The sequence below is a fragment of the Rissa tridactyla genome, unplaced genomic scaffold, assembly GCF_028500815.1.
Source record: "Rissa tridactyla isolate bRisTri1 unplaced genomic scaffold, bRisTri1.patW.cur.20221130 scaffold_29, whole genome shotgun sequence".
Classification (NCBI taxonomy): domain Eukaryota; kingdom Metazoa; phylum Chordata; class Aves; order Charadriiformes; family Laridae; genus Rissa; species Rissa tridactyla.
The window spans coordinates 3,006,179-3,076,676 of NW_026529507.1; the positions used below are offsets into that span (position 1 = coordinate 3,006,179).

The 70,498-nt window shown below is 52.3% G+C and overlaps 3 protein-coding genes across 3 annotated transcripts in view; 2 read left to right on the forward strand and 1 right to left on the reverse strand.

The window, feature by feature from the left end:
* Positions 1 to 14,793: 14,793 nt before the first annotated feature.
* Positions 14,794 to 27,193, forward strand: LOC128903271 (olfactory receptor 14J1-like; the record flags this gene model as incomplete). The annotated part of the gene is made up of 2 exons (XM_054187286.1): positions 14,794 to 15,255; positions 27,182 to 27,193. Coding segments are annotated over 2 exons (474 nt in total), but the record flags the coding sequence as incomplete, so codon positions are not given.
* Positions 27,194 to 54,545: 27,352 nt separating this feature from the next.
* On the forward strand, positions 54,546 to 59,900 carry LOC128903272 (olfactory receptor 14J1-like; the record flags this gene model as incomplete). The annotated part of the gene is made up of 2 exons (XM_054187288.1): positions 54,546 to 55,007; positions 59,895 to 59,900. Coding segments are annotated over 2 exons (468 nt in total), but the record flags the coding sequence as incomplete, so codon positions are not given.
* Positions 59,901 to 63,721: 3,821 nt separating this feature from the next.
* LOC128903273 (olfactory receptor 14J1-like) overlaps positions 63,722 to 70,498 on the reverse strand; it is a gene marked incomplete at its 5' end in the record, with an annotated part of 8,419 nt that continues 1,642 nt past the window's right edge. The window contains one exon of the mRNA XM_054187289.1: positions 63,722 to 63,730. Coding sequence (XP_054043264.1) covers positions 63,722 to 63,730 — 9 coding nt within the window. The remainder of the gene's footprint in view (positions 63,731 to 70,498) is intronic.

The following is a 70,498-nucleotide window of genomic DNA, read 5'->3' on the forward strand; positions in this document are numbered from 1 at the left end:
CACAATAGCGTTTTTCGCAAAGTCACTTCAGGGAGGATTACACCCTGCCGCTTCAACAGCAGCGTCCATGTGGAGAGTAGAGTCTGCTCTTCCTTAGTTAACTTCTCTCCCATGTCCCCAGTGGCTCACCTACTACAGGTGTCTTCTTAAATATGATCCGGATCCGTCAACAGCTCTGCCCGCTGTCTTCAGCTTCACTGGGCTCCGTCCCCACGACTATTCCCAGTCGTCTTCTTCCTCAGCATCACGTCGGGGTCACCAATTGTCGTTTCAGTCGGGACGGACAAACGACAAGACTCTCCTTGAAGGGTTAAGTTAAGCTCTTTTTATTACAAACTTGGCTGTCTTATATAGCTAATCTTTTGTTCACGCTCCGTTCACGCGTTCTTTTTACGCTTTCAATTGGTTAGGTTACATAGCACATGCGCTCATAGCTACAATGCGATTGGTTATTGAAATCCTGTTCACATTGCTCAAAATCCGTCTTTCTCACAGCCTAGTTCCTCCTTGTTCTCCGAAGCAATCTTCTTCTTTCTCCTTTTTGTTACATTGTCCTTATACAACGCAACTCGCCGCCTTCTTATGGGTACACTGCAATCTCTATCTCTTCTGTCAAGGGGTCTACGGACGCGCCGTATCCCCCAACATCCCGCTGCCGCCGGGACGGCTCATCCCTCAGCTCAGCCTGGCCGCAGACTTGTTACAGCCTGGCCCGTGACCAGGGGAGGTGTCCCTGTCCCTGAGCCCAGAGTCCTGCCCCACAGGCGGCACCCTGGGGCAAAGGGCAGAAAACCAGTAGGTTCCCCTCCTTTGCAGGGTCCAAAGTGTCATTTGTAGCATCTTACCCAGCCTTTTGAGTGCCCAGAGCCTCATGTATAGGGTCAAAACCCTCATTTTGAGGGTCACAACCCGTCTTTAATGACCATAGCTTTTTTTAGAGCCACCAGTTTCATTTTCAGGGTGTAAACCCTCATTTTCTCAGGCATGCAGCCTTGCTGTACGGTCCATAGTTACAGTTACAGTGTCCAAAGCCTCATTTTTATTTTCCAAAGTCTTAGTTTGGGCTTCCAAAGCCTCATTGTAGGCTCTAAAGCACCATTTTCATGGTCCAAAGGCTCCGTTTCAGTTTGCAAAAGCTCCTTTTCAGAGTCCAAAACTGCATCTTGAGTGTCCAAAACGTCAATTTCAGGCTCCAAAGCATGGTCTTTACAATCCAACCAGTCATTTTTAGGGTAAAAGACACATTGTAAATGTCTAAACCCTCATTTTTATGGGCCAAAGCCCTCCTTTAAAGATCAAAGCCTCATTTTTTAGGTCAAAAGCCTCATTTTTAGAGTCCAACACCTGCATTCTAGGGCTGAAAGGCTCCTTGTCCAAAGCCTCACTGTTAGGGTCCAAGACCTCATTTATACGTTCCAAGCCCCACTTTTAGGTCCAATGACTCATATGAAGGGCCCAGAGCACCATTTTTAAGGCTCAAAGTCTGATCTTGGAGGGCCAAAGCCTCATTTTCAGAATCCAAACTTCATTTCCAGGACCAAATCCTCATTTTTAGCTGGCAATACCTCTTTTCAGGGAGGAAATCTCCCTTTTTAGGATTCAGTCCACAATTTGGAAGGCCGAAAACCTCATTTTGAGCCTCCCAAGCCCCATTTTTAGGGTGTAAAGCCTCAGGTTTTGGTAGAAAAACGTCATTTGAGGGCACAAAACCTGATTTCAGGGTTCAAAGCTTCCATTTCATTTCCAACGCCCCATGTTTAAGGCTGAAATCCTCATTTTAGGACTCAAAACCATCTTTTCCGACACAGAACATTTCTTCAGGGCCCACAGTTCCAACCTGAGGGTCCAAAACCAGAAGGCAGAGCTTGTCGCCTGGCAACGTCTTCCTGCCCGCCTGTGCCCCGCCTATGGGCCCTGAGCAGCCAATCGGCTTTGAGGAGGCGGGGGCAAGGCACACGATTGATGTGTAAACAACCAATCAAGCTTGGAGGCCTGCAGGGAAGGTGGCAGGAGTCAAAAACAACCCTTGGCACCATGTGGGGGTGGGGCATGTGGGCTCCACCAATCACAGCTGGAGTTCGAGCAGCACACAGATGATTGATAAGCGTCTGACCCATCAGTTGATGGGAGGAGCAAGGCAGAAGTAGAGCCAATGAAAGAAAAAAACCTGGGCAGAGTGACAGACCAGACAGCCAATCAGAGAGTGCATCACCTCAGGTGACCTGCGCCTGGGCAGCCTGACCACCTGGGAGCCAATCAGGAGCCGCCTCCAGGCAGGGCAGGCCCCAACCCAGGGCAGAGTGACAGCCGAGGGGACCAATCGGAGGCAGCATCACCTCAGGGGAAGGGCGGGTGCTGCTGCTGTGCAGCCTGAGCACCCAGGAGGAGGAGGGGGATGCTGGCTGTGGGGCCGCCTGCCATCACCTCACCCACTCCCCTCCCGCCAGCCCAACTGACCCTGTGGCAGCCTGAAGGCTTGTGAGGAGGTGGAGGACACGTCCCCGAGATGGTGCGTTGAGCAGGGGGAGATGGCGGTGCTGGGGCCTCCCCCTCAAAGCCGGGGGTGCCCAGGGTTGATGCTCTCCGCCCCCCTCTCCCCACAGCTTCTGCTCATCATCTCCTTCCTGACGCTGCCCGACCTGCTGAGCCTGGACCCGACGTGCCGCTGCCTCCCCTCCGCACCCCTCTCCCCCGCCAGTGCCTGGCCCTGCAAGAGGGCCGCCATCCTCAACTGGGAGTCGGCCGTTGCCACGGGGGCGTGGGGGTGGTGGCCCTTTGTCCCACAGCCAGTAACAACGTCTCGGCGTCCCCCCCTCCAGACACCAAGGGGCCGTACCTGCAGAGCCTGGGCCGCGGCTGGCAGCGAGCACTGATGGCCTCCATCCTGTCTCCCCCCTCTCATGGCTACCACAAGCTGGCGCTTGCCCAGCAGCACCTCTTCGTCCTGGGTTACAGCAGGACCCACCTCTTGCTCCGTGACTCTGGCCGTCACGCCTGCTCCTGCCAGGCCCTCTCCCACGGCGTCAGGGATGTATGCCGACCCCTCACTCCCCCTTCCCCCCCTGCCACCGCCATGCTGGGTGACCGTCCCCTCCTCCCCACAGTGACAGTGGATCCCCGTGGGGAGCCCCCCCACGCCTGCATGCTGACGGAGCAGAAGCAGAGCGACACCCTGGAGGTGTTCGACCCAGCCGACGTCCAGCACATCTTCTGCATTAGCTTCCCCTCCTCCATCCGCGTCAGACAGGCGGTCGTCACCAGCACGGAGGTGACGTGGACCCTTCTGCTGCTCACAGGTTTGGGGGGGACACTGAGGAGATGGGGAGAGCACCTTGGGGTGTGGGGACACTGCGGGGAGGGGGACACACGTGCCAGATTCAGCCCCCTGACTTCCCCGTGTGGGAGCGCAGAGGAGGGGCAGGTGTACAACCTGCAGCTGACCCTATCCCTGACCCCAGTGTCATCCCTGTAGGTGCCATGTCCCCATCGCTGTCCCCACAGGTGTCCTGGCCACACCACTGTCCCCAGCCCTGTCTCTGTCCCTCCAGGTCTCTTGTCCCCCTCCCTGTCCCCACAGGTGCCCTATGCCCAGGGCTGTGGGGACAGCGTCCGCCTGCTGGGCTGGTTCCATGGCAGCATCAGTTTTGTCCACCTCCGTGTCACAGTGAGACCAGGGGACACTAGCGAGCCCACTGGGGGCTGGAGAGGGGCCCCCAGGCTCAGTTGTGTTTTGTAAAGTCTCCTTTCAAGAGCACAAAAACGCATTTTTTGTTTCCAAAGCTTCTATTTCAGGCTCCAAAAAGGCATTTTTAAGATTAAGCCAGTCAGTTTTAGGGTCCAAGATGCATCTTGGATGTCAAAACCTTAATTTTTATGGTCCAAACCCCTCTTTTAGGGACCAAATTATCATGCATTTGAACCCAAAGCTTCATTTTTAGGTACAAACCCTCATTTACAAGTTCCAAAGCCCATTTTAAGATTCAAAGACCCATTGTCAAGCTCTAAACAAGCATTTTTAGGATCCAGCCAGTCATTTTAGAGACCAAGCCACATCTTGACTGTCCAAAGCGAGAGCGAGTGGCCCACACGCGTGTCCAGACGGACCTCCAGGTGGGCCCCGGGGTGGCTGGGCAGCAGCCGGGCAGCGGCGTGGCAACATGACGATGTGCAGTGCGGTGTCGGGGCAACGTGACGATGCAACAATGTGCGTCTGCTCTCTAGAGCCGCTTGCTGGGAGACTGGCTGTGGTGGCCGCAGCTGGGTGCCTCTGAAGCGAGAGGTGCCATCGCTCTGTCTACCCGTCTTTTAATTACCTCCAGGGATGGTGCCTCAGCCACTTCCCTGTGCAGCCTGTTCCAATGCCTGAAAAACCTTTCAGGGGAAAGACTTTCCTAATATCCAGTCTAAACCTCTGCTGGGGCAACTGGCGGCCATTTCCTCTTCTCCTGTTGCTTGTTTCTTGGGAGAAGAGACCGACCCCCACCTCTGTACGCCCTCCTTTCAGGGAGTTGTAGAGAGCGAGAAGGTCTCCCCTCAGCCTCCTTGTCTCCAGGCTAAACAGCCCCAGCTCCCTCAGCTGCTCCTCATCAGACCTGTTCTCCAGACTCCTCACCAGCTTCATTGCTCTTCTCTGGACTTGCTCCAGCCCCTCAGTGTCTTTTTTGTGGTGGGGGGTGCAAAACTGGACACGGCAATCAAGGTGGGCCAAGTGCAAGGTCCTACACTTGGGTCAGGACAACCCTCGTTACCAATACAGGCTGGGTGATGACTTGATAGAGAGCAGCCCTGTGGGAAAGGACTTGGGGGTCCTGGTGGATGAAGAGCTGGACATGAGCTAACAATGTGCGCTTGCAGCCCAGAAGGCCAATCGTGTCCTGGGCTGCATCAAAAGAAGCATGGCCAGCAGACCCAGAGAGGGGATTCTCCCCCTCTACTCTGCTCTCGTGAGACCCCACCTGGAGTACTGTGTCCAGCTCTGGAGCCCTCAGCACAAGAAGGACATGGACCTGCTGGAGCGGGTGCAGAGGAGGGCCACGAAGATGATTAAAGGGCTGGAGTACCTCTCCTACGAAGAGAGGCTGAGAGAGGTTGGGGTTGTTCAGCCTGGAGAAGAGAAGGCTCCGGGGAGACCTTATAGCGGCCTTCCAGTACCTGAAGGGGCCCTGTCAGAAAGCTGTTGCAAGGCTGTTTGCAAGGGCATGTAGCCTTAGGACGAGGGACAATGGTTTTAAACTAGAGCAGGGCAGGTTTAGATTAGAGTTTAGGAAGAAGTTCTTTCCACTGAGGGTGGTGAGACAGTGGCACAGGTTGCCCAGAGACGGGGTGGAGGCCCCATCCCTGGAGACATTCAAGGCCAGGTTTGATGAGCCTCTGAGCAACCTGATCTAGTTGTCGGTGTCCCTGCTTACTGCAGGGGGGTTGGACTAGATGACCTTTAAAGGTCCCTTCCAACCCCACACGTTCCATCATTCTGTTATTCCATGATTTGTCCAAAAGCTTGTTGCTGCTCAGGGCCCCCTTTAGGCAGATTTGTGTATTCAAAAGACCATTTGATTTTCTTTGTCTCTTTGCTTCTCTCTGCGAATCGAGGGAGCTCGTGACGTGAGTGTAAGCCTCACTGCGTGCAAAGAACAATTATGGACAAAGAAAGAAAGTCCAGGACAGGGAATCTTTTGGGAAGTCTTGGGATCTGTGATTTAACAAAAATTATGTTTTCCGTTGGTCTAAGGTTAGCCGCTGTAGGAAGCAGATTTCGGTGGGGGTAATGTGGACTTTACACATTGCTGAGGAATGTCTCCTTTTTTTACTGAACTATGCATTCCTTTGTTTCCATTTGTTGGCAAGTGACAAACACCCTTCTGTGTCCGTGTGCTGCTCGTTCTCCAAGTAACCCAGGTGGGAACCGGTGCCAATGGGCTGAACCGCGCAGCTTCAGTGGAGGAAGCTCAGATTGGAACAGGGCTGCTGTAAGTCCCAGGGGGCTGATGAGAGAAATGCTGGGTTGGGGGCAGGATGAAGACTGGCCATAGGTTGTGGAACACAAAGGGTCTTGATTTTCATATCTGTTCAGACTGCATTAGCAGACGCTCAGGATCAGTATCATGTAGAGACTGCTGATTTCCATTCATGTATAAGCAGAAAAATAAAGTAGGAAAAAGAAAAAAGAAACCCTTTCTTCTTGTTGTTTAGTAATCATATTATTTCACTTTGATTACATTCCTGCAACTTCTCTAATTAAGCACATGAGAATTGAAGACTTTAAGGAAAAACATGCCCAGAGAGACTTGACTTGTTAGGGCGTTTTGCATGTTAATGAGCCCTCTGGTGCCAAGTGCCTGAACTGCAGATCCTGAAAGACTGAACAAGCCTCAAGACAAGTAAAAGTCAGCAGCAAACCTCCAAGAGCTTCCCAGAGTCCTTGGAGGCTGGTGAAGCAGGAAGTCAGAGGTGCTGCTTCGAGGTGGAAAATCAAACGTGGAACGTGGTTGTGAAAGCCCTTGATGTGTGTCACCAAGCAGGACAGCCAAGCCCTGACCCCATCTGCTGGGAAAGGGGATCCGTCAACTCACGGGATGCTCACACCTCAAGCCCTGCTCCCCCGGACACTGCTTCAAGGCTTCTAACAGAGATGCAGACTGCTGCATTGGACATATGTATGTTTATATTTTTTTTAATAGGTACTGATACTCCTTGGGAGATCAAACAAACTCCTGAAGGAGTATTGAAGGATTCTTGATATGGTCAGGGCTGTATAAGGGCACGTGTAAAGCATCCCTGCACCTGATGCGAATTAATTCGGTGGCCATGGAAGCTCTGATGCACACACAAGATGCCGGTGTGACCAGGAAGGGGAAGACTGGATCTAAACAGCACGTTTCCAAAGCTGAGAGCATGAGCGTCATGGTTTCACTGCAGGAGAGCTCCAGCCTTGGGGCAAAATCACAAAAGTGGTCTAGTACATCAGGGCCAGCAAATGTGTCTGGGACAAGAAGGAAATGATTACTGCAGATGACAGAAATCCCCCCAGCCAAGGTGCAGCTGTCTTCTAGCGACAACCCTTCCAGTTCAGGAGTCTTGCAGAGAGCAGGGGGTGGCACAGAGCCAAGTACTGTTCATAGCATGTGGCCACCAGCAGGAGCCACTCTGTACATGCCAAAGGTGCAGGAAATAGCCCTAAGAGCGCTGTGAGCAGAGATGGTGCTGTGCCCAGTGGGAGGACATTCAGGGTGGCGGAGCTGTAGCAGGTTTCCATGTTTTCCAGCAGCAGCCCCATGCTGAGGCTGTTCCCAACTGCAATTATGGGGCAGGTCATGGGAGGGAGGAGGAAGAGATTTTTCTGAAGGTTGGGGACGTTGCCCATTCCCATTAGGGGAAACTCCACTGATGATGACAAATTGTCCTAATCCCCTTTTCCCCTTTTTCCACGGAAAATTTTAGGTCTTCCTGTCCCCTCTCTCCTTGTGGTTGCGCCTTCGAGTGACAACATTTGTTTCTCTGTTAGGTGCCTAAGGACATTGGGAAGGAAGTTCAGAGAGGTGAAACATGGAGGTGTCTGTGCTTCTGAGTGCATCATAGTCCCTAGACGTGCTCTATTCTGTGTGAAGGGTGAGAAAAGCCATCTTCTGGAGGGCAGTGACACTCCTGCTTGCAGAACGCTTTCGGACTGCGCGGGTGAAATGCTCTGTGGACGTGCTGCTTTCAGACTGTGTGAAACAAGGGATGGGCCATAAGGACAGGGGAGGGTGAGGCAGCACACAGAGGCACTTGCGATGACCCGGAAAAGGCAGGTGAGAGAAATCTCATTGGGCCGGTGGGGTTGTTCCTGAAGTCACACGCAGAATTGTCAGGGCTCTGACAGGGGTGTTCAAAGCCGCGAGCCCTTCCCTTCCACGTGCAGAGGCGTAGGGACTCTCTGGCCTCCTGCTGCCACTCCCAGATGCTGGGAGGCACCTCAGCCCTGTGGTGTGGTGCCCATCTGAGATGCCTCATGGCATGAGGTATGGACATAGGGACCCTGGTTCACGGAAGCACATCCCAGTGCGGCATCCAGGTGGTTTCCCAGAGGACGTTCCTCTCAAAGTCAAGTTACCCGAAGACAGAGTGTGTCCCACAGGCCTTCGTGGACGCTTTGGGAATAGCTGGTGGCACTTGTGCTCAACTCGGGTTCCTCTCCCCACATGCACATGATGTGCATGCTTCAGTCTCCTCCATGCAATGCAATCAAGGACTTCTGACCTAATCAGGTGGCACTTTCTCAGCTCACTGTGGCTCCATCAAAGATGTCCATGAAGCTCCAGGGGAACCTGCTGTGAAACAAGCTGAAGTCATGACTGATGTTTCCTCCCTCAGCTGTTGGGGGGGACATTCCTTTCTGGCAGTATCATTTCCCCTATCAGAGGCAGAGTTAGGTCCCAGAACGACCTCTTCTTTTCCACCTATGAGACAGGACACCCAGACAATGAAAGGGAGGAATCTCCTGTACCCCTGCAAACCACAGTGCACATTTGAAGTGCCAGAGGTGGCCCGAGACATGTGCAGGTATCTCTAAACTTTGATGGAGCAGTTCAGAGGGACAGGGCAGTGTCTGGGGCCATCATTTTGGAGGCTCTTGGGGCATTGCTATGGGCAGCTGAAGTGACAGCAGATGGCCACCTTTAGGACAATGAAGCCTGTTCCTGCTCACTATGTACAGGGCAGCCTATAGAGCTATTCCTCTGAGCAAATGGAGTCATTGCCATCTGAAGAGCTACGTCTCTCTCTCTTCTCCACCAGCCGTCGTTACCAGATCTCCATTGGCAGTTAGGGCTGGGTTCTCACTGGCACCCCTACAATGCCCAACCTAATTCAGGGCAGCTGCCCAATTTCAAGGTTAACTCCATCCTGTGGAGCTGCCTGAGGTGCCAGGGCTCTCCAGCACAACTGCGTGCAGCCGGCAGGGACAGCACAGGACTTGCGCGAACATCATCCCCATTCAGAGCAGCCGTGTAAGAGACCCCAAGAGACCTTCTGAGGCGTTCAGTGCTTTCCTTCAAGCAACTGCAGTGAGGCAAGTGCTGTCCCATCTCAATCCAGTAGATGCAGGGAGTGCTTCTCCCACATCCCTCAGTCATCCCTTTGATGATGCAGTCAAGGAACAGAGCAATGATTTTCACAGTGTTCCTGGATCTCAGGATACCCATAGCCAAGGACACTTGCAAAAGCCCCTTGTCCTGCCTGGAGATCAGCTTCACCTGCACCACAGGCCCTCTGGGGCTGCAGAGACCCCGCAGACAGCAAAGCCCTCTCGTGCCGGGGCTGCAAAGTCCAGCCCTGCTTCTCTCTCGTCCTGAGGAAAGCAGGGATTGATCTCCTCCTTTCCCCTTTACATTGCCATCTGCCATCCCCCCCAGCATGCTCTGACGCAAACCTTTTGCCTGCACGGTACTTGGGCACTTGGTAACAGCTGGCTTTGTTGCACGCCTGAGCTTGGCCCTGGTGCCACAACTGAGGTCCAGCACACCTCTGCTCTGACACAAAGAACCTATAATGAAGGAGAGGAAGGGGACCAACTCTTATTTAACCAACCTGAGGAAGTCTTGGGCTCACCAACGACTTAACGTCTTACCGGGGACATCAATGACCCTGTGTATTGCGTTGACATGGCTAGGTTTTGGTAGGGGTGAGGGGGCTGCAGAGGTGGCTTAGGAGAAAAGGGATCAAGAGGTGACTCCATGTGAGAGACAGCCACTTTCAGCTGGCTCCAAAGGGGACATGCCACTGCCCAAACTGAGCCAGTAAGCAATTCTCGTGGCACCTCTGTGATAGCATATTGAAGCAAGGCTAAACAGCAGTGTGCAGTCACTGTAAGAGAGAGGAGTGAGACACATGGAGAGAAACAGCCCTGCAGACAGCAAGGCGAGTGGAGAAGGAGGGGGAGCGGGAGTGAAGCTGGGTGGGCACCTGGCAGCCAAAAGTCAGCCCAGCACCCCCTGACATTCCCAGGAGAGCACGGTGCAAATGCTCCTTTAGGTGTCTGGAGGCTCTTTGCCTCAGCTTTTTAGCACAGCTGCCAGATGGGCCAACCAAGGCGATGCTCACCTGGATCAGAAAACCTGTGTCATCCTTGTCAGCCTTGGCTCTAGTAGCAAAGAAAGAGTGGAGTCTCAGCTCCTGAGGGAGTGAGGACGAAGAGCAGAGTGCAGATTCCAGGTCTCAGGGTGGCAGACATTGGCCTGTTCTGGGAACTTTCCGTTCAGGCTGGAAGTGACCTTGCAAGATTTCTATAGACCAACATTCTACGCAAAGCAGGGTCACAGCAGAAAGTGCCTGCAGCATTTGGGTGCTGCCAGTTGTTAGGGAGTTCCCACAAACTCCAGATCCTTTCAATGATGATGGCGAGTGGCTTTACTGTGGCATCGTCCTGCCCTCTCAGCTCCCTCAGATGCCACCCCTCCAGTCCCATAGACTGGTAAGGATTGTGTTTGCTCAAGTAACTCCTGACTCTCTCCAAATTCACCACGGTTTTTTTTCCCTCCAGAGTCCTGCCTCAAGGCACAAAGGCCTGGGAGAGCTTGCTGGAGGAGACCAAGGCAAGAAGGACACAGAGAATCTCAGATTCATCTACACCTGCTGTTACTAAATTCCAGCAGTGGCCACTCATTCTCTTTGTTTCTTCTTTAACTGTTCCTGAAGCAGCAGCCTCTCCTCTTGGTGCCCTCGAACCCTTGCCTTGCAAGGGTCTACACTTGGGAAGCTCTAGCTTACCTAAAGCCATCCCCATTTCTCCTCTAGAGACCCAGCATCTCTAGTCTGCTGCGGTCTTTTCTCACTCCCCTTGGGAGCTGAGACCCCACTATTTCATGGTCGCTACAGCCCAGGCTGACATTTTCACACCCCTGATCAGAATTCCCTCTGAATTGACTGGACTCAGCAACACCTTTGTTGGCCTACCTTGCGCCTGTGCAAAGATGTTGTCCCAAGAGACCCAGAAACCTGCTGGACAGTATGCATGCTGCTGTGTTCCCCTTCCAGTGGTGTCAGGGTCATTAATGTCTCCAATAAGACCTGGGGTCATTATTCTGGAGACTTCCTTGTGTTGCTTAAATAGGCAAATGAGTGGAGATCCCAGTGTGATGTGCTTCCTGTTCCTGAACTGCTCTGCATCGACTGGATGGAGGTGGGTCAGACCCTGCCTCATTGCCCTTGTGGGATTCAGTTGCCGGCCAACAGAAACTGAATCTATGAGACATGGCATCTGGAGTGTGTGTCTCGCACCCACTCTGAAGGCGATGCCTTTCCCGTAGGTCCTGTGCAGTCCCTGCCGGCCACCTGCAGTTGTGCTGGAGAGCCCTGGCACCTCCTGTAGCACAACAGGCCTGTCCATGGCCATTGAGTAGCTGCCCTGAATTAGGTTAGGTGATGTGGGGATGTCCATGAGACATCTGCCAGTACAGTCAGTGGGGATCTAGTATACACAGCTGATGGAGAAGATGGATGATGTCAATGGCAATGAGTACATCTGGTCCCCTGTCTACCTCAGAAGGCTGCCCTGGGTTGAAAGAGTAGGGAAAAGTTCAGTTGTCCGAAATGTGGGCACGTGCTGGTGGCCAAAGGAATTCCTCATGAATCTCAAAGATGACGGCACCAGATACTGCCCTGTCTCCATGAACTGCTCCGTTAGATCTTGCAGTTACCGGCACGTATCTTGGACCACGTCTGAGACCTGAAATGTCAGTAGGTGTTTGAGTCTGAAGAGCTCACTGCTGGCCTCCATCTCCAGGAATGACGCTGGGAGCTGAGACCAGCAGCTCCCATGCAGCAGGTGCCTATTTTGTGCCCACCTGAAGAGAGGCAAGAGGAATCCCCCCTCCTGTGGGATTGTGGCAGCCCTAAGTGAGAGCTGAGTCCACTTCACACCCAGGACTACAAACCAAGGAGGAGATGCCTCAGTTGACGAAGCCGACTGCCTTCGCTCAGCGGGGGCAAAGGAGATCTGGCACTGTCCAGGTTTCCTGTCTCATACCAGAAGGAACAAGACCTTTCTCGTGCGCAGCTCTCTCTGATAGGAGAAATTACCCAGCTGGAAAGAAGCGTCTCTCCAGAGGTGCAAGAGAGACCACACAGTATTACTTCAGTCTCTTTCCCAGCAGGTTCCCCTGGAGGCACAGGGACACCTCCAGGGAGCCCCGAGGAGGCAGAGAAAGTGACGTCTCGGGCTGGTCCTCTGCGTCTGGGCTGGGCTGGGCTCCTGGGATGGAGGGAGCTCGTGGCAAGCGGGCAGCGCTGCAGAGAGACAGCTCTGCCCAGGAGCAGCTCCTCTGCAAAGGGCAGCAGGGCTGAGGGCACTGCCTGCAGGTAACGAGGGGAGACGTGTGAGGCCAGCGGATCTTAAAGGCAGCCTGGGGTGGGAGAGTGCTGAGAGCTCACTGGGAGAAATCCTCACAGCCTTTGCACAGTCTCTGGCTGCAGGGCATTGATTCTGCAGCTGCTGGAGGCATCTCCAGAAGCTGGAACAACCCCCAGCCTACGGGATCTGCAAGTACAACTCTCACAGTTTCTCTAGTTTCGAGGAGAAGGACAACGTGTGGAGCAGGGCTTCCCTGCTGCACCGTCAGAGGGACAGGGCATGCTGTGTCTCTGCTGCAGTATAATGCAGAGAGGCTCCCTGGAGCAGTCTCCTAAAGCTGGCATAGCCCATGGCTAATGTGATCTGTCAGGAAGGCTCTCAAGGCTCCGTCGGTGTTGAGAAGGATGTGCTCGAGAGCAGGGCACCCCTACCACATCACCAAAGGCACAGGGCATGTCGGCTGCCTTCTCCCAGGGACGGCTGCCGGGCTGTGAAGGTGGGTGTGCGTGCAGGGGTGCTCAGGGCTGTCCTTCAGAGCAGGGTCCCCGTGTCCCAGGGAACTGTGTGCTGGGCCAGGGACTCTGCTGCCTGCCAGGGTCAGCTCTCAGCCTGCCCGGGGAGCTCCCCCTGGCGCTGCGGGGAGAAGCTGTGGGTGGAAGGAGTGACCCCAGTCGTGTCATGGCAGGGTCCTTCTGCAGTCGTGAGGGTGCTGCATGGGTCGTGTTTCCTCCCAGCTCCAGATCACCCCCAGGACATTTGCAGAGGATCCTTTTGGAGAAGGACTTCAAGGCAGCATTTACCTGAAAGAAATGGAGCCCATGTTTTGAATTTTCCACCTTTAGTGGGATGCATGGGGAGTGGGAGAAAGGAATTTCCTTTTCCATTTAGGATGGCACCTCCCCACCACCACACATACATTCCCTGGAAATACTCCCTGGTCTCCTCTCCCACATCCTGGAGGAGAAATGTTCAAGTGTCTCCCTGTCCTGACTCTTTTTGAAGAAGAATTTTCACCTGTTCCCCTCTCACCCCTGCTGTCCTTGTTCCTTCCCTTCTTCCACTGTGGTGGGGGCTGAGGATTCAGGTGCAGCTCAGACACTGACGCTGCACGTCCTGTCATGCAGGTGTATCCAGGGAGGAAAAGCATCCAAATGCCTTTAATATTTTGGGCTCTGGGGACTGCAGTGTGTGGGGCCAAGAGTAAGCCACCCCATCTTTAGGCTAGTTGGCTCTTTCCCAGGAGTGTCCTGCTTGGCTGCACGCTGCCCTCCAGAAGGGCTCAGCTCTCCCGTGGCATCCCTGTGTCGTCTAGCAGCCCCACGGAGTAGACATGTCAGTGCCAAGGCCACGTAAATCCAGCTGGAGGGCTGAATGTAGGCAGCTGCAGTGAGCCCCCTGTGTCCCTGGCTGGGAGGGGAGAGCTGAGATCCTCCTCGGGTCCAGTGAGCTCAGGTGAGGGGCTGGGAGAACTGCGCTTGTAAATGGGACTCCTCTGCTCTCAGCAGTGTCCAGGTTCTTCTCAGGGGAATGTCTGCTTGGGATCATCCTCCAGCTCAAAGAGGCAGCAGCACAGGGCAGCTGAGAGCAATTCCGATGGACAAACTCGCTGTCCTCGCTCTGCACTGAGGGACAGTCCCCTTGGCTCGTAGGACCCACAAGGTTTCACTTGCAGCACAGCAGAAATGCCAGGGATTTCTGCCTTAAAAACACTCCTCAGGTGTGGTGGGGAAACTACAACAGAACAACACCAACAACAAGGTGCCCTGAGCTCTGCCCTGCAGTCGGGTGACAATGCTGAAAAGCCCTTTGATGCCAGGAGTGGATTTAATCTGAGATCACCCCGTGTTCCTTTTTACCCATGGCTGTAGGGCAGGACTGAATCCTGCAGAGATCTCAGCTCTCTGGTGGACTATCAGCCAGCACCAACCAGAGTGTACAAAAAGGACCTGCAAAAGGTCTTCCTGAAAGGCGAGAGCCAGTTTGGTGGGTTTCTAAGACCAATTGAATACTTTAGTTTGAGAGAAATCTTCCCTAACTTCTCACTGCTTTTCTTTCCATTCACAGGTCTCCAAGCCCAGGGGAAGAAAATGTCGAATGGCAGCTCCATCACCCAGTTCCTCCTCCTGGCATTCGCAGACACGCGGGAGCTGCAGCTCTTCCAGTTCTGGACCTTCCTGGGCATCTACCTGGCTGCCCTCCTGGCCAATGGCCTCATCATCACCACCATCGCCTGTGACCACCGCCTCCACACCCCCATGTACTTCTTCCTCCTCAACCTCTCTGTTCTTGACCTGGGCTCCATCTCCACCACTCTTCCCAAATCCATGGCCAATTCCCTCTGGGACACCAGGGACATCTCCTATGCAGGATGTGCTGCTCAGCTCTTCTTTTATATCTTCTTTCTCACAGCAGAGTTCTGTCTTCTCACCATTATGGCCTATGACCGCTACGTTGCCATCTGCAAACCCCTGCACTACGGGACCCTCCTGGGCAGCAGAGCTTGTGTCCACATGGCAGCAGCTGCCTGGGGCAGTGGGTTTCTCTATGCTCTCCTGCACACGGCCAATACATTTTCCCTACCCCTCTGCCAGGGCAATGCCCTGGACCAGTTCTTCTGTGAAATCCCCCAGATCCTCAAGCTCTCCTGCTCACACTCCTACCTCAGGGAAGCTGGGCTTCTTGTGGTCAGTGCCTGTTTAGGCTTCGGGTGCTTTGTGTTCATCGTGCTGTCCTACGTGCAGATCTTCAGGGCCGTGCTGAGGATCCCCTCTGAGCAGGGACGGCACAAAGCCTTTTCCACGTGCCTCCCTCACCTGGCCGTGGTCTCCCTGCTTGTCAGCACTGCCATGTTTGCCTACCTGAAGCCCCCCTCCATCTCCTCCCCAGTTCTCGACCTGGTGGTGGCTGTGCTGTACTCAGTGTTGCCTCCAGCACTGAACCCCCTCATCTACAGCATGAGGAACCAGGAGCTCAAGGAGGCCATTAGGTATCTGATTTCATGGATTTTTTTCAAGAGGGAGAAATGTTCCACCTCTCTCCACAAATGACTCCCGCACTATTTGATTCCATCTGCTTTTTTGTGTGTTTTGTTATTGGCTTTGTGTTTTTAATGATTACATTTCTCATCATTGCTGTTGATATTGTCATTTATGGTTTTTATGCTCCTACACAAAGGTTTCACTTGTGTCACTTCACCTGAGACATTTACGTCTTAGTTTCACCTGGTTCCCTTCTAAAAATGTATTTCACAGTGGCTCAGAGCTGGCCTCTTTCACAGAGTCTCTGTTAACAAAGCAAGATCTCCCTGGTGCAGTGCTTTAATGCTGGGGTCTTTCTCCAAACATGCCTGAGGAAATTCACCCCTGAAGGTCTTCTTCCTCCTCCATGTGTCCAGGAATAAAAAGCTGACTGTCCGTTTGTAACATTTTAGAGATATTGGACTGGATTTAGGAGTCACCAGTCGGTGTCTGGTGAGAGGTAAGATCGTGGGTTTAACTGAGGGACGTACCCCAGCCCTTCACACAGATGACATAAAGGCCACCCATCCTGTGGGAGGGGAATCTGGAGCTGTCTGGAGAGGCTGGTGTTTCTCCAGGGACAGCATGTTCCTGGGGTTGTGCTGGGATGGCAGAGGTCAGAAGGATGGGGTCTGGGGCCTCAAGCAGAGGCCATGTGCAGACCTCCTCTGGGCACTCTCCCGTTCCTCCCCACCTGTCTACAGCAGGAATTCCCACAGAGGGACAGACACGTCCAGGTGTGGCCACACCACGGCTCACTGAAAGGGCATGAAAAGTCAAGCTGTCTGGGTAGCCCTCTCCTCCTAATCCATCCCTGTGTGCAGCTGGCCTCGTTCATGGTCAGCATGCGCCACTGCCTCATGTGGTGTCCCTCATAATGCGTGGGCCCGTCTCCTCAGGGTCACTGCTCATCCTGTCACGTCCCACCTGGCACTGTAATACGGTGTTTTTCTTCCCCCTGATGCAGGACTGGCCACTTCTCTTTGTAAAACTTCAGCAGTTTCTTCTGGCTGAGTCCCAGAATTTCCCAAGGTCCCCCTGGACTGAAGATCCATTTTGTTCGTTCTTCATGTTTGCGTGCAGGCACCTCACCATGGTTGTGGTGATGCATCAGCACAAGATAACAGCACGAGGAGTTGCAGGGCACTACAGGGAATTAAAGGCATTCCTAATTTTGTACTGTCCAGCAGAGGAATTGTCACAACAGCTATGTTAGAAACATCTTTGTGCCCCGTAGAGAGGGCACAAAGCAAGCAAATGTAGGGCCTGTGGGGAAAGAGAAGCTGGGCTGTTTGTAGAGGAATCTACGACAATGGTTAAAGAAAAGAACTTGGGAAGGGGAAAGAGGAAAAAGGAAAACCGAAAGTTCAACTCCAGCACAGAACCACGGAACCCTGGAGGCTGGAAGGCAGCCAGCTTCCACCTTCTCTGTGCTTCCTCTTCAGGCTTGATGTTACTCAGAGCTCTTTTCTCATGCATGCCAGCCTCCTGCCACCTTGGCATGACTTCCTGCATGTTGGCATGGACCATTCTGGATGACGAAGAGGTGATCCTTGACCACCAAAAAGCTCTCTGCAGGACCCACCTGGCCACAGACATCCTCTGATCCAAGGGTATCAAAATCTACCTCCCTAACTGTTATGCCCATCAGTCTTTATCGTATGAAAAGGAATTGACTTTCTTAAGATATATAGCTAGCTAGCTCCCATTGTGTACTGATTTATCATGCTTGCGTAAGTGAGTTAAAGGAGGTCAGCTCATCACAAGGAGCAGAAGAACAGCCCTGCCCTCAAAATAAGGACTTCTCAGAATCATTCAGCTGTCCATGAAGGATAAAAGATACCCCTGGAGAACCGAGATAATGCCAGTATCCTCGTCCCTCTTACACACCTTTGAAACTCTCCCAGTGTCCAGCATCACAGACAAGTAATTAGCAATAGACCAACTCCGGGGACGTCTGGATCAATAGACAAGCCGCGAGAAGGCTGATGGCTGATGGAGCTGCAGAGATATAGCTACTTTGTGCAGTTTTACTGTGATTAGGAATTGGTACTCCGTGTGTGTGTTAGTTAGTCATTAGTCAAATAATAAGGTACCTGAATGCTTGAATGGCATAAGAACCCTGTGTTTAACCGCATTTGAGGTACCCCAATTGAGCTCGGACGCCTCATGCGCATGACTAAATATTTACACGTGCACCTCTGTACTTTGTGTCCTAGCCTCTCTGCTCGGTCAGCACGGGCCACTTGCAAATTTTCATAACACAAGTGACTGATTGCCACTGCAGTGGGACAAGGTCTCTCCCTTCTCCATGCAGTAGATGTGAGGCAGTTTAGAACACAGGACACGTCACACCAGGGTCTCCACTCATGTGTTGCACTCAAGGTGCTGTTTTTTCTCTTGCCCAACATTTACTCGCCCTCTTCATAATACAGTCAAGGAACAGGCAAAAAAATCTCGTGGGGGACCTGTCAGCAGCACCTTGTCATTCATGGAGATCACCTTCACCTTTGTCAAAGGCCCTTGAGGGCTGCAGAGACACCACTGACAAAAACCCTCTTTCTTGCCAGGGCCGCCCTTCCCAGCCCTGTTTCTCTCTGTTCTTGCAGACAGCAGGCTTTGCTCACCATCAACATCCAATTTCAGCTTTAAGCTTCCAGGTGCCGTCCACTTGACCGTGTCTCTGCCGTGAAGCAAAGCCTTTGCACACAGAAGGTCTTCAATGCTTGGTACCAGGTTTCCTTTAAGAGACGTCCGAGCTTGGCCTGGAGCTACACCTGAGGTGCCACAGCCCAGATGTGCACCAAAACTCTCAGCCAGGGGAAGAGACAAGTTGAGAGAGAGCCTGTGCTTTTTGACTTTGACAGAGGAACTGCCAAGGCGTGGTGGGACAAGGCACACAGCTTGGGGTGCTGCAATGGATGGCTACAGGCTTTTCAGGAGAGACAGGCTGGAAGGATCAGGAGTGGGGTTTCCTGAAAGTGAAGCCGTTAACTGGATGTATGGCGCAACTCCTTGGGGCAGGTGAAGAGTTTGGTGAGCCTTTGTGGGGGAGGGTGAGAGGAGAGGCCAGTAGAAGTGTCCTGTCATGGTGGGAGATAAGGAACCCACAGTCAGGATGAGGAAGAGGGTATAGTCTTTCTGAAGGATCCCAGGGAAGCGTCTGGCTGTACGAGCCTGGGTCTCGCTGGGGACTGCCATGATACTGGCAGCTTCTGAAAGAGGAGCACAGCAGCACGTACAGTCCAGGTGGTTTCTGGAGTGTCTTAGGACAACGTCTTAGCACAGCTGCCAGATGGGCCAACAAAAATAATGCCAACCTTGATGTGATACCTGCGATGCAGGAAGAGCTGGTCAGAGACGTGAAGATTGGCTGTCGTGACCCTGAAGTAGTGGGGTCCCAGCACTCCAGGGCAGTGAGGAAGCAGAACAGAAGACTGCAGACGCTGGACCTCAGAGGTCCTTTTGCCTTTGGCCTTGCCAGGGTTCTCACCTGGGAAATAGTGGCGTCTCCCTATGGGGAAGCTCCATAGGAAAAGGAAGCATAGGAGAGGGCGATGAAGAATTAAAGGAGGAATTTAGAAATAAGGGAGGTTTTAGAAAAGCCAGAGCTCCCCTGGACTTCAAGGGCACAAGGATGTGGAGTTACAGAACAGTTAATGAAGTTGAGGAACAGTTAAGGAAGTAAATGTAAATTATTGACCACCACAGAAGTGCGTCACCAGTGTTGAGTAGAGAGGAAGGATCGCTTCCCGCGACCTGCTGGCACCGCTCTTCCTAACGCACCCAGGAGGCTGTCGGCCTGCTTTGCTGCAAGGGCACACTGCTGGCTCTCGGTCAGCTGCTTGTCTCTCAGAACACAAAGGTCCTTCTATGCCAAAGTGTTGAGAAGCTCTCAGTCACTCAGCCCCCAGCTTACACTGGTGCAGGGGACTATCTCTCCCTGGGTCCAGGGCTTGCTTTTCCCTTTGCTGAACTTCAGGAGGCTCTTCTCTGTCCAGTTTTGGGCATGCCAATAATTTTCATCATCTGCCTGAATCACAAGATATCAACACCATGGACATTTTCAACTAGTGGAAATGTTGTTTTTTCACGTAAAAAACAGTGCTAGCTTTGGGTGCCGTGACCGTGAAATAGTGGGGTCTCACCTCCCAAGGAGAAGGAGAATAGAAGAATGCAGATGACAGACCTCAGAGGAGCAGACTTTGGCCTAGTCTTCTGACTTGTTTGGGGGGAGCCCATGTGAGCAGCACAGAAGGGCAGCAGAGGGTCTGCAGTACAGTGGTCTGCAAGGACAGCGTCTTTCAAGTGCGAGAGTGTGGTCATACCCATAGTCAGGACAACAAGCAGAGCTACCAGAAGAAGAGCTGGGGGAAACAAGACACTCATGGGGAAGCCCCAGAGAAAAAAGGAAGCATGAAGAGGTGGATGCCAGGATGAAAACAAAGGAGGAATTGAGGAATATGGTTGGTTTTAGAAAAGCCAAAGCTCCCATAGACTTGACACTTGCAAGGGATTTGAAGGGCACAACAATGAGCAGTTACTCCTTCAGGAACACCTAAAGAATAAACAAAGATAATGTGTGGTCATGGCTGAATTTGCAGAGAGTAGGTGTAGATAGGTACGAGGTACTCTTGGCCTGCGTCTTCACCAGCAAGGTCTCCCGGTTCCGTGTGCCTAAGAGGCAGAACCCCATGCGAAATCCAGCAGTGGATGCAGATCAAGTCAGGGGCTACATGGGTTAGGTCAACCTTTGGTCGTCCATTGGACCAGACAGGATGAATCCAAGGATGTTGAGAGACCAGGCTGATGTCAGAGCAGGGCTGCTCTGATCCATTTTGGATCACTTTGCGTGGCTGGGCAGCAGCTCTGTGGAAATGGCCCTGGGGCTCCTTGAGTTTTATCAGGCCAAACAAGAGCCAGCAGCAAAGGCCGCCAACAGCATCTGAGGCTGTATGAGCAGGAGCACAGCCAGGAGAAGTGATTGTCCTGCTCTGCTCAGCACCTTTTACACCACACCCTGACCAGTGACAGTGAGACAGGGGCAAACAGGAGCCAGCTCACTGGAGGGCCACTAAGGTGGTAGCCCTTCCATTGTCCTTCAAGTGTTTGTGTGATTTCCCTAACAACAGCAGCATATACCACAACAAAAAAACATTAAAGCAACAACATCATTGATCGGCCTAAATATAAATACCTGCCCTGGAGCAGTCTACATCTGTGGTAGCCCCTCTGGGCAATGACAGTGGAATCAAAGAATCAGCATCGCAGAACAGTAGGGGTTGGAAGGTTTGAAGAGGTAAGGTCTGTTCAGAGGATGTTTAGACTTCTGTGACACTGACTGTGAAAACATTCATGAGAGGCCTTTACCCTATTTACAGCCACTAACCTGAAGCCCTACCACCACCTCTAAGTGAAGGCAGTAGGGTAGCAAACACCGAGGGAAATGGGCAAGACAAATTGTAGCCGGGCTGAGTAGAGAGGAAGGATCACCTCCACCGACCTGCTGGCAGTGCTCTTCCTAGTGCAGCCCAGAAAGCCATTGGCCACCTTGCTGCAGAGGTGCAAAGCCTGGAGAAGAGAAGGCTTTGGGGAGACCTAATATCAGCCTTTCCACATCTTCTTGGCTGTCACCATGACAAAGGCTCTTCACTGTTGTGTGTGATGGGAGGATGAGGGCCAATGGCATCAGCTGAAACAAATGAGCAAAACTTTATCCCTGTCAAGACAGGCAAACACTGGAGGAGATTTCCCAGAGAGCTTGTGTCATCTCCATCCTTGGAGCTTTTCAAGCCCAAAATGAAGGAAGCCCTGAGATACCTGGTCTGACCCCATAGCTGACCCTGCTGTGGGCAGGAGGGTGGTCTAGAGATCTCCTCAGCTTCCTTCCAGCATGAACGATTCTGCGTTTCAATCCACCATCTTTCCTTCATGAGGGGAGGGAAATCAGTCAGGTTCCTGGTGACCGTGGAAGTCAACCAGAAAGTGTGGTCAGACGATCAGGGACTTTCTTGTCGCACTCCAGGCATGGTTGCTCAGATGCAGGGCTGCTTGGCAGGTCCCCCCAAACAGCCCTGATCCTTTCCATTGTTTCACCGTTTCTTTTTCCCTCTTTCCCCACTCAAAAGTTTTTCCCCTTGACCATCCCTGTACCCTCCCATGCAAATAGCCCACCTCTGTTTACCCTTTCCTCCATGGTCCTAGTTTGGCTTCCTTTGTACTTTCATTTGGTGTTTCTGAGCTTCTCACCATGGGAATGTGTACCTTGGTGAACAATGGCATTGATCAAGTGCCTCCTTTGATTATCTGTAGTGTCCTGCGATTCCTCATGCTGTTATCTTGTCAGAGGCAGCACATGTCAGGGAGAGCCATATGCAGGCACACATGAACGACTGGCCCAATGGAGCTTCATTCCTGGGGGACCCTGATAAACTCTGGGATTCAGCAAATGGAAAACTCACACAGTTTTACAAGGAGAAGTGGCCAGGCCTTTCCTGGGGGCAGGATCACCCCAGAGATGAGGGCATGCTGGGACCTGACTGGCCGAGGACTGACCCAGAGGAGAAGGTCCTGGGCATTACGAGGGATGCAACTTTAGCCAGTGGTACATGCGGACCGTGAACTGGACTAGCTGCACACAGGGCTGCATTAGGGGGCACACGGCCACCCAGACAAGGCACTTATCATCCCCCTTGACCCAGCACTGTTGTGGCCACATCTGGTCTAGTGTGTCTGTGTGTGGGGCTCTCTGTTCTGAAGGAAGGAGGAGGAAGTGGAGAAGCTCCAAAGGACATTGGCCAGGATGGCGTTTGAGGCCTTTGTGGAGAAGCTGAGGGAGCTGGCTTTCTGTACCTTTTGAAGTGGAGGCCCAGGGCTCTCTAGGAGTAGCCTGCACCTGCTTGAAGGGTGGCTTCAGAGGCGGTGGAGCTTTTCTTGGTAGTAGGAAGAGAAGGAAACCTCAAGAAACTGCAGCTTGGAAGGTTTGGACTGCATGTGAGGAAAAAGAAATCTCAGTCAAAGGGTTGCACTGTGGTGCAAGAGGTCACCCAGAGGGAGTCTGTATTAGCCCATGGCTTTGTGTTTCAAGGAACAGCCGGTGAGAGTGGAGAGACATCAGAAAAGATATGGAAATGCCGGGGCGAGAGCGATGTGGGAAAGCACGATGGGTGCCTGCAGCCTACAAGGAAAGAGGCACAGGCATGGGACAGTGATGGTCACTCTGCAGTAGAGGTGGCCTAGGGCTCTGGCCAGGCTAAAAAGCCCAACAGCACCAAGGTCTTTGTCCCCTTGGCTATGGCACTTGCCTCTGCCACCAAGGCCCACCAGAAGAAACTTTATTTTGAGGCTCTGGGCTTGGTTTCTGCTTCACGGTTGCATGGGGAAGGAGGGAGGTGTTGCACAGTCTCCCTACCCTTGGCCTTGCTCACCCTCACACCCCACTGCCCCCAGGAAGAGCCCTGAGCCACACCTGAGGGGCAGGATCTGCCTTCCCAGGGCCTGAGGGTCAGGTTTGGCCCTTCTGCTTCATCAAACAAAGCAACAGCTTTACAGCCACCTGCACTGTGCCTTTGCCTTCCTGCAATCACAGCCTCCAGCTATCTCCTCTAACGAGTCCATGGGGAGACTTTGTCAGTAGTGGCCCTCAGTGGGGCCCATTAATGCTTCCAGGTACTTTGAGTTTTGCCTCTGACTTCTTGAGCAGTGTTTTCAATCTTCTCTCAGTATCTGAGGTTCGTGGACTCAGAGCTAAATACACCATGGGGCTCATTGAAGTACAGAAAGCCCTAAAGACCTGTTTCTCTTCCTTCAATTTCCTTCAAGTCTTCAAGACTTCTACAGCGAATTGGAGTTCTTTCATAGTGTAGTTAAGAAGGAAGATTTCAATCAGAACCTAATAAATTATTTTTTTTTTAGTTTAAAGGGTTTCTTTTAATTTACTTTTCAGTCTATTGAAAAGGTGATAGAAGTCTTCTGCAACTGATATTGATCCAGAGGGTCTCCTCAGGAGGTCTGGACGGCTAGGAAAAGCAGTCCCTTGAGGTCTGACACTGTATGGACAATGCTACTCCTCACCGCCCCCACCCCAACCCCACCATCTCTGTCATTGCCCAGTTGGGATTTACATCATTTTCCTTCCATCAGACTTCGCTGCCAATCTCTGCAGCTGGATGTTACAGCTCCATTGCACCAGCTCCCTCTGGCTCTCCTTAGAGACCTGGCTGCACCCAGGCACAGAAGGGTTTCTCCTCTTTGCAAGCAAAGAAAAGTAAAGCCTGATCATGTCGGATCGTGTTTGATAAACAATAAAACACCCTCTGCGGCCATATGCTAAGTACATGCTGCCTCTAATGAGGTTGCTTTTCTGCAAGGGGTAATCTTATGAGAAATGCTTTAGATACGTAGGTACAGAAAGGTTGATATAAACATAGTTAAAGAGTTGGCTACAGGAGATAATTAGACTACTGAAAGACGGGGAGACCTTTAACCATGTGAAGCTCAAAGCAGCAGCTGGATGGGTGACAGGAACCTGAATGAAGAAAGAGTAAGGGAAGGAGAAAATGGGAATATAATAGAAAAGGCCCCTGTCTAGACAGTCTGCACCTGGAAAGATGACTTTAGAAATGGTCATTGTATTTGGACAGGTGAAAATGTATGAAAGATATGAGAAATTATGTACGTAGGATTACAGGCAAAATAGTGGTAGTGAAGTTACAGAACAAGATTGACATTTCTTTGGGATATCCCTTTTGAAAAGTCATTGGGTTAGCAGAGGTCTCTTGTGAGAGAGGACAAGCAAGTGTTGCACCCAGCTCTGAACGAGGCCAAAAATGCAATTCAGGGAACAACTCACTGGCTGTACAAGCTCACGTTGGTGAGGAGTGTGCCACCAGTTAGTGTCCTCTTGGGTGACATTTCTTGGCACCAAAAAGAAAAAATTGTCTTCAAATGCAGTCAACATGGACTTACTGAGGGTACGTACTGGGACATACTGGGGCATTGTGGGGCAGCACAGGGATGCTGGCTCCTGGGCCCTGTTCGGTTTAGCACCTGTGTCCGTGACCCAGAGAAGGCAACTCTCAGCATGTTTAACAAGAACAAATGGTGCATTCTACACCTGGGATGAAATAATGGTGGCCACAAGTATAGGCTGGAAGAGGAGTGGCTGGAAAGCAGCCCTGCAGAAAGGGATCTGGGGGCGCTGGTTGGCAGCTGGGTTAATGTGAGTCAGGAGAGTGCCCTGGCAGCCAAGAGGGCAACCTGCATTCTGGGGTGCATAGAATCATAGCCTTGCCTAAGTTGGAAGAGACCTTTCAGATCATCGAGTCCAACCACCAACCTAACTCTGACAAAAACCATCACTAAAGCATATCTCTAAGCGCTATGTCTACCCGTCTTCTGAATACCTCCAGGGATGGTTGCACTTCCCTGGGCAGCCTCGTCCAATGCTTAATAACCCTTTCAGAGGAAAAATTTTTTCCTAATATCCAGTCTAAACCTCCCCTGGTGCAACTTGAGGCTGTTTCCTCTTTTCCTCTTGCCTCTTACTTGGGAGAAGAGACCCACCCCCACCTCTCTACAGTCTCCTTTCAGGTGGCTGGAGAGAGTGATAAGGTCTCCCCTCAGCCTCCTTTTCTCCAGACTAAACAATCCCAGTTCCCTCCGCCGCTCCTCATAAGACTTGTTTGTCACTGAGTTTCCTCTGCCCTCTCTGGCATCCCTGCCCACTACCAATCACTGCCTCACCACTAACTGAAACGTTAAGAAGCTCTCAGGGGATGACCATGTTTCTCCATTTACCACTCATGTGTCCTAAAGACACCAGTTGAGGAAGCATATCTTGGGAAGAGGAGGACCTCCTAGAGGCACCTCTCTGCTCTTTGAGGTCTAAGTGCTTGTCAAAGGCCCCAGGAGGAGTTCATGTGGTGCCCACATTTATATTGCAGATGGTTGGTCTGCAATGGACAGGGAATGAGACAGAGATGCGACCAGGAATGATATGGAAGGGGAGATTCAGTGCACTGGGTGTGGCTGGGGTGGAGATAATCCCCATGGATAAAGCCTTGAGCAATGCGCATGGCTGAGCAGAGACCTGCTGGTCAAACTAAAGGGCAAGAAGGAAATGCACAGGCAGTGGAAGCAGGGACAGGTATCCTGGGAAGAGCGTAGGGATGGGGTCAGGAAGGCCAAGGCGCAGCTGGAGATGAACTTGGCAAGGGAGGCAAGGAATAATAAGAAGGGCTTCTATAGATATGTCAGCCAGAAAAGGAAGGTCAAAGGAAGCGTACCCCTCCTGATGAGCAAGACTGGCAAACTGGTAACAATGGTCGAGGAGAAGGCCGAGGTACTCAACAACAGTTTTGCCTCAGCCTTCCCTGGCAACCTCTCTTCCCACACCTCTCGAGTGGATGGACCTCAAGGTAGGGACTTGAGGGGCCAAGTCCCCCCCACTGTGGCAAAGGATCAGGTTTGTGACCACCTGAGGAACCTGAGCATGCAGGAGTCTATGGGGGCTGACAAGATGCATCCCAGAGTCCTGAGGGAACTGGCTGATGGAGTTGCCAAGCCACTCTCCATGATATCTGAAAAGCCATGGCAGTCAGGTGAAGTCCCCAGGGACTGGAAAAAGGCAAACATTGCACCCATTTTTAAAAAGGGTAGGAAGGAGGACCTGTACTTGGGGAGCTGTGATGTTTGCAATCACAGCAATGGAGCTGTGATGCTTGCACAAGAGACTGCAACTCCTACAGCGTTACAACGGGAAACCAGTAGGTCTGTGAGGAACCTGAAAAAGTGCCTTTACCCATTCCTTTCTCTACAGAAAGCATCATCATTTCTGTGATCTCGGCATCTGTCTCACCTGCTTCTTAGGACTTCCTGACACAGAGATGCTCCTGGGCAGTGCCCTGCTGCCAGGAGGTGTCTGCAGGGCAGAGCTGAGCACCCAGCGGGTGGGATGGGCTCTGTGAACACGGACAGGGAGGAAACGGGCACAGAGCAGCAGCTCCAGGCAGCAGAGACGTGACCGGGGCATGAGAGGAAAGTGCTGGCAGCGAAGGCTGGGAGGGGAATTTGGGCACCTCCCTGTCAGCCCTTCACTGAACGTGCTTTTCTCCTCTCCCACCCAGAAGAGCCTCTGCCCTCAAGGCCACAGGGTGCAGGGCAGGAGCTGCCTGCCCTGCAGGCAGAGCTCCAGCACAGGACACTCTTCTGGTGACCTGTCCCTCCCTCCCTGGCCTTGCCCCCCATGGCAGAAACATTGGGCTGTTTCTCCTTGTTTCTCCACCCATCCCTGCTGCTGCTGTTCTTGTTTTCAGGCTCTCTGGGGGTGGGGTTTTCAGGTGCAGCTCAGCAACTGGCCCTGAAGTCCGCAGGAGCACAGGACCCTGTGGGTCTCTGGGTGATACAGCCCATAGGGTGAGGATAAAGCTGACGCTTTTTGCCGGACGCCCCCTCTTCAGGGCATACAGAAGTGCACAGCTGGTCCAAGGGAGGGGAGTTTAGAGATCTGCACTTTGAAAGTGCATTCCTCTGCTCCCAGCAGTACCCAGTTTCCTTTCAGAAGAACAGCTGAGTGTGATCATCCTGCAGCTGTGAGAGACCAGGGCACCTGGGAGCAAGGCTGATGGGCAGACCAGCTGTCCTCACTCAGCACTAATGGTCTGTCCCTTTGCATCCCAGGACTCTCAGGATAGAAATGTCAAGGATGTCTTCCTTCAGAAAACACTCCTCAGAGGTGAGGGGGACAACAGGAGTAAAATAAACAACAGAAGATCAGGCCAGCTCTGCTCTGCAGTAGGGTGAATTTGGAGAGTCAATGCCAAAATCTCTTTGATTGCAGGAGCAGATATAAGCAGAGATCGATCCTGGTTCCCATTTTCCTGTTGGTGCACAGCGAGACTGACTCCTCCGGAGCAGACAGACAAGTCTCCTGATGCCCGTTGCACGCTCAGCCTGTACAATGCAGAGCTCAAGCTGAGGAGCAGAACCAAGTACTTCCTGGCAGGATGAAGGCCACGCCGGGGGTTCTGTGAAAAATGGCATAGGATTTACTCAGAGGCATCAGTCTTCACTTCTCACTACCTTTTCCTTAAAAATCAGGCCCCCATAGCCAGAGGGAGAAAATGTCCAACAGCAGCTCCATCACCCAGTTCCTCCTCCTGGCATTCGCAGACACACGGGAGCTGCAGCTCTTGCACTTCGGGCTCTTCCTGGGCATCTACCTGGCTGCCCTCCTGGCCAACGGCCACATCATCACCGCCATCGCCTGTGACAGCCGCCTCCACACCCCCATGTACTTCTTCCTCCTCAACCTCTCCCTCCTCGACCTGGGCTGCATCTCCACCACTGTCCCCAAATCTATGGCCAATTCCCTGTGGGGCACCAGGGACATCTCCTACACAGGATGTGTGGCTCTGGACCAGTTCTTCTGTGAAATCCCCCAGATCCTCAAGCTCTCCTGCTCACACTCAGACTCCCTCAGGGAAGTTGTGGTCCTTGTGGTTAGTGTCTCTTTAGTATTTGTTTGCTTTGTGTTCATCGTGCTGTCCTATGTGCAGATCTTCAGGGCCGTGCTAAGGATCCCCTCTGAGCAGGGACGGCACAAAGCCTTTTCCACGTGCCTCCCTCACCTGGCCGTGGTCTCCCTGCTTGTCAGCGCTGGAATATTTGCCTACCTGAAGCCCCCCCCCATCTCTTCCCCAGTTCTCGACCTGGTGGTGGCTGTGCTGTACTCCGTGGTGCCTCCAGCACTGAACCCCCTCATCTACAGCATGAGGAACCAGGAGCTCAAGGATGCCCTGTGGAAACTGATTCTACCAGTGTGCTTCAGCAGCATTGAGTCTCCCCTCTCTGTTTACAAGTGACCTCATATTTATCTTGTGCTTATTGTATCAGTCATACAGCTGTCTCAACACAAATATTTGCTTTCTCCCACTTCTTCAGAGGGTGAAGCCAGTCTGTCTCACCCAGAGACCTTCTGTCAATTAGTCTGTCACCACGGTAATGCTGGCCTGCCTTTTGGTATCTCTGTAATAAAAGGGAGTTTCCTGATTGCCATGGGTGAAAATAGGCCTTTTCTTCCCAAACTGGAGTGCAGAACACACTCGGGGAACTGAAGGCTGAAAGGCCTTGATGATGTGCTTGGGTGCTGAATGGACGTGGGGGATGGATGGGGGCACCCCTCATGTCTCACCATGATGAGAAGTCATGACATGAGATGTCAAAACTGGCTCATAAGTCATGACTGACTCACCCCAGAATTCCCTCTCGATTGCCGGTACATCACCATTCAGGGACGGAGCACCAGCCACGTCCCTTGCCTTTGGGGATTCACAAAGTCCAAGCCTGATGGTGAAGTCGTCACTCACAGGAGTGATGGGTGGCCCCATTGAGGCCATCGCTGCCATTCAGGAACAGCAGGGAAAGCTCTGGATGACGAAGGATGCCAGGACATGCTCCAGAAAGAGAAGATCAGTGCTAATCCTGACACCTGAGTGCAAAGAAATAGTTGCACCTCAACAAAATAAATTACAAAAAATCCCAAACTAAACCCAGACAACAGCATCCGCCACCAGCACCGTTTCAGTGGTAGTTCCAGCCGCTGCAGAGCTGCAGCTGACGGCCCTGCTGTCCCTGTCGCAGGAATCCAACTGACAGCAGTTACCAAGGCCCTTTGGGAAGACTGCACTGGGTGTCACCTTCTCTGAAGAGGACCTGCTGCTTCCCTCTGGCTGCCATTAGCAGCAGAGCCCTCTGGTTCTCCACCCCACACTTTGTCCCCTTGGACACAGGAGGGACTGGCTTTCAGCCGCTGCCTTAACAGCTGCCTTCGCTGTGCTCCTTTTCTGTCTCTCTTCCTACCGCATCCGTCAGGATGGGCTTCTTCTCATTCCAGACGGAGCCCAAAGCCTCAGAGTACACTGCCACCCCTACTTACCCACCCTAGGATGTGTTGAAGAAATAACAATTAGCAAATAGGAACTCTACCCACAGTGCGTATCTGGCCAGCCTATAAAGCTGTAACAGCTCATCCTAAAGCTCCGAAGGCATAGACCAGATGATACTTTGATCCCATATTTACCTCCTGTATGATCTGTCCTGAAGGTCAAATCATCATTACCTTCAGAAGAGGATGGAAGGTGAGGAGAAGAGGGCAGTAAACGATGAATGGTTGGGAAAAAGCAGCCAAGCAAGTGGCAAAGGAAGGAGCCGAGTTGTCCCAAGGCCAGCTCAGCCCAAGGAGCTTTGACTGACGCGCTCTTGAGGATGCCAAGCCCTGGCCAGGTGAGCTCACAAGCAGTGGGTGGGTGCCGCATCACTGCCCCTTTGTGACAGGGGCCACCCCCAGACGCACGGGGACACACTGTGGCCCCTCAGCCACCACAGCTGGGGCACCTCCTGCAGCCACCAGCCGGCAGCTGTTGGGCTGCCCCAGGCACTGCTGGCCAAGGGCTGTTCATCTGCCCACAGAGCTCCCGCCTCTGCCTGGAGCCGCACCAGCCCCAGGCATAAAAACCTGCCCAGGGCTGTCAGCGAGCCCCTTCACAGCTTTGGCTGGCACAGTCGGGGGGCTGAGGACTTCTTTTCCACTCTTCCCAGGTACAGCACTGCGTCTGTGAGACTCCTGCAGCAAAGCACTTGGTGTCTTATAAGTTCGTTTCCAATGAATTTTATTTACCCCCCAAGATACAGCCACAGACTGACTTCGAACTAGTGCTACCAAAGAACCCCCTTGAGCAACTGCGCTGGGTGCACCTTGGGTGGCTGCCAGGCCCCCACCCAGCTGCTGTCCCACCCTGCTGCTCCAATAGCCATTTGTGGGTGGCTTTTTAGCATCTCATTTTACCCCACGACCTGCCTGGAGAGCAGTGAGTGTTGCCTCTGCCCCAACGAGGCAGCTGGTTGCTATTCCTGCCCACCTTGAGCTCGCCAGTTGGGCCCCTGCACCGCCTGCGTCCTCTAGTTTTCCCCACTCTTGCTCAGGGCACTGAGTTCCTCCTGCTCAGCTCAGGACAGGGAGTTTGCCTCCTGCCCCACTTGGGGCATTCCGTTTTGTCCCTGTCCTGCTCAGGGCATCTCGTTGTGCCCCAGCCCAGGCCCCCACCCCACTCGGAGGGGCCATTATTGTCCTGGCCACAGTGAGACCACCGTGGCTCCAGCACCATTTCCCTGGGATCAGCCGTTGGCCAAGTGCTGCCCTGAATTGTCACATCACAACCACGCTTTTGCTTCCCAGCCTCCTCTAGCACCGCTCCTCCAGCTGGCATCTGACATTGAAAAAAGAGCCTGAGCCCTGTGATCCCTCAGCTTTTATACTGAGCAAGATGCAGGTGGGATGGAGTACTCTGTTAGTCAGCTTTGGGTCACCTCTCCTGTGCACTCATTCCCAAAGGTGCCATCCCTCTACGCTTCTCCCTTCCGACCCTCCGTGCCCTGCCATGTGTAACCCACCACAGTCATCCTTCCCAACTCTCCTGCCACCAACAGTGCTAACAGGGTGGGATTCCTCAAGGGCTCCCCCAGCTTGGCATCATCTACAAAGGAGGTGAAAGTGCATTGTCTGCCATCATACGGAGAGATAATAATGTTCCATAGTAGTTGTCAAGGGCTGGTCTTTGATGGATGCCACTAGTAAGTGGGTTCCAGAAGGACTTTGTACCACAGATGATGTCCCTCTGTCATTATTCAGACAGCTTTCCACCAACCACATCGTCCACTTCTTCAGCCCGGCTGTCAACAACCTGGCTATAAGGAGACTACAGAAGACCATGTCAAAGGCCTTGCTAAAGTCCAGGTACACAACATCCCCTTCTTTTCCCTCCCACATGTCTTCTGCCATCCCTTTCTTGTCCTTCAAACGCCTGCAGATGGCTGCAGGAGGACTTGTCATATCCCCTTCCCTGGTGAGGCTGGCCAGTCTGTCATTGGCCCAATCCTCCTTCCTGCTTTTTTGAAAACTGGTTTCATGTCTGCTTTTTCCAAGGCTCTCAGATGGCTCTGGCCTTTCCAAGGTGTTGGAGAGAGGTCTCACAATGGCACTGGCCAGCCTTCTCCATCTCCATGACACCAAAAGCCTTCTCACTATGACACGCTGCCAGAGGAGTGCCCAGGACACAATACTCGCTGTCCAGATCCTTGGGGGCCGCTTCAGAAGAAAACCAGAAGTGATTTCTTCCTACAAGCCCACGACTCCAACGGGATCTCTCGGCAGCCGACAGCTTTCCTAAGCTGTTTCTGTCAGTTCCTCCCAACCCCCATCCTTCCTTCTCCTCAGGCTGTAGATGAGAGGATCGAGCAGGGGTGAGGTGCGTGTTGAAACAGGGCTTTGTTAAACTCTCTCAGGAGGGCTGTTCTGGGCATCCCACTGACAGTGGTGGGGGTGCCGCAGAAAGGAGTGGCTCCAGGGAGGGCAGAGGAGCCGGTGGAGAAGGCCTTCTGCCTGCCCATGCTGGGCAGGAGAGCTGCCCCCAAGTGCAGCTCTGCTGCACACACAGGATTCCAGCATGAACAGGAAGGGGAAGATTGGGTCTAGAAAGAGGTTATGAAAACAAAGTCCATGATGAATGTAATGGTTTCACATCAGGAGAGTTTCAGCATTGGTGCAAACAGCCCAGCCCACCTATTTCTGAAGACATTTGCTTCTCTGTCAGGTGCTTAAAAATATCGTGAAGGACGTTCAGAGAGGTGAAACATGGAGGGTGTGTGCCTCTCACTGCATTCCTACTCCCTAGACGTGCTCTGTGCTCTGTGAGAGGTGAGAAATGCCATCTTCTAGAGGGCAATGCCGCTCACGCCTGCAGAACCCTTTCGGACTGCACAGGGGAGATGCTCCACAGAGGTGCTTCTGTCACACCGTGTAATCAAAGGGACAGGCCATGAAGAGAGGGGAGGGTGAGGTAGCACACAGGTGTTCCTGGAGACACACACGGCACTGTCAGGGCTCTGGCAGGGCTGCTCAGAGACACGAGTCCTTCCCTGGCACGGGCAGAGGCCCTGCAGCAGACTCCATGGCCTCCTGTTGCCACTCCCAGAGGCCGGCAGCACCTCAGCCCCGCGCTGTGTCTCCCTGCTCGGCACCTCTCTGAGATGCCCCACGGCGTGAGGAATGGACACAGGGACCTGGGGTCAAGGAAGCCCATCCCAGTGCTGCATTCAGGGGGTTTCCCAGGGGACGTTACTCTCCAATGAAGGGACACGGCCTGTCCCACAGCACTTTCGGGCATTTCTAAGAACAGCTGCTGGTGTTTGTGCTCTCTCGGGTTCATGTCCCCACATGCACACGGTGTGCATGCCGAAATCTCCTCTGAACCATGCAAACAGGGACTTCTGACCTCGTTATTCGGTGTCTCTCCACAGGCAGACAAACATCCTCTCTGGGTTTGCGTAGGCGTCCAGTTCTGCAAATGGTGGTTTCAGGTGTCTGTTCTGTGACGATTGCCCTGGGACAGCTTCCCCGGGGTGTCCAGCAAACAAAGGCACAGACCAGACCCCGCTCTGCTGGTCCTTCAGTCCTGTCCCTGGAGGTGTGGCTGTGCAAGGACACTGTTGTGTGTGCCCTCACCCTGCACACGCACACTCTTTACCTCTTTACTGGGCATCCCTCACCAGGGCACGTTTGAAGGAACGCTCTTGACAGCAACTGTGGAAGAAGACCTAATCCTTCCTGCACTGCCCTGAGCAGATCCCCTTTCATGGTGGAAACTCTGTTATGCAGACGAGCTTTTTCTCAGAGGTGCCCATTGCTTCTCCGTGCCTGTGATCACAGAGCTGCTACACAGCAGCACCATGACCAAGCTGCCAGAGCACTCAGGCCTTAGATCAACACAGGGGCTCAGAAGGCGAGTGTGGAAGTGAAAATAGAGCAGCCCCGGAAAGAACAAGTGCTGGTGCTCTGCAAGTGCTGGGATTCTTTCCCCTCCTCCTCGGCGCTCAGGCTCTACCCCTGCAGCTCCAGAAAAGGCCTGAGAAGAAGGATTTTGGGCATGAGTCTGTGAGTCTCAGAAATTTGGATAGATAGGTAGTAAAAAAAAAAATCTCAAATAATGACATTTATTTGTGGACAAAAGTATATAATTTTAAAAAAAAAAAAAGTAAGAAAAAGCCAAAACCCTCAACCAAACCTAACACACAGTTACCTAACCCCTAACCAAACCTATAGAAGACGGGCTTGGCGTATAATGAATTACATTATGAGTGATTTGCAGGAGACAGTTTATTGCTGCAGAAAATAACCTGGTCATTAATTTCCAGAGGGCATCCTTGAGCTCCTGGTTCCTCATGCTGTAGATGAGGGGGTTCACTGCTGGAGGCACCACGGAGTACAGCACAGCCACCACCACATCCAGGGATGGGGAGGAGATGGAGGGGGGCTTCAGGTGGGCAAACACGGCAGTGCTGACAAACAGGGAGACGACGGCCAGGTGAGGGAGGCACGTGGAAAAGGCTTTGTGCCGTCCCTGCTCAGAGGGGATCCTCAGCACGGCCCTGAAGATCTGCACGTAGGACAGCACGATGAACACAAAGAGACACTAACCACAAGAAGCCCAACTTCCCTGAGGGAGTCTGAGTGTGAGCAGGAGAGCTTGAGGATCTGGAGGATTTCACAGAAGAACTGGTCCAGGGCATTGCCCTGGCAGAGGGGTAGGGAAAATGTATTGGCCGTGTGCAGGAGAGCATGGAGAAACCCACTGCCCCAGGCAGCTGCTGCCATGTGGACACAAGCTCTGCTGCCCAGGAGGGTCCCGTAGTGCAGGGGTTTGCAGATGGCCACGTAGCGGTCATAGGACATGACAGTGAGAAGATAAAACTCTGCTACAGTACAGAAAAAGAAAAAAAAGACCTGTGTAACACATCCTTTGTAGGAAATGGCCCTGGTACCCAAGAGGGAATTGGCCATGGATTTGGGAAGAGTAGCAGAGATGGAGCCCAGGTCGAGAACAGAGAGGTTGAGGAGGAAGAAGTACATGGGGGTGTGGAGGCGGTGGTCACAGGCGATGGCGGTGATGATGAGGCCGTTGGCCAGGAGGGCAGCCAGGTAGATGCCCAGGAAGAGCCCGAAGTGCAAGAGCTGCAGCTCCCGTGTGTCTGCGAATGCCAGGAGGAGGAACTGGGTGATGGAGCTGCTGTTGGACATTTGGTGCCTTTTGGTGTGGAGCACTGAACAAGGAGGAAAGCACAGTGACAAGTTAGGGGAGACTTTTCTGAGAAATATCAACACCAGTTCTCATACCTCACGCTCTGCTCTGCTTTTCCATTTCTGTCAGATCTTCATTCAGCTCTGTGGCTGGAGCTCTGGTTGGTTCTGTCCAGGTGTGCCAGGAGGAGCGGGACCTCTGCCCGCCGGATGCCCAGGAGTCAGCCCTGCTCTGCAGCAGCAGATTCGTGGGAATGGGGTGGGCAGTCCTGGTGTCCCAATTTCTCAGATAAACCTCTCCTCGTGAAAAAAGGGCTTGTCAGTCTCTGCACTCCCATTGCCATGAAACCACAGTTGCAAGAGTGTTGGAGAGAGGTTCTTATACAGCTCTCTCCCGTCTCAGCAGGAGATTCTCTTGGATTTCAGAAACCCTCACCATTTCTGCTGCGTTCAGGGACAGCAAAGGGAGTCCTGCCAGGCCAGGGGATTGTCTGAGGGTTAGTGCAGAGCGAGGGGAGCTGGCCTGTCCCTCTGTCTTGTTCCCAGCTGCCCTCTGCTTGTGCCTTTCTGAGACAGAGGGGAATCACACTCGCATGTAGACCTGAAAAGACACCAGGCGCTGCTGAGAGCAGAGAAACCCACTGCCGAGAGCTCAGCGTCTCACCTTTTCTCAAGGTCTCAGCACCCCACTTCTCGCCAAGGACACACATGGCTCGTTTCACAAACCCAGCAGCCTTTCCTTGGTCGTAGCGTCTCTGCGCTTCTCCACTAGGCATTCAGGTAACACCAGGATGCTCCAGGACAGACTGGCATCCTGGAGGGCAGCGCAGTGCTTGGAAGGACACCCCAAGGAGACACCCAAGTGTCCTAGTGATGGTATCTCAGAAGGGGAGAGTCAGCTCATTCCCCAGCCACATAGACTACTTTGCCCACAGCCCCACGGGTTAGAGGAGAGCTTGGACACTTCATTCCCATGGAGACACTTGCTCAGGGGAAGGGGTCTGCATTGGAGGGGATCATACAGAGTTTTCTGAATCCTTCCTCCCACAGCATTTCTGGTTTCTCTTTCCTCTCATTCCCTGATCATAGCTCTGCTGCCGGGAGATTTTCCTCCTGGGAGGTGTTTCCCTGTCCCATGTCTTTTCCCTGTCAGCTCTCACAGACCCCATCCCAACCCCTGTGCGCTCCCCTTGGCCCCACAGAAACCTGCCTGTTTGCCGGGCACTGGCCGGGTTCACGTTCCTGTTTGCAGGTGGAAAAGGGCAGGTCAGAACAACCCCGATGGGTCCAGCAGAGCTGATGCTGGTGCTGCCCATGGGCAGAGGAGTGGCTGAAGGCACTCCAGGAGGTTCCTGGCAGACCTACTGATCACTCAAAGCTACAGCTCAGGAGTCTCACTGACTTCTTCCCACTTGAGAGCTCCCTATACATGTATCCCTTGTTCTACCTCCCCACCCTCTCACTAGGAAAATAAAAACACAAACGCAGGAAAGCTCCTTATCTGTAACGTAATTCCTGCCTTGAGCTTTCCCTCAAACAATCCCCTGGGAAATGTCCTGGGGGTGAACTGCAGCTGAGAGCAGCCCTGCCCCACGCAGCACCCCCTTGACAGCAGGACACTCTCCTGCCAGGAGTTGCCTCTTCCCCCCACAGCTTCTCCCCACACTGCTGTTGGGAGCTCCTCAGGTAAACGGAGAGCTGATCCTGACAGGAGATAAGTCCCTGCCACGGCACAAAGCACCCTTGGGTGAAGGGACCCTGCTCTGAAGGACAGCCCTGGGCACCCCTGGCTGCACACCCACCTTCACACTGCAGCCATCCCCGGGTGAAGGCAGCTGATGTGCCCTGTCCCATTGACAGAGCCACAGGGAAGCCCTGCTCCAAAGCAAGTCCTTTTCCTCTACGCTGGAGAAACTGTGAGAGACCTCCTGATAGATCCCAGAGGCTGTGGGATGTGCCAGCTTTGGGAGATCATTCCAGGAACCGCAGCTGCATTGCCCTGCAGCCAGAGACTTACCCTGTTCAGGGCTGTGAAGATCTTTCTCCAAGCGAGCTCTCCTCTCTCCTCCCACCCCAGACTGCCTTTACACTCTCTGCCTCCCTCCTCTGCCCTCGCTGCCTGCAGGCAGTGCCCTCAGCCCTGCTGCGCTTGGCAGAGGAGCTGCTCCTGGGCAGAGCTGTCTCTCTGCAGCGCTGCCCGCTTGCCATCAGCTCCCTCCATGCCAGGAGCCCAGCCCAGCTCAGCAGCAGAGGACCAGCCCAAGGCAGCCCTTTCTCTGCCCCCTCGGGGCTCCCTCCAGGTGTCCCTGGGGCTCCAGGGGAACCTGCTGGGAAACAGGATGAAGTCACCACTGATGTTCCCTCCCTCAGCTGGGCAGAGACACTTCTTTCCAGAACTTTTAATTCTCCTCTCAAAGTTACATCGAAATATCACCTTTTTTGCTCTTATTATTAGATAACCGCAAGCTCTGCTGGAGCCGTTCATAGAGACAGGGCATCGTCTCAGGGATCCTGAATGAGCCTGGTGGGAAAGCCCTTTGGCCAAGTGAAATGGCAGCATCCTCCAGATCCAGCAGTGGTGCATATCAAAACTGAACTGAAACTCAAATAGGAATTCCAGGGCACCGAGATGAGCTTTAGGTAATTCAGGAACAGTTAAACGAAGAAAAGGGAATAATGTAGGAGCACTGTCGAATTCAGTAGGAGTAGGACTAGACCTGAGATATTCAATGTCCTCTTTGCCTCAGTTACCAGCAGCGAGGTCTCCCAGGCCTTGGTGCTTTGAGGCAGGACTCTGGAGGAGAACAACCAGCAGTGGGTGGGGATCAAGTCAAGGGTTACTGGAGCAAACTACACCCTTACCAGTCCGTGGGTCCAGAGGTTTGCATCCAGGGGTGCTGAGAGAGTGATTTTTCACTAGGAAGTGTTGGTCTGTTATGATCCCAGTAAGAAAGGCACTCCGACTTCATAATGTATGTTTTGAAACGCTGTTCATGTGGTCTAGCACTGTACGGAGAGTATCCCAGGGGCAATCCTATGTCTTTTTAGATGGTGGGAACTCCAGGATGTGTGCATTAAATGGGCCTTTGAACTAAGACCCCACACAGGTCACGTGCACGAGGTCCCGAACCCCACCTTGGCAGACCTCCACTCAGCACTCTCTAGTTCATCACTACTTCTCAGAAATGGGGAGCGACACACTGGGACACAGCCACATGTGTGGGGCCACACCGGTGCTGAGTTGAGGGGGATGAGAACTCAGGTTCTCTGGGTGGCCCACGCTCCTCCTAATGCAGCCCCATATGCAGCTGGCCTTGTTCATAGTGTCCCTACTCTACGGGCTCGTAGGGCATCCCTCGTAGTGCCCAGGCCCTTCTCCTCAGAGTCTCTGCTCAGCCCGTCAGGTCCCAGCCTGTGCTGATGTATGGGCTTATTCTCCCCCTTCCCCCCCAGCACCCACCAAGGCAGGACTGACCACTTCTCCCTGTAAAACTTCAAGTGACTTCCACTGTCCGAATCCCAGAGTTTCTCAAGGTCCCGGTGGACTGAAGCACCATTTACTCAGCTTTTAATGTTTGCACGCAGCTGGCTCATCTTGACTGGGGTGTCTCTCACAAGAGAACAGCATGAGGAGTTGCAGGGCACTACAAATACTCCTTCCTAGAGAAACTGTGGGTCTGGTACTGGTCAAGCCATAGGTCTGGACCCAGAGGGGAAGTTGCCCTTTCTGGGAGAGAGCAGCAGGAACACGTGGGGCTCTGCCTGGGGGGAGGTGATGAGTCAACTGAGAGCTGAAGGGCCAGCACGAGAGGGCAGGACATGGGCACCGCTGTGGTGGGTGGATGTCTGCTATGGATCCCCTGACCAGGAAGAGGAAGCAGATGAGGCCTTCTTCAGACACCTGGAAGAAACCTCATGTTTGCAGGCCCTGGTCCTCATGGCCGACCTAAACTATCCCAGCATTTGCTGAAGGGGCAAGAGAGTGAGGTGCAAACCACCCAGGAGGGGTTTGGAGCTCATTGGGGATGTCTTCCTTACAAGGGTGACTGTGATGCCATGAGGTGAAGTGCCCTGTGGGACTTCCTCCTTACAAACAGGGAAGAGCTGGTCAGGGCTGTAACAGTCAGGGACGGGAAGGTAAAGGTGAGGCTCCTGAAAGAAGCAAGCCCATAGCTTTTCCCTTTTGGTCCTTCCCCTCTTTTGTGTTGCTTTTAAAATCTTCTTTTGTTTTTCCCCCTCACAGCCAGAATGATTTACCAAAACTGGGTTTCAGCGAGAAAGTGGTCAGTGACTGAGGACCTTTCCCTCCTCCCTGTCTTGCTTACCTTTACTTCCCACGTCTCCTCATTTGTCACTCTCTCCATGCCACTTTCTCCACTTTCTGAGGTGTTTTCTCTTCCAATAGAATTCCTTTTAGCGTATCCTAAATGATGTATTTAAATAAGACTAGAGGAAGAACTAGAGGAAAAAGACTAGATTGAGAAACACCAATTGGTGTTTCCATTTACTGTAAAGAGACTCTTGGGTAAAGAGTGCATGTGCAATAACTTACCTACTGTTTCTAGTGAAGTCCTACTCTAACTCCCTTAATAACTTTGTTCTTTGTACATCAAAGGATGTCTTCTTGCTTTCAGATGATTCTCCTCTCCATTCTGTTTTCCTTCCAGCCTGTGCCCGAATGTCCCCATGAACCTCTTTTCTCGTCCTTCTACACTCTTTCACTCTGTCTCATCTTCTTTTAACCTCCTGAAGCATTGTTTCCTCCACTGACCATCTGCCCTTGAACACTGCAGCTTGGATGCAAACTATTGAACCATACCAGTGTCACGGAGTTCCTTCTTTTGGGCTTCCCCTCCCTCCACCATCAGGAGGTGCCTAATGGCAATAACTCTCTGGGCTTCGGACCTGGTTATCTTAGTTTGCCCTTTTGAGAGGCCTGGTTGACAGAGTCCCCTGGGAGGCAGTCCTGAAGGGCAAAAGAAGTCCAGGAAGGCAGGACGTTTTTCAAGAAGGAACTTTTAAAGTCGCAGGATCCGGCCATCCCCATGTGCCTAAACACAAGCTGGTGGGGAAGAAGACTGGCCTGGCCGAACAGAGAGCTTTGTCTCAAACTCAGGGGAAAAAAGGAGATTATGACATTTTGAAGAAGGGGGAGGCAACTCAGGAGAACTACAAGGATGTTGTGAGGTTATGCAGGGAAAAAATTAGAAAGGCCAATGCCCAACTAGGTCTTTACCTGGCTAATGTCATAACAGACACTAAAACATGTTTCTATGATTACATTAGAAACACAAAGAGAGCTAAGGAGAATCCCCATCCTTTATTGGATATGGCGGAAAACATAGTGAAAATGGATGAGGAAAAGGCTGAGGTACTTAATACCTTCTTTGCCTCCGTCTTTAGTAGTAAGACCAGCAGTTCTCTGGGTACTCAGCCCCTGAGCGGGAAGACAGGGATGGGGAGCAGCATGAAGCCCCCATAATCCAAAGGGAATAGTGAGGGACCTGCTACAGCACTTAGACATACACAAATCTATGGGGCCAGATGGGTTCCACCCACAGGTACTGAGGGAGCTGTCGGAGATGCTCACCAAGCCGCTTTCCATCATTTTTCAGCAGTCCTGGCAAAGCGGGGAGGTGCCAGTTAAGTGGAGGTTAGTAAAGGTGACACCCATCAACATAAACGGACAGAAGGAGCATCCTGGGAACTACCGCCCTGTCAGTCTGACCTCGGTGTGGGGAAGATCATGGAACCGATCATCCTGAGTGCCATCATGTGGCACATGAGGACAACCAGGTGATCAGGCCCAGTCAGCATGGGTTCATGAAAGTCAGGTCCTGCTTGACAAACCTGATCTCCTTCTATGAGAAGGTGACCCACTTAGTGGATGAGGGAAAGGCTGTGGATGTTCTTTACCTGGACTTTAGAAACGCCTTTGACAGCATTTCCCAAAGCATTCTCCCTGAGAAACTGGCTGCCCGTGGCTTGGACGGGAGTACTCTATGCCAGGTGAAAACCTGGCTGGATGGCTGAGCCAAAGAGTGGCCAAAGTGGTGGTGAACAAAGTTTAATGCAGGTGGCAGCTGGTCACAAGTGGTTTTCCCCAGGGCCTACAACTGGGGCCAGTTCCTTTTAATGTCTTTATCAATGATCTGGATGAGGGGATCGAGTGCACCCTCAATAAGGTTGCAGACGACACCAAGTTGGTTGGCAGTGTCGACCTGCTTGAGGGTAGAAAGGCTTTGCAGAGGGATCTGGACAGGCTGGATCGATGGGCAGAGGCCAGTGGCCTGAGGTTCAACACAGCCAAGTGCCGGGTCCTACACTTGGGTCACGAAAACCCAATGCAGCACTACAGGCTTGGAAGTGGCGAGGTGGCTGTTGGTGTCTTCTCCCAAGTAACGAGTTACATGACAAGAGGAAATGGCCAGGAGTTGTGCCAGGGAAGATTTAGATTGGATAGTAGGAAAAACATTTCTTCACTGAAAGGTTTGTCAAGCACTGGAATACTTTTATTTTCAGCCAAATCAAAGGGATTTGGTTGGTATCAGACAGCCAAGTTTAAACGCATGGGGGATGGAGGGCCCTGGGGACAGCCCAGTCCAAAAATCCAACCCCAACAAATCTAGCCCAAAAAGAAAAACCCAACCCAAACACCCCCACCCCAAAAAAACCCAACAAAAACCACCCCAAAATCCACTCCAAACAACTAGAAATCCCAGGGTTCAAAAAGCCCAACCCCAAAAATCGAGTCCCCAAAACCCAAAATCTAATCAAAAAACCATAAACCGAACCCCCAAAAACCCAATCCCAAAAAACCCAAACAAAAAAACCCAACCCAAAATTCAACCCAAACAACCCGAAAAATCCAACCCGAAAAATCCAACCTGAAAAACCAAACCCCAAAAATCAAACCCCAAAAATCCAACCTGAAAAACCCAAAATGCAACCCAAAATATCACTCAAAAAACATACAATCCACCCCAAAAAATCCAAGCCCAAAAAATCCAAGCCAAAAAAGGTAAAGCCCAAAAATTCCAAAATCCAAGCCAAAATCCAACCATTAAAAAAAACCCCACTCCAACTTCAAACCCAACCGACCCAAAATCCCAGTGCTCAAGGCCAGCTTGGATGGCATTGGAGGAACCTGACCTGCTTGAACATGTCCCTTCTGATGGCAGACCCACCGCTGCGGGCAGCACATCAGCGGTTGCCATGCCACCACCGCCAGACAATCAGCACTGGCCCTGTCACTGTCATGTCACAATGGCTGCCTGACACACCCATGCAGGGGTAAAAATCAAACCCAAAAAACCCAACCCCAAAATCCAACCCAAAAAATCAAACCCAAAAAAGTCCAAAACCCAACTCCAAACAACCCAATCCCCAAAAAACCCAACCCAAAATTCAACCCAACCAACTGCAAAAATCCAATCCAAAAAGTCCAACCCCAAAAATCCAACCCAAAAACCCAAAATCCAACCCAAAATCTAACTGAAAAAAACCCCAAATCCACCCCAAAAAATCCAAGCCCAAAAAACCCAAGCCCAAACATCCAACCCAAAAAAATCCAAAATCCAATCCAAAATCCAACCCAACAAAACAAAATCCACCCCAACATCCAACCCAACCCACCCAAAATCCCAGGGCTCAAGGCCAGCTTGGACGGCGTTGGAGGAACCTGACCTGCTTGAACATGTCCCTGCCGATGGCAGCCCCACCACTGCGGGCAGCACATCAGCAGTTGCCATGCCACCACCACACGCTCAGCGCTGGCCCTGCCGCCCTCATGTCACAATGGCTGCCTGACACGCCCGTGCAGGGGTGAAAATCTAACCCCAAAAATCCAACCCAAAATCCAACGCAAAAATTCAAATCCAAAAAAGTCCAAAACCTGAACCCAGAAAAATCCAACCCCAAAAAACCCAACATGAAATTCAACCCAACCCACTTGAAATTTCTAACCCGAAAAATCAAACCCAAAAAACCCAAAATATGACCCAACATCTAACTGAAAAAAAACAACAATCCACCCCAAAAAATCCAATCCGAAAAAATCCAACCCAAAATTTCTAACCCGAAAAATCCAACCCGAAAAAAATGAAAAACCCAACCCAAAATCCAACCCGAAATTCAGCTCGGTTAACAGAAAAAATCTAACCTTAAAAATCCAACCCGAAAAACCCCAAATCCAACCCCAAATACAACAACAACAACAAAAAAACCATACAAAATCCAATCTAAAAAATCCAACCCCAAAAAACCCAAATACTCAATGGAAAACTCAACCAAAAAATCCAACATAAAAAAACCAACCCTAAAAAAAACCGCAAAAAACGCCAAATCCAACCTAAACGACCCAAAATCCCAGGGCTCAAGGCCAGCTTGGATGGCATTGGAGGAACCTGACCTGCTTGAACATGTCCCTGCCGATGGCAGCCCCACCACTGCGGGCAGCACATCAGCGGTTGCCATGCCACCACCGCCAGACACTCAGCTCTGGCCCTGCTGCCCTCGTGTCACAATGGCTGCCTGACACGCCCGTGCAGAGGTAAAAATCAAACCCAAAAATTCCAACCGACCAACCCATAATTAAACCCAAAATCCAACCCCAAAACGTGAACCCCAAAAAACAACTTAAATAAATAAAAAAAACAACCCCAAAAACCCAACAGGAAATGTCCAACAAAAAGAATCCAGTCCAGGAAACTTAACATCCAATCCAAAAGCCAAATCAAAAAACCCAAAATCCACCCCAAACTCCAACCCAACAAACCCAGAATCCCGGGACGCAAGGCCAGGTTGGACTAACAGCGTTCTGACCTGTATCAGGAACAGTGTGGCCAGCAGGACTAGAGAAGTGACCGTCCCCCTGTACTGGGCACTGGTGAGGCCCCAGCTCGAGTGCTGTGTCCAGTTTTGCACCCCTCACCACAAAAAAGACACTGAGGGGCTGGAGCAGGTCCAGAGAAGAGCAATGAAGCTGGTGAGGAGTCTGGAGAACAAGTCTGATGAGGAGCAGCTGAGGGAGCTGGGGCTGTTTAGCCTGGAGAAAAGGACGCTGAGGGGAGACCTTCTCGCTCTCTACAACTCCCTGAAAGGAGGGTGTAGAGAGGTGGGGGTCGGTCTCTTCTCCCAAGAAACAAGCAACAGGAGAAGAGGAAACGGCCGCCAGTTGCCCCAGCAGAGGTTTAGACTGGATATTAGGAACAATCTTTCCCCTGAAAGGTTTTTCAGGCATTGGAACAGGCTGCACAGGGAAGTGGCTGAGGCACCATCCCTGGAGGTAATTAAAAGACGGGTAGACAGAGCGATGGCACCTCTCGCTCCAGAGGCACCCAGCTGCGGCCACCACAGCCAGTCTCCCATCAAGCGGCTCTAGAGAGCAGACGCACATTGTTGCATTGTCACGTTGCCGCGACACCGCACTGCACATCGTCATGTTGCCACGCCGCTGCCCGGCTGCTGCCCAGCCACCCCGGGGCCCACCTGGAGGCACGTCTGGACACGCGTGTGGGCCACTCGCTCTCGCTTTGGACAGTCAAGATGTGGCTTGGACTCTAAAAATGACTGGCTGGATCCTAAAAATGCTTGTTTAGAACTTGACAATGGGTCTTTGAATCTTAAAATGGGCGTTGGAACTTTTAAATGAGGGTTTGTACCTAAAAATGAGGCTCTGGGTTCAAATGCATGATAATTTGGTGCCTAAAAGAGGAGTTTGGACCATAAAAATTAGGGTTTTGACATCCAAGATGCATCTTGGACCCTAAAACTGACTGGCTTAATCTTAAAAATGCCTTTTTGGAGCCTGAAATAGAAGCTTTGGAATCAAAAAATGCGTTTTTGTGCTCTTGAAAGGAGACTTTACAAAACACAGCTGCGCCTGGGGGCCCCTCCCCAGCCCCCAGTGGGGTCGACAGTGTCCCCTGGTCTCACTGTGACACGGAGGTGGACAAAACTGATGCTGCCATGGAACCAGCCCAGCAGGCGGCCGCTGTCCCCACAGCCCTGGGCATAGGGCACCTGTGGGGACAGGGAGGGGGACAAGAGACCTGGAGGGACAGAGACAGGGCTGGGGACAGTGGTGTGGCCAGGACACCTGTGGGGACAGCGATGTGGACATGGCACCTACAGGGATGACACTGGGGTCAGGGATAGGGTCAGCTGCAGGTTGTACACCTGCCCCTCCTCTGCGCTCCCACACGGGGAAGTCAGGGGGCTGAATCTGGCACGTGTGTCCCCCTCCCCGCAGTGTCCCCACACCCCAAGGTGCTCTCCCCATCTCCTCAGTGTCCTCCCCAAACCTGTGAGCAGCAGAAGGCTCCATGTCATCTCCGTGCTGGTGATGACCGCCTGTCTGACGCGGATGGAGGAGGGGAAAGATTGTTCCTAATATCCAGTCTAAACCTCTGCTGGGGCAACTGGCGGCCGTTTCCTCTTCTCCTATTGCTTGTTTCTTGGGAGAAGAGACCGACCCCCACCTCTGTACACCCTCCTTTCAGGGAGTTGTAGAGAGCGAGAAGGTCTCCCCTCAGCGTCCTTTTCTCCAGGCTAAACAGCCCCAGCTCCCTCAGCTGCTCCTCATCAGACTTGTTCTCCAGGCTCCTCACCAGCTTCATTGCTCTTCTCTGGACTTGCTCCAGCCCCTCAGTGTCTTTTTTGTGGTGGGGGGTGCAAAACTGGACACGGCAATCAAGGTGGGCCAAGTGCAAGGTCCTACACTTGGGTCAGGACAACCCTCGTTACCAATACAGGCTGGGGGATGACTTGATAGAGAGCAGCCCTGTGGAAAAGGACTTGGGGGTCCTGGTGGATGAAAAGCTGGACATGAGCTAACAATGTGCGCTTGCAGCCCAGAAGGCCAATCATGTCCTGGGCTGCATCAAAAGAAGCATGGCCAGCAGATCCAGAGAGGGGATTCTCCCCCTCTACTCTGCTCTCGTGAGACCCCACCTGGAGTACTGTGTCCAGCTCTGGAGCCCTCAGCACAAGAAGGACATGGAGCTGCTGGAGAGGGTCCAGAGGAGGGCCACGAAGATGATCAAAGGGCTGGAGCACCTCTGCTACGAAGAGAGGCTGAGAGAGGTTGGGGTTGTTCAGCCTGGAGAAGAGAAGGCTCCGGGGAGACCTTATAGCGGCTTTCCAGAACCTGAAGGGGCCCTGTCAGAAAGCTGTTGCAAGGCTGTTTGCAAGGGCATGTAGCCTTAGGACGAGGGACAATGGTTTTAAACTAGAGCAGGGCAGGTTTAGATTAGAGTTTAGGAAGAAGTTCTCTCCACTGAGGGTGGTGAGACAGTGGCTCAGGTTGCCCAGAGACGGGGTGGAGGCCCCATCCCTGGAGACATTCAAGGCCAGGTTTGATGAGCCTCTGAGCAACCTGATCTAGTTGTCGGTGTCCCTGCTTACTGCAGGGGGGTTGGACTAGATGACCTTTAAAGGTCCCTTCCAACCCCACACGTTCCATCATTCTGTTATTCCATGATTTGTCCAAAAGCTTGTTGCTGCTCAGGGCCCCCTTTAGGCAGATTTGTGTATTCAAAAGACCATTTGATTTACTTTGTCTCTTTGCTTCTCTCTGCGAATCGAGGGAGCTCGTGACGTGAGTGTAAGCCTCACTGCGTGCAAAGAACAATTATGGACAAAGAAAGAAAGTCCAGGACAGGGAATCTTTTGGGAAGTCTTGGGATCTGTGATTTAACAAAAATTATGTTTTCTGTTGGTCTAAGGTTAGCCGCTGTAGGAAGCAGATTTCGGTGGGGGTAATGTGGACTTTACACATAGCTGAGGAATGTCTCGTTTTTTTACTGAACTATGCATTCCTTTGTTTCCATTTGTTGGCAAGTGACAAACACCCTTCTGTGTCCGTGTGCTGCTCGTTCTCCAAGTAACCCAGGTGGGAACCGGTGCCAATGGGCTGAACCGCGCAGCTTCAGTGGAGGAAGCTCAGATTGGAACAGGGCTGCTGTAAGTCCCAGGGGGCTGATGAGAGAAATGCTGGGCTGGGGGCAGGATGAAGACTGGCCATAGGTTGTGGAACACAAAGGGTCTTGATTTTCATATCTGTTCAGACTGCATTAGCAGACGCTCAGGATCAGTATCACGTAGAGACTGCTGATTTCCATTCATGTATAAGCAGAAAAATAAAGTAGGAAAAAGAAAAAAGAAACCCTTTCTTCTTGTTGTTTAGTAATCATATTATTTCACTTTGATTACATTCCTGAAACTTCTCTAATTAAGCACATGAGAATTGAAGACTTTAAGGAAAAATATGCCCAGAGAGACTTGACTTGTTAGGGCGTTTTGCATGTTAATGAGCCCTCTGGTGCCAAGTGCCTGAACTGCAGATCCTGAAAGACTGAACAAGCCTCAAGACAAGTAAAAGTCAGCAGCAAACCTCCAAGAGTTTCCCAGAGTCCTTGGAGGCTGGTGAAGCAGGAAGTCAGAGGTGCTGCTTCGAGGTGGAAAATCAAACGTGGAACGTGGTTGTGAAAGCCCTTGATGGGTGTCACCAAGCAGGACAGCCAAGCCCTGACCCCATCTGCTGGGAAAGGGGATCCGTCAACTCACGGGATGCTCACACCTCAAGCCCTGCTCCCCCGGACACTGCTTCAAGGCTTCTAACAGAGATGCAGACTGCTGCATTGGACATATGTATGTTTATATTTTTTTTAATAGGTACTGATACTCCTTGGGAGATCAAACAAACTCCTGAAGGAGTATTGAAGGATTCTTGATATGGTCAGGGCTGTATAAGGGCACGTGTAAAGCATCCCTGCACCTGATGCGAATTAATTCGGTGGCCATGGAAGCTCTGATGCACACACAAGATGCCGGTGTGACCAGGAAGGGGAAGACTGGATCTAAACAGCACGTTTCCAAAGCTGAGAGCATGAGCGTCATGGTTTCACTGCAGGAGAGCTCCAGCCTTGGGGCTAAATCACAAAAGTGGTCTAGTACATCAGGGCCAGCAAATGTGTCTGGGACAAGAAGGAAATGATTACTGCAGATGACAGAAATCCCCCCAGCCAAGGTGCAGCTGTCTTCTAGCGACAACCCTTCCAGTTCAGGAGTCTTGCAGAGAGCAGGGGGTGGCACAGAGCCAAGTACTGTTCATAGCATGTGGCCACCAGCAGGAGCCACTCTGTACATGCCAAAGGTGCAGGAAATAGCCCTAAGAGCGCTGTGAGCAGAGATGGTGCTGTGCCCAGTGGGAGGACAGTCAGGGTGGCGGAGCTGTAGCAGGTTTCCATGTTTTCCACCAGCAGCCCCATGCTGAGGCTGTTCCCAACTGCAATTGTGGGGCAGGTCATGGGAGGGAGGAGGAAGAGATTTTTCTGAAGGTTGGGGACGTTCCCCATTCCCATTAGGGGAAACTCCACTGATGATGACAAATTGTCCTAATCCCCTTTTGCCATGGAAAATTTTAGGTCTTCCTGTCCCCTCTCTCCTTGTGGGTACGCCTTCGAGTGACCACATTTGTTTCTCTGTTAGGTGCCTAAGGACATTGGGAAGGAAGTTCAGAGAGGTGAAACACGGAGGTGCCTGTGCTTCTGAGTGCATCATAGTCCCTAGACGTGCTCTGTTCTGTGTGAAGGGTGAGAAGAGCCATCTTCTGGAGGGCAGTGACACTCCTGCTTGCAGAACGCTTTCGGACTGCGCGGGCGAAATGCTCTGTGGACGTGCTGCTTTCAGACTGTGTGAAACAAGGGATGGGCCATAAGGACAGGGGAGGGTGAGGCAGCACACAGAGGCACTTGCGATGAACCGGAAAAGGCAGGTGAGAGAAATCTCATTGGGCCGGTGGGGTTGTTCCTGAAGTCACACGCAGAATTGTCAGGGCTCTGACAGGGCTGTTCAAAGCCGCGAGCCCTTCCCTTCCACGTGCAGAGGCGTAGGGACTCTCTGGCCTCCTGCTGCCACTCCCAGATGCTGGGAGGCACCTCAGCCCTGTGGTGTGGTGCCCATCTGAGATGCCTCATGGCATGAGGTATGGACATAGGGACCCTGGTTCACGGAAGCACATCCCAGTGCGGCATCCAGGTGGTTTCCCAGAGGACGTTCCTCTCAAAGTCAAGTTACCCGAAGACAGAGGCCATCTGAAGAGCTACGTCTCTCTCTCTTCTCCACCAGCTGTCTTTACCAGATCTCCATTGGCAGTTAGGGCTGGGTTCTCACTGGCACCCCTACAATGCCCAACCTAATTCAGGGCAGCTGCCCAATTTCAAGGTTAACTCCATCCTGTGGAGCTGCCTGAGGTGCCAGGGCTCTCCAGCACAACTGCGTGCAGCCGGCAGGGACAGCACAGGACTTGCGCGAACATCATCCCCATTCAGAGCAGCCGTGTAAGAGACCCCAAGAGACCTTCTGAGGCGGTCAGTGCTTTCCTTCAAGCAACTGCAGTGAGGCAAGTGCTGTCCCATCTCAATCCAGTAGATGCAGGGAGTGCTTCTCCCACATCCCTCAGTCATCCCTTTGATGATGCAGTCAAGGAACAGAGCAATGATTTTCACAGTGTTCCTGGATCTCAGGATACCCGTAGCCAAGGACACTTGCAAAAGCCCCTTGTCCTTCCTGGAGATCAGCTTCACCTGCACCACAGGCCCTCTGGGGCTGCAGAGACCCCGCAGACAGCAAAGCCCTCTCGTGCTGGGGCTGCAGAGTCCAGCCCTGCTTCTCTCTCGTCCTGAGGAGAGCAGGGATTGATCTCCTCCTTTCCCCTTTACATTGCCATCTGCCATCCCCCCCAGCATGCTCTGACGCAAACCTTTTGCCTGCACGGTACTTGGGCACTTGGTAACAGCTGGCTTTGTTGCACGCCTGAGCTTGGCCCTGGTGCCACGACTGAGGTCCAGCACATCTCTGCTCTGACACAAAGAACCTATAATGAAGGAGAGGAAGGGGACCAACTCTTATTTAACCAACCTGAGGAAGTCTTGGGCTCACCAACGACTTAACGTCTTACCGGGGACATCAATGACCCTGTGTATTGAGTTGGCATGGCTAGCTTTTGGTAGGGGTGAGGGGGCTGCAGAGGTGGCTTAGGAGAAAAGGGATCAAGAGGTGACTCCATGTGAGAGAGAGCCACTTTCAGCTGGCTCCAAAAGGGACATGCCACTGCCCAAACTGAGCCAGTAAGCAATTCTCGTGGCACCTCTGTGATAGCATATTGAAGCAAGGCTAAACAGCAGTGTGCAGTCACTGTAAGAGAGAGGAGTGAGACACATGGAGAGAAACAGCCCTGCAGACAGCAAGGCGAGTGGAGAAGGAGGGGGAGCGGGAGTGAAGCTGGGTGGGCACCTGGCAGCCAAAAGTCAGCCCAGCACCCCCTGACATTCCCAGGAGAGCACGGTGCAAATGCTCCTTTAGGTGTCTGGAGGCTCTTTGCCTCAGCTTTTTAGCACAGCTGCCAGATGGGCCAAGCAAGGCGATGCTCACCTGGATCAGAAAACCTGTGTCATCCTTGTCAGCCTTGGCTCTAGTAGCAAAGAAAGAGTGGAGTCTCAGCTCCCGAGGGAGTGAGGACGAAGAGCAGAGTGCAGATTCCAGGTCTCAGGGTGGCAGACATTGGCCTGTTCTGGGAACTTTCCGTTCAGGCTGGAAGTGACCTTGCAAGATTTCTATAGACCAACATTCTACGCAAAGCAGGGTCACAGCAGAAAGTGCCTGCAGCATTTGGGTGCTGCCAGTTGTTAGGGAGTTCCCGCAAACTCCAGATCCTTTCAATGATGATGGAGAGTGGCTTTACTGTGGCATCGTCCTGCCCTCTCAGCTCCCGCGGATGCCACCCCTCCAGTCCCATAGACTGGTAAGGATTGTGTTTGCTCAGTAACTCCTGACTCTCTCCAAATTCACCACGGTTTTTTTTCCCTCCAGAGTCCTGCCTCAAGGCACAAAGGCCTGGGAGAGCTTGCTGGAGGAGACCAAGGCAAGAAGGACACAGGGAATCTCGGATTCATCTACTCCTGCTGTTACTAATTTCCAGCAGTGGCCACTCATTCTCTTTGTTTCTTCCATCCCCATTTCTCCTCTAGAGACCCAGCATCTGTAGTCTGGCTTCCGTCTTTTCTCACTCCCCTTGGGAGCTGAGACCCCACTATTTCATGGTCGCTACAGCCCAGGCTGACATTTTCACACCCCTGATCAGAATTCCCTCTGAATTGACTGGACTCAGCAACACCTTTGTTGGCCTAACTTGCGCCTGTGCAAAGATGTTGTCCCAAGAGACACAGAAACCTGCTGGACAGTATGCATGCTGCTGTGTTCCCCTTCCAGTGGTGTCAGGGTCATTAATGTCTCCAATAAGACCTGGGGTCATTATTCTGGAGACTTCCTTGTGTTGCTTAAATAGGCAAATGAGTGGAGATCCCAGTGTGATGTGCTTCCTGTTCCTGAACTGCTCTGCATCGACTGGATGGAGGTGGGTCAGACCCTGCCTCATTGCCCTCGTGGGATTCAGTTGCCGGCCAACAGAAACTGAATCTATGAGACATGGCATCTGGAGTGTGTGTCTCGCACCCACTCTGAAGGCGATGCCTTTCCCGTAGGTCCTGTGCAGTCCCTGCCGGCCACCTGCAGCTGTGCTGGAGAGCCCTGGCACCTCCTGTAGCACAACAGGCCTGTCCATGGCCATCGAGTAGCTGCCCTGAATTAGGTTAGGTGATGTGGGGATGTCCATGAGACATCTGCCGTTACAGTCAGTGGGGATCTAGTATACACGGCCGATGGAGAAGATGGATGATGTCAATGGCAATGAGTACATCTGGTCCCCTGTCTACCTCAGAAGGCTGCCCTGGGTTGAAAGAGTAGGGAAAAGTTCAGTTGTCCGAAATGCGGGCACGTGCTGGTGGCCAAAGGAATTCCTCATGAATCTCAAAGATGACGGCACCAGATACTGCCCTGTCTCCATGAACTGCTCCGTTAGATCTTGCAGTTACCGGCACGTATCTTGGACCACGTCTGAGACCTGAAATGTCAGTAGGTGTTTGAGTCTGAAGAGCTCACTGCTGGCCTCCATCTCCAGGAATGACGCTGGGAGCTGAGACCAGCAGCTCCCATGCAGCAGGTGCCTGTTTTGTGCCCACCTGAAGAGAGGCAAGAGGAATCCCCCCTCCTGTGGGATTGTGGCAGCCCTAAGTGAGAGCTGAGTCCACTTCACACCCAGGACTACAAACCAAGGAGGAGATGCCTCAGTTGACGAAGCCGACTGCCTTCGCTCAGCAGGGGCAAAGGAGATCTGGCACTGTCCAGGTTTCCTGTCTCATACCAGAAGGAACAAGACCTTTCTCGTGCGCAGCTCTCTCTGATAGGAGAAATTACCCGGCTGGAAAGAAGCGTCTCTCCAGAGGTGCAAGAGAGACCACACAGTATTACTTCAGTCTCTTTCCCAGCAGGTTCCCCTGGAGGCACAGGGACACCTCCAGGGAGCCCCGAGGAGGCAGAGAAAGTGACGTCTCGGGCTGGTCCTCTGCGTCTGGGCTGGGCTGGGCTCCTGGCATGGAGGGAGCTCGTGGCAAGCGGGCAGCGCTGCAGAGAGACAGCTCTGCCCAGGAGCAGCTCCTCTGCAAAGGGCAGCAGGGCTGAGGGCACTGCCTGCAGGTAACGAGGGGAGACGTGTGAGGCCAGCGGATCTTAAAGGCAGCCTGGGGTGGGAGAGTGCTGAGAGCTCACTGGGAGAAATCCTCACAGCCTTTGCACAGTCTCTGGCTGCAGGGCATTGAATCTGCAGCTGCTGGAGGGATCTCTAGAAGCTGGAACAACCCCCAGCCTACGGGATCTGCAAGTACAACTCTCACAGTTTCTCTAGTTTCGAGGAGAAGGACAACGTGTGGAGCAGGGCTTCCCTGCTGCACCGTCAGAGGGACAGGGCATGCTGTGTCTCTGCTGCAGTATAATGCAGAGAGGCTCCCTGGAGCAGTCTCCTAAAGCTGGCATAGCCCATGGCTAATGTGATCTGTCAGGAAGGCTCTCAAGGCTCCGTCGGTGTTGAGAAGGATGTGCTCGAGAGCAGGGCAGCCCTACCACATCACCAAAGGCACAGGGCATGTCGGCTGCCTTCTCCCAGGGACGGCTGCCGGGCTGTGAAGGTGGGTGTGCGTGCAGGGGTGCTCAGGGCTGTCCTTCAGAGCAGGGTCCCCGTGTCCCAGGGAACTGTGTGCTGGGCCAGGGACTCTGCTGCCTGCCAGGGTCAGCTCTCAGCCTGCCCGGGGAGCTCCCCCTGGCGCTGCGGGGAGAAGCTGTGGGTGGAAGGAGTGACCCCAGTCGTGTCATGGCAGGGTCCTTCTGCAGTCGTGAGGGTGCTGCATGGGTCGTGTTTCCTCCCAGCTCCAGATCACCCCCAGGACATTTGCAGAGGATCCTTTTGGAGAAGGACTTCAAGGCAGCATTTACCTGAAAGAAATGGAGCCCATGTTTTGAATTTTCCACCTTTAGTGGGATGCATGGGGAGTGGGAGAAAGGAATTTCCTTTTCCATTTAGGATGGCACCTCCCCACCACCACACATACATTCCCTGGAGACACTCCCTGGTCTCCTCTCCCACATCCTGGAGGAGAAATGTTCAAGTGTCTCCCTGTCCTGACTCTTTTTGAAGAAGAATTTTCACCTGTTCCCCTCTCACCCCTGCTGTCCTTGTTCCTTCCCTTCTTCCACTGTGGTGGGGGCTGAGGATTCAGGTGCAGCTCAGACACTGATGCTGCATGTCCGGTCATGCCGGTGTATCCAGGGAGGAGAAGCATCCAAATCCACTTATGTTTTGGGCTCTGGGGACTGCAGTGTGTGGGGCTGAGAGCAAGCCGGCCCTGTGGGCAGGATACTCCATCTTTAGGATAGTTGATTCTTTCCCAGGAGTGTCCTGCTTGGCTGCACGCTGCCCTCCAGAAGGGCTCAGCTCTCCCGTGGCATCCCTGTGTCGTCTAGCAGCCCCACGGAGTAGACATGTCAGTGCCAAGGCCACGTAAATCCAGCTGGAGGGCTGAATGTAGGCAGCTGCAGTGAGCCCCCTGTGTCCCTGGCTGGGAGGGGAGAGCTGAGATCCTCCTCGGGTCCAGTGAGCTCAGGTGAGGGGCTGGGAGAACTGCGCTTGTAAATGGGACTCCTCTGCTCTCAGCAGTGTCCAGGTTCTTCTCAGGGGAATGTCTGCTTGGGATCATCCTCCAGCTCAAAGAGGCAGCAGCACAGGGCAGCTGAGAGCAATTCCGATGGACAAACTCGCTGTCCTCGCTCTGCACTGAGGGACAGTCCCCTTGGCTCGCAGGACCCACAAGGTTTCACTTGCAGCACAGCAGAAATGCCAGGGATTTCTGCCTTAAAAACACTCCTCAGGTGTGGTGGGGAAACTACAACAGAACACCACCAACAACAAGGTGCCCTGAGCTCTGCCCTGCAGTCGGGTGACAATGCTGAAAAGCCCTTTGATGCCAGGAGTGGATTTAATCTGAGATCACCCCGTGTTCCTTTTTACCCATGGCTGTAGGGCAGGACTGAATCCTGCAGAGATCTCAGCTCTCTGGTGGACTATCAGCCAGCACCAACCAGAGTGTACAAAAAGGACCTGCAAAAGGTCTTCCTGAAAGGCGAGAGCCAGTTTGGTGGGTTTCTAAGACCAATTGAATACTTTAGTTTGAGAGAAATCTTCCCCAACTTCTCACTGCTTTTCTTTCCATTAACAGGTCTCCAAGCCCAGGGGAAGAAAATGTCGAATGGCAGCTCCATCACCCAGTTCCTCCTCCTGGCATTTGCAGACACGCGGGAGCTGCAGCTCTTGCACTTCTGGACCTTCCTGGGCATCTACCTGGCTGCCCTCCTGGCCAACGGCCTCATCATCACCACCATTGCCTGTGACCACCGTCTCCACACCCCCATGTACTTCCTCCTCCTCAACCTCTCCCTCCTTGACCTGGGCTCCATCTCCACCACTCTCCCCAAATCCATGGCCAATTCCCTCTGGGACACCAGGGACATCTCCTATGCCGGATGTGCTGCACAGCTCTTGTTCTTCATCTTCTTTCTCACAGCAGAGTATTGTCTTCTCACCATTATGGCCTATGACCGCTACGTTGCCATCTGCAAACCCCTGCACTACGGGACCCTCCTGGGCAGCAGAGCTTGTGTCCACATGGCAGCAGCTGCCTGGGGCAGTGGGTTTCTCTATGCTCTCCTGCACACGGCCAATACATTTTCCCTACCCCTCTGCCAGGGCAATGCCCTGGACCAGTTCTTCTGTGAAATCCCCCAGATCCTCAAGCTCTCCTGCTCACACTCCTACCTCAGGGAAGCTGGGCTTCTTGTGGTCAGTGCCTGTTTAGGCTTCGGGTGCTTTGTTTTCATCGTGCTGTCCTACGTGCAGATCTTCAGGGCCGTTCTGAGGATCCCCTCTGAGCAGGGACGGCACAAAGCCTTTTCCACGTGCCTCCCTCACCTGGCCGTCGTCTCCCTGCTTGTCAGCACTGCCATGTTTGCCTACCTGAAGCCCCCCTCCATCTCCTCCCCAGTTCTCGACCTGGTGGTGGCTGTGCTGTACTCAGTGTTGCCTCCAGCACTGAACCCCCTCATCTACAGCATGAGGAACCAGGAGCTCAAGGAGGCCATTAGGTATCTGATTTCATGGATTTTTTTCAAGAGGGAGAAATGTTCCACCTCTCTCCACAAATGACTCCCGCACTATTTGATTCCATCTGCTTTTTTGTGTGTTTTGTTATTGGCTTTGTGTTTTTAATGATTACATTTCTCATCATTGCTGTTGATATTGTCATTTATGGTTTTTATGCTCCTACACAAAGGTTTCACTTGTGTCACTTCACCTGAGACATTTACGTCTTAGTTTCACCTGGTTCCCTTCTAAAAATGTATTTCACAGTGGCTCAGAGCTGGCCTCTTTCACAGAGTCTCTGTTAACAAAGCAAGATCTCCCTGGTGCAGTGCTTTAATGCTGGGGTCTTTCTCCAAACATGCCTGAGGAAATTCACCCCTGAAGGTCTTCTTCCTCCTCCATGTGTCCAGGAATAAAAAGCTGACTGTCCGTTTGTAACATTTTAGAGATATTGGACTGGATTTAGGAGTCACCAGTCGGTGTCTGGTGAGAGGTAAGATCGTGGGTTTAACTGAGGGACGTACCCCAGCCCTTCACACAGATGACATAAAGGCCACCCATCCTGTGGGAGGGGAATCTGGAGCTGTCTGGAGAGGCTGGTGTTTCTCCAGGGACAGCATGTTCCTGGGGTTGTGCTGGGATGGCAGAGGTCAGAAGGATGGGGTCTGGGGCCTCAAGCAGAGGCCATGTGCAGACCTCCTCTGGGCACTCTCCCGTTCCTCCCCACCTGTCTACAGCAGGAATTCCCACAGAGGGACAGACACGTCCAGGTGTGGCCACACCACGGCTCACTGAAAGGGCATGAAAAGTCAAGCTGTCTGGGTAGCCCTCTCCTCCTAATCCATCCCTGTGTGCAGCTGGCCTCGTTCATGGTCAGCATGCGCCACTGCCTCATGTGGTGTCCCTCATAATGCGTGGGCCCTTCTCCTCAAGGTCACTGCTCATCCTGTCACGTCCCACCTGGCACTGTAATACGGTGTTTTTCTTCCCCCTGATGCAGGACTGGCCACTTCTCTTTGTAAAACTTCAGCAGTTTCTTCTGGCTGACTCCCAGAATTTCCCAAGGTCCCCCTGGACTGAAGATCCATTTTGTTCGTTCTTCATGTTTGCGTGCAGACAGCTCACCATGGTTGTGGTGATGCATCAGCACAAGATAACAGCACGAGGAGTTGCAGGGCACTACAGGGAATTAAAGACATTCCTAATTTTGTACTGTCCAGCAGAGGAATTGTCACAACACCTATGTTAGAAACATCTTTGTGCCCCGTAGAGAGGGCACAAAGCAAGCAAATGTAGGGCCTGTGGGGAAAGAGAAGCTGGGCTGTTTGTAGAGGAATCTACGACAATGGTTAAAGAAAAGAACTTGGGAAGGGGAAAGAGGAAAAAGGAAAACCAAAAGTTCAACTCCAGCACAGAACCACGGAACCCCGGAGGCTGGAAGGCAGCCAGCTTCCACCTTCTCTGTGCTTCCTCTTCAGGCTTGATGTTACTCAGAGCTCCTTTCTCATGCATGCCAGCCTCCTGCCACCTTGGCATGACTTCCTGCATGTTGGCATGGACCATTCTGGATGACGAAGAGGTGATCCTTGACCACCAAAAAGCTCTCTGCAGGACCCACCTGGCCACAGACATCCTCTGATCCAAGGGTATCAAAATCTACCTCCCTAACTGTTATGCCCATCAGTCTTTATCGTATGAAAAGGAATTGACTTTCTTAAGATATATAGCTAGCTAGCTCCCATTGTGTACTGATTTATCATGCTTGGGTAAGTGAGTTAAAGGAGGTCAGCTCATCACAAGGAGCAGAAGAACAGCCCTGCCCTCAAAATAAGGACTTCTCAGAATCATTCAGCTGTCCATGAAGGATAAAAGATACCCCTGGAGAACCGAGATAATGCCAGTATCCTCGTCCCTCTTACACACCTTTGAAACTCTCCCAGTGTCCAGCATCACAGACAAGTAATTAGCAATAGACCAACTCCGGGGACGTCTGGATCAATAGAAAAGCTGCCAGAAGGCTGATGGCTGATGGAGCTGCAGAGATATAGCTACTTTGTGCAGTTTTACTGTGATTAGTAATTGGTACTCCGTGTCTGTGTTAGTTAGTCATTAGTCAAATAATAAGGTACCTGAATGCTTGAATGGCATAAGAACCCTGTGTTTAACCGCATTTGAGGTACCCCAATTGAGCTCGGACACCTCATGCGCATGACTAAATATTTACGCGTGCACCTCTGTACTTTGTGTCCTAGCCTCTCTGCTCGGTCAGCACGGGCCACTTGCAAATTTTCATAACACAAGTGACTGATTGCCACTGCAGTGGGGCAAGGTCTCTCCCTTCTCCATGCAGTAGATGTGAGGCAGTTTAGAACACAAGACACGTCACACCAGGGTCTCCACTCATGTGTTGCACTCTCAAACTGCTGTTTTTTCTCTTGCCCAACATTTACTCGCCCTCTTCATAATACAGTCAAGGAACAGGCCAAAAAATCTCGTGGGGGACCTGTCAGCAGCACCTTGTCATTCATGGAGATCACCTTCACCTTTGTCAAAGGCCCTTGAGGGCTGCAGAGACACCACTGACAAAAACCCTCTTTCTTGCCAGGGCCGCCCTTCCCAGCCCTGTTTCTCTCTGTTCTTGCAGACAGCAGGCTTTGCTCACCATCAACATCCAATTTCAGCTTTAAGCTTCCAGGTGCCGTCCACTTGACCGTGTCTCTGCCGTGAAGCAAAGCCTTTGCACACAGAAGGTCTTCAATGCTTGGTACCAGGTTTCCTTTAAGAGACGTCCGAGCTTGGCCTGGAGCTACACCTGAGGTGCCACAGCCCAGATGTGCACCAAAACTCTCAGCCAGGGGAAGAGACAAGTTGAGAGAGAGCCTGTGCTTTTTGACTTTGACAGAGGAACTGCCAAGGCGTGGTGGGACAAGGCACACAGCTTGGGGTGCTGCAATGGATGGCTACAGGCTTTTCAGGAGAGACAGGCTGGAAGGATCAGGAGTGGGGTTTCCTGAAAGTGAAGCCGTTAACTGGATGTATGGCGCAACTCCTTGGGGCAGGTGAAGAGTTTGGTGAGCCTTTGTGGGGGAGGGTGAGAGGAGAGGCCAGTAGAAGTGTCCTGTCATGGTGGGAGATAAGGAACCCACAGTCAGGATGAGGAAGAGGGTATAGTCTTTCTGAAGGATCCCAGGGAAGCGTCTGGCTGTACGAGCCTGGGTCTCGCTGGGGACTGCCATGATACTGGCAGCTTCTGAAAGAGGAGCACAGCAGCACGTACAGTCCAGGTGGTTTCTGGAGTGTCTTAGGACAACGTCTTAGCACAGCTGCCAGATGGGCCAACAAAAATAACGCCAACCTTGATGTGATACCTGCAATGCAGGAAGAGCTGGTCAGAGACGTGAAGATTGGCTGTCGTGACCCTGAAGTAGTGGGGTCCCAGCACTCCAGGGCAGTGAGGAAGCAGAACAGAAGACTGCAGATGCTGGACCTCAGAGGTCCTTTTGCCTTTGGCCGACGCTGAGGAGTTTTCGTGGGGATCCAATGGTCAGGAGCATTGAAGGTGGCGCAAAGCTCTGTACAGCTGGTCTTCAAGGACAGCATCCTCCAGGAAGAACATTGGCCTGTATCAAAACTCAGTTTGAAACCTGAAAGTAAATTCAGGGGAATCATAACGAGATTTCCAACTTCAGGAATTCTTACAGAAGAAAACAAAGATATTAGTTGGACACTGCTGTATTGAGTTAGAGTAGGGAGAGAGAGTTCCGAGATACTCTATGCCTTTTTTGCCTCAGACTTCCCCAGCAAGGTCTCTCAGGGCTTTGTGCCTCGAGGCAAGACTCTGGACAAGAACAGCCAATGGCGGATAGGAATGAAATCAGGATCTACTGGAGCAAACTCAACCACTACCAGTACATGGGAATGGACGGGGTACATCCAGAGGTGCTGGAAAGTAAGAGAATGTCACAGTGAGGCCACTCTCCATCATCTTGGAAAGGTCCTGGAGACTGGCGGGACTCCCTGCCATCTGGCAAAAAGTAAATGCTGCATGCATCTTTCAAAAGGGTCCAGAGAAGGAGGTGGGGAGCTAAAGGCTGCTTAGCTTCCCTTTAGATGAGGAACATGTCCCAAAGCATGTTCTCTCGCACTGCATTTCTGGGTGCCTGAAGGAGACGGTGCCTGGATGAACTCAGGGAACATGTACACCGGTTACGGTTTGGCACTTGGAGGGCCATGGTGTTATGCCATTGTACGCCCCATAAAGATTTGGCCATCTCAAAAAAGGGACGATAGGAGGGAAGTGCTAGCAGGTGGGACCATTGCTTGACTGCAAAGAGATAAAGGCAGGATCTATCCAACGTATCCAACCTTCATTGCGCCCAGCCTCTTTTAGATAGGAGATACAGATGTGAAATATATTAAAATAAACATGTCCTCAGAACACAGTCTGGGATCTGTGCTTGACAGGAAAATGTGTTTTCTATTGGTCTAAGGCCATCCAGAATGGAAAGTGAACTTCAGGGCAGGGAATGGGGACGTGACATACAGCTGAGGCATGTCTTCTCTGTATTGAACTCTGCCTGCCTTTGATTTCCTTTGTTGGCCATTAGGAAACACCATTCTGTGTCAGCTCGTTTTCAAGGTAAAGCAGGTGGGAACCGGTGCCAAGGAGTGGAAACACGCAGCTACGGACTGGAGTGGAGAAAGCTCAGGTTTGAACAGGCTGCTGTCAGTCCTGGTTGCCAGGTGAGAGACATGGTGAGATTGAGACAAAGCCTGTCCACGGAGTGTTTGCAATAAAGGGTCTTGCCTTAAAGGGTCTTGAGGCTCCATTAGCATTAATTCAGGATCAACATGAACTGGAGATTGCTGGCATCATTTATTGTGTAAGAAGAAAAAATAAAGAACAAAATAAGAAGGAAGCAATCCTTCCTTATGGTTGTTTAGTATTGAAATGTATTCATCTGAGAACTCTCTAATTAAGCACAGAAGAACTGAGGAATCCAGGAAGTCTATGCACAGAGACTTGGCTGGTTATGGCATTTGGTATGGAAATGAGTCCTCTCCGGCCAAGATCCTGTAGACCCTCAAACACTGGGCAAGCCTCTAGAGAAGTAAAACTCAGCAGCAAACCCCAAGATGGTGAGGGTGTTACCAGGCCCCACTGATGCCCATCACTGGAGACACCATGGAGGGAACGACCGGACAAGATTCCTGTCCCTGGGGACCGGTGAAGCAGAAAGTCAGAAGCACTGGTTATAGGTGGAAAATCAAATGTGGAGGTGGCTCTGAAAACCTTTGATGCATTTCATCAATGGAGATAGCTACGCCCTGTCCCCTGTCCCTTGGGGATTTGCCAGAGCCTGTGAGATTCCAACAGTTCACCCACCTTCTTCCAAAGCCCTGATAATGTTCCCCTCGCACAGAAGATGCCTTAGCCCCCCGACTTGCTTGAACCTTCTGGTGGAAGTTCCAATATGAACTGGTGCCAAAGGCAGCCAAGTGGTGTGCTACATCTGACATTGCCAATGCATTCTTCTTTTTCAATCCCTTTGGCAGCAGGGTGCAGGCCACAGTTTGCTTTCACGTGGTGTCCAATGCCCCTGGAATGCCCCCAGTGACAGGACAAGAGGTACTTGAACATAAGAAGTTCCATCCAAACATGAGGAGGAACTTCTTGACTTTGAGGGTGGCAGAGCACTGGAACAGGCTGCCCAGAGACGTGGTGGACTCTCCTTCTCTGGAGACTTTCAAAACCCGCCTGGACGCATTCCTGTGCAACGTGCTCTAGATGAACCTGCTCCGGCAGGGGGGTTGAACTACGTGATCTCCAGAGGTCCCTTCCAACCCCTACCATTCTGTGATTCTGTAATCGACTATCCTACAGTTTGCCATGGACTAATCCAAACTGCACTGGAACAGCGTGATACTCCTGAACATGTACAATACATCCATGATCTCATCATGTGGGGCAACAAAGCAGAAGTGTTTGAAAAGGGGAAAAGAGCAATTCAGATTCTTCTGAAAGCTGGTTTTGCCATAAAAGAAGCAAGGTCAAGGGACTTGCAGAGAAGATTCAGTTCTTGGGAATAAAATGGCAGGATGGATGCCGTCATGTCCCTATGGATGCGGTCAACAAGATTGCAACCATGTCTCCACCAGCTAAGAAGGAAGCACAAGCTTTCTTAGGCCTTGTGGGATGCTGGAGAATGCATATTCCAGGTTGTAATCAGCTTGTGAGCCCTCTCTATGGAGTAACCTGAAAGAAGATCTATTCTGAGTGCGGCCTTGAGCAACAACAACCCTTTGAGCAGATCAAACAGGAGATAGCTCGTGTGGTAGCTCTTGGGTCTGTCCAGACAGGACCAGCTGTGCGTAATGGTCTCTACAGTGCAGCTGGGGCACGTGGTCTCACCTGGAGCCTCTGGCAGAAATCATCGGGAGAAACCTGAGGTCAACCTCTAGGCTTTGGAGATGAGGGTATTGAGGATCGGAAGCCCTCAGCACCCCAACCGAAAAAGAGATCCTGACAGCGTATGAGGGGGTTTGAGCCACTTCAGAAGTTGTTGATGGGCAAGCACGGCTCCTCCTGGCACAGCAGTTGCCTGTGCTACACTGGATATCCCTTCCACACATCACGCGACTGACGCTACATGGACTAAGCGGGTAGTGCTGATCACACAGTGAGCTCGACCAGGGAAACCAAACCTCCAGGAATCCTTGAAGAGATTACGGACTTTCCAGAGGGCATAGATTTTGGAGCATCTCATGAGGAGGTGGCTCCTGCCCCGGTGGCACCCTCATACAATGAGTTGTCATCTACTGATGAAAGGTGTGAAAGGCAGGGCCAGAAGGCTGGATGCCTCTCCCAAAGCTGGTATCAGGAGCACACCCAAGGAACTGTTCCATGAAAAGTCCTCATGGTGTTCTGGGGTTCTCCACAGACTCAGGGGGACAGGGTCAGAGTTGCAGGGGGATCTGTTAGGGACCAAGGGCTGGACGAAGAGAGCTCCCTTCTTGGTGGCACATGTCCAAGCAGAGTGCAAATGGTCTTCGATTGTTCTTCCTGGTACTGTCCCGCTTGTGGTATGGGTGATGGCCACCGCTATCCTGGAGAGGAACTTGGAGTTGCCAGGAGAGCTCATGGGATCTCCCGGAAAAGTATGTGAGTCTGGGTGAGCAGTGAGTGGCACCTCATCCAATGAGTGACCATCCAAGGTGGAGTGTCCTTGAAGGAAAGGTGAACCTAAAGAGCCCATGGGCTAACAAGGCCCCTGCAATGCCAGGAGCCAGCAGGCCAAAGGGACAAAAGACTAGACAATGGTTCAGCCCACTGTCCTGGAGACCCTGTGGGACCGATCTAGGGCAGCCCTTCCCTGCCCTTTGTGACACTAAAGACACCCCATTGTCCTGCCAAGCCCTGTCCTTGTCTACTGAGCAATCAGGGAAGATGGAAGGGGACTCAGCAGCAGTGATCCCTTTCTGGCTGGGGCTGCTCCCCACCTTGACCAGCATGGCGAGTGCAGGGTCACCCCATGGCCCCAGGGCACCACAGCCCCCTCCCTCTGCAGAGCAGCACCGCCAGCTCAGGTCCCTGCAGGAAGCATGGGGTGGGAACCAGGAATGTCCAGCCAGGCCAGCCTGGACACACTCACCTGGGGAAAGGCTTTCTGGGGAGAAAGGGTGACCAGGGAGAAGAGCAAGGGAGCATTTCTGTGCCTGCAGGGAGGAATCCATGGGAAGGACAAACCTCTTTCTGCAGGCCCCCACTCTGGGCAGGCTGCTCTGTGCCTGGAGCAGGACTCTTGTGCTGGCCTGGGGAGAGGGGCTGGCACTGAGGGGACACAGACCATCTGTGGCCCAGGCACTGGGGGAGGCCACCAAAACAGGAGGGCTGAGGGGGACAGAGCCCTGAGGGCTGCCGGGGTACTTTGCCAGGGAGATGTCTCCCCACCCTTGAGCACACCTGTCCCATGCGGTTCCAGCACGGTGGGGCCATTGGACCGTTAATGGGGCATCAGGGCCCGCCTTCCCATTGCTCTCCAGTTTCCCATCCCCTTACTCCTCGCTCAGTCACATCCCTCTAAACTCCCCAGGTGCTGCTTTGAGCTTCAGGCAGTTGGAAGAATGCCCTGGTCTTTCGGCAGGCTGATAATCTCTTCAGCCTAATCCTTCCATGTGTTTATATCTGTCATATCCCATCCATCTCTCTCCCATACTTGGAGTGAGGTTATTCCTTTTGGTTGGTGACCCTCGCTGGAGGAGGTTCACCAGGTTGAAGAAGCCCATGTCCCTCATCGTCCCCAGACAGGGCTTATGCGCTAAGCCCCAATCCTCAAAACTAAGAAATTCCAACTGAACTCAAGAAAACAGGTTTTGGCATCAAGAACCCTGGCACGGGCTGCCCTGAGAGGCTGTGGAGTGTCCTGTCGTGGAGATACTAAAAACCAACCTGGACATCTTCTTAAGTGACCTGCTCTGGCTGACTCCCTCTAGGGCAGCAGGAATGAACTAGACGATCTCCAAAGATCCCTTTCAATCTACATGATTCTGTGAGGACATGGCAGTCCAGCAACATCTAGGGTAGATGCTTGTGAGGTCCCTTCTGCCTGAGAACCCAACAGGCCAGCAGCAGGCCAAGGCCTGGCGTGTTGATTGTGAGGTCACCGCTGCTATAACAGCAGGAACCTGGCGGCAGGCCAACCCCCGGCTCAAGGCTGGGTTCAGTGCCTACGAGGTCATTTCTCCATGAGTACCTGACAGGCCAGCAGCAGGCACGTGGTGTGGATGTTGGTTATGAGGTCAGTGCTGCCACAATCTCTGATAGGCCAGAAGCAGGCAGATATTGATTTGGAGGTCACTTCTGCCTGAGTCCTTGATAGCCCCGCAGCAGGCAAATGGCCTGAATGCCAGTTGTGAGGCTGCTGCTGCCTGAGGACCTGAGAGACCATGAGCAAGCTCGTGGGTGTTTGAAGCCCTGTGTTCCAGAGCACCCCTTAGGCCAGCAGGTTGAAGACCAGGCTTGGTTCTTGTGAGGCCCCAAGTATGGGACATGGCAGCAGCATGCGTATGAATGCAACACACAGTATGGGACACGCCAGCATGTATGGAACACACCAGCAGCTAGAGGTCGCTTGTGGGATCACTGCTGCTTGGGCACATGATTATCCAGCAGCAGGCTCATGACTGGGGTCTGTGTTTGTGAAGTCATTTCCTTCTGAATACCTTTGTAGGCCAAAATGAGGCTTGTGGCTGTGTTTGGAGCCTGTGTGGTCTCTTCATCTTGGAAACTTTCTGGACTCTAACATAGGTGGTGGGACATCCACACTAATGGTCCCAAGGCTTCTTCCAGCTTTTACTTTCTGAGCAGTGAAATGTCTTGGGATTTCTCTTCCATGGGTTGAGGTTTCTGGGCTCACTGGTAGGGCGTCCAACAAAGCTAAGATGCCTGGGCGTGAAGAGTGAAATATTTATTAATATACAAACAGTGATTTAACAAAATTAGTAGTGAACGCGACAGTGTTTTATGGGATGTGATGACAAGGTACACTTGATTCTTTATTGCATAGAGGACAGGGTCGGACAAGCTGTCAGGGAGACCCTCCCGTTGAGTCATGAGGCTCAACTTGCTTTCTAAACTCCTTCTCGGAGAGGAGTCTGCCTGAGGCTGGATCCAATGCTAGTCCCAGCCTTGGTTAATGGTTTATGTCTAAAGGATTATATATGTGCAATCAATCCTTTCTATCACTTAGCTAAGATTTCACAGTTTAACGTTCTATTAATCACCTACCGAGAATCTGTTGTGGCAAGGAATCTCTCGACGTCTAGGAGGAGAACCTTAAGCGAGCATCCCTGCTCAAGGGGAGACCCTGGCGTGCAGCCCACTGCCGTGCAGGAGAGCTCCAAGCACTCTTGGGCTGTCCACTATTTATAGAGTAAGAGAATTGACCTACAGTCATATTCGCATGGGAACAAAATATCTAGGCCCCCACTCCAGACAGTGTGTTGGCTGTGTTGCCAGCCATCCCCCAAAGTCCAGGTGACACTCATCACACCTCCCACTGATGGTTATGGCTTGAGCAGGAGCTGGGGAGGGGCAGAAGCGGGAGAGCGCAGCGCCACAAGATGCGGCACACAGGGATGTGGTTTAGTGGTGGACCTGGCAGGGTTGGGTTTACAGTTGGACACAATGATGTTAAAGATCCTTTCCAACATAGATGATTCCATGAGTCTGTGATTGTTTTGAGCCTCAGGACTCTGCTTCCTCCTCGCCCCTTCTCTGGGAGGCCAGGAGGTGTCACAGAATTTTCCTGCACTTGGCATTGCTCCCCCTCACATCCCTCTGCCCCAGGAAGAGCCCTGGGCCACAAGTGAGGGACAGGATCTGCCTTGCCAGGGCCTGGGGCTGAGGGCTTGGCCTTTCTGCTGCATCAAACCAACCAAGGGTTTCTTCAGCATTACAGCCACCTGCACTCTGCCTTTGCCCACCTGCAATCACAGCCTCCAATTTTCTGCTCTAACGAGTCCCTGGGGAGGCTTTGTCAGGAATGGCCCTCAGTGGGGCTCATTAATGCTTCCAGGTACTTGGAGTTTGACTTCTGATTTCTTGAGCACTCTGTTCAACCTTCTCTCAGTATCTGAGGTCTGTGGACTCAGCAGCAAATACCCCATGGGGCTCATTAAAAGACAGAAAGCCTTAACAAGCTTCTCTTTTTGTAATTTTCTTCAAGACTTGTACAGCTAATTGGAGAGGTTTCATAGTGTAATGAAGTAGGAAGATTTCAAAATGCATCTGATAAAAATGATCTTTTCTGTTAAAGGATATATTTTATTACTTTTCACTTTGCAGAAGAGGTGATAGAAGCATTCTCTGATTGATATTGGTGCAGAGTGTTTCCTCAGGAAGTCTGGACACCTAGGTAAAGCAGTCCCTTGATGTCCATCGCTGGATGGACAGCCTTGCCCCTCACCTCCCCAACCTCACCATTTCTGACATTGCCCACCTGGGACTTGCATCACTGCTCCTTGCATCAGACTTCTCCACTGGTCTCTGCAGCTGCAGGTTACAGTTCCATTGCACCATCTCCCACCTGAGCCCCTTAGAGACCTGGCTGCACCCAGGCACAGGAGAATTTTCCCCATTCTTCAGAAAAGAAAAGTAAAGCACAATCAGTTTTCATAAACAATAAATGATATTCTGTAATCATATGCTAAGTACAAGCTACCACTAATGAAGTTGATTTCTACAAGGGATAAACTTAGGTAGTTAGATAAAAAATGATAGATATAAACATAATTAAAGAGCTGGCTAAGGAGGCAATTAGACTGTTGAGAGACAGTCAGGCTGTTCAGTCCCTGAAGGTGAAAGCAGCAGCGTGGGCGAGAGGTACCTGGATGAACAAAGAGTAAATGGAGAAGAAAACTGAAGAATTACGGAAAGGGCCTTTGCCTAGACAGTCTGGATCTGAAAAGGTGACTTTAGAAATGGTCACTGTATCAGGACAAGTAGACAAAAAATTAGAGAAGCTAACTGCACTGTGTAACAGGGAGAATAGTTGTAATGGCGTCACAGGGAAGATCAATATTTCTTTGGAATATCCTTTCTGAGAGGTTATGGGATTGGCAGAGGTCTCTTGTGAGAGAGGACAAGCAAGTGGTGCACCCATCTTTGGAAGAATCCAACACTGCACCCCAGGGAACCAGAGGCTGCACAGGCTCACATCGGTGAGGAGCGGGCCATCAGCTGGAGTCCTCTTGGGTGACATTTGTGGGCACCAACAGCAGAACGTGTCCAAAACCCATCAGCATGGACTTACCAAGGGTCAATCATGCCTCGCCAACCTGACTGCCTTCACGATGTAGTAACTGCATTTGTGCATGAGGGCACTCTTGCCACGTTTGTCAATAGCAATAAACTCGGAGGATCATTTGTTTACCAATTAATTTACCAATTACTGCCATGGGCAAAACAGACCCAACTTGGGAAAATTCATTAAATGTATTTCCAATTGATTGTAACAGAATAGGACAGTGAGAAATAAAACACAATTCAAAACACCTTCCCCCCTCCCTCCCTCCCTTCTTCCCAGGCTCAACTTCATTCCTAACTCTTCTACCTTTGCCCCGAGTGGCACAGGGGGGTTGTGGAATGGGAGTTGCCGTCAGTTCATAACCCTTCGTTTCTGACCTTGCCCAAATGTGGGTCCTTCCCACTGACTGCAGTTCTCCACAAACTGCTCCAGCGTGGATCCTTTCCACAGGGTACAGTCCTTCAGGCGTGGACTGCTGCAGTGTGGGTCCCCCACAGGCCACAGGTCCTGCTGCAAAACCTGCTCCAGCATGGGCTCCTCTCCTTGGGCAGCAGGTCCTGCCAGGAGCCTGCTCCACCGGGGTCCTCCATGGGCTGCTGGTCTACCGCTCCTAAAGGAAAAAGGCCAGCCCAGCACGGCTTCTCTTCTGGACCAGACCACAAGAAGTCCCGGAGGATGGCTGTTTCCTATGCCCGTGGGACTTGAGAAAACTCAGAAGACTCCAGTGTTTTGGGTATTGCTGAACAGAGTTTGCATGGTGTCAAGGCCTTCTCTGTTTCTTCGTTCTGCTCCCTCCAGTGAGTAGGTGGGAGGTGAGAAAGAAGTTGAGAGGGGACCCAGCCAGGACCGCTGATCCAAACTGACCAGAGGCATATTCCATACCATATGACCTCATGCTCAGGAATAAAAGCTTGAGGCACAGGAGGAAGATGGTGGGGTTTTTTATTGTTTAAGGAGTCTGCTCCTTGGAGACTGGCTGGGCATTAGTCTGCTTGTGGGAGGTGTTGAGTGATGGTCTCCGTTTCACTTGTTGAGGTTTTTTTTAATCTCTTCTCTTCACCAGTTAAATTGTTATGTTGACCCCAAACTTTTCACACTTTATTTCTTCCTTGTCCCACTTGTGAAGGGGGAAGAAAGTGTGAGCGACTGTGTGGCTGCTGGGCTATTGGCTATTGGCCATGGTCAACACATCACAGCAAGGAAGATTGTGATAGCTGGGAGCGAGTTCAGCGGTTGGCCACCAAGATGCTTAGGGGCTGAAGGGGAAGGGCCTTCTTTAGCCTGGAGAAGGGAAGGTCTTGGGAAGCTCATAGCAGCCTGTGTGTCCCTATGGGGACATTTTCAGGGCCATGGAGCCAGGCTTGTGACAGTGGTGCTTGGCAGGAGGTTAATAGACAATGGTCAGATGTTGAAATAAGGAAGGTTCAGGACAAAGAAAATGAAAATCTTTTTCTCTGTGGGGGCATCCAAGCATTGCAGGAGGTTTCCCAGTGACATTGTGCCATCTCTGTCCTTGGATGTTTTCCATCTCCTACGGGATAAAGCCTTGAGCAACATTTGACCAGCATTGGTCATGCCTTGAGGCATTTGACCAGCTTCCTGAACAAAGCTATCAGTATGCCATGCCTCCTGAGATTCCTGGGAGCAGCCACTTTCTTGTCTTTCTTGTTCTTCTACAAACTTCTCCACATCTCCAGACCAAGTGGTGATTTAGGCTGTAAAGAGAATGGAAACAAAGCCTCTGGCTTGGTTACTATCAACTTAATTGCTAAAAGAGAGTGAGATGGAGGGATCTCAGAGCTTCCAGATTCCTGTGGAAGGTTGAAGGCCTCCAAGAAAGGAGTTGAAAATAAGAGTGTTGAACTAGCCTAGCCTTTAAATCACTTCACATGGGATGCTTCGGCTTCCCACTTTCAGTCATTGGCACCCAGAAACCTCACATGCTTTTCTTCCTCTCCTCCCCAAACCTGACCAAGTGACATGAAGAAAGAAAGCAGAAAGGCCCTAGGCCCCTGTGAATCAGCTGGGGTCTGGCACTTGGAGGGCCGCTCAGTGAATGGCAGTTCTTTCGTGGTCCACCCGATAAAGAATCAAGCTGGGAAGTCAGCCTGCAAGAGCAAACCAACAAGGTCCATGGACAGGCAAGGCTGTGTCTGGAGAACCTTTACACCTACAGCGTAGATCAAGCTGGGGCTGAGCCTCAGGCCTGGGCTTAAAGGGGATCCTGAGCTGAGGGACAGAGGGGTGGGAGGAGGCCCCAGGTGAAGCTGCTCAGGGCCATGAAGGCCTGTGGATGTTTTCAGGGCCCTGACATGGTTTCCATGGGAGCCCACCTGCCAGTGCCCTCAGTAGGCCTCCTTCCCTACTGTCCAGGGCCTGTGCTCTGCTCCTCTCCTTCCCTGTTCCCCTGGAGATCTGGGAGACCACCATTTGATGGTCACTACAGCCAAGGCTGAGACTGGTCTTCACATCTCTGACCAGCTCTGCCTCTTGGCAGTACCAGCTCCACTTGTGCATCAGTGTGGCCCATTTGGCAGCTGTGCTAAGAACCATCAGCATGGACTTACCATGGGTAAATCAAAGAAAAAGGAAGCCTACAGAAGGTGGAAGCAAGGACAGGTAGCCTGGGAGGAATACAGAGAAATTGTCCAAGCAGCCATGGATCATGTCAGGAGAGCCAAAGCCCAGAGAGAGTCAAATCTGGCCAGAGGCATCAAGGGCAACAAGAAAGCCGAATAAAGAACACGGACTTCACAGTATCCAAGTGCTGTTGTGTAGAGTTCTTTGTTTCAACACCAAGCTGTGTGAAGCAGTTGACAAGCTGGAGGGATGGGATGCGATCCAGAAGGACCTGGACAGGCTTGAGAGATGGGCCTGTGTGGACCTCATGAAGTTCAACCAGGCCAGGTGCAAGGTCCTGCACGTGGGTCGGGGCAATCCCAGGCACAAATACAGGCTGGGTGGAGAATGGCTTGAGAGCAGCCCTGAGGAGAGGGACTTGGGTGTGCTGGTGGATGAGAAGCTCAACGTGAGCCAGCAACGTGCACTCGCAGCCTGCTCCGGTGTGGGTCCCCCACAGGCCACACTTCCTGCCAGAAACCCTGCAGAGGCATGCTGGAGTGGATGGCAGGTGGACACAAAACGATGGATGAGATTCCCACAACGAGAGTAAAAGCTGCAGTCCCCAAGGCCAGAGAGAAACAGGCCTTGGCTGCGCAGCCCTGGCAGGAGAGGGGTTTGCTGTCCCAGGTTACTCTGAAGCACTGTGGGACCTATGGCAGAGGTGGAGCTGATCTGCAAGAAGGACAAGCTGCTGCTGAGAAAGTCCCTGGGGGAGGACACCTTGTGATCTAGGCACACTGTGGGCATCATGCTGGGGGCTGACTGGCTAGATAGTGGCTCTGCAGAGAAGGACCTTGGGGTCCTGGAGGACAAACAGCTGAGCATGAGCCAGCAATGCACCACCATGACAAAGGCCAACAGCCTCCTGGGCTGCATCAGGAAAAGCATTGCTGGCAGATGGAGGGAGGTGACCTTCCCCTCTCCTTGGCACTGGTGAGGCCACACCTGGAGTGCCCACACCCTGCACACTCACACAACTTAGCTCTACACTGACATTTTCCTCTCCCA